This window comes from Lagenorhynchus albirostris, chromosome 10, assembly GCF_949774975.1.
Source record: "Lagenorhynchus albirostris chromosome 10, mLagAlb1.1, whole genome shotgun sequence".
NCBI classification, from domain to species: Eukaryota; Metazoa; Chordata; class Mammalia; order Artiodactyla; family Delphinidae; genus Lagenorhynchus; species Lagenorhynchus albirostris.
The window spans coordinates 70460855-70531893 of record NC_083104.1 but is presented as its reverse complement, the minus strand read 5'-3'; the positions used below and the strand labels follow the sequence as shown (position 1 = coordinate 70531893).

Sequence of the window (71039 nt, the reverse complement as noted above, 5' to 3'; positions counted from 1 at the left end):
GCACATCCCACCTCAAGCAAAGACATTGGTCCATTGTAGCTTTTGTTGTTATTTTTGAGCAGTTCAGTGCCATATGGATATCGGTTCTTCTGTGTCATTTCTCTGCTTGGTGTAACCCTCACTCCTACTGTTAAAAAAATAATTTTTACTTAATTTTTTGTTCTGAAATTTCACTTGTGCCCTAGAGTGGCTCCATTAATTTTGCCAGGCCCTCAGTGGGCTTTTTTATTTTTTTAATTACTTTATTATTTAAAAAAATTTTTTGGCTGCACTGCATAGCATGTGGGATCTTAGTTCCCCGACCGGGGGTCAAACCTGTGCCCCCTGCAGTGGAAGCATGGAGTCTTAACCACTGGACCGCCAGGGAAGTCCCCTCAGCAGGCCTTTTAAATGTGGCAACTTGTATCTTTCAATCTGGGAAATTTCGTTATCTCTTAGTCAGTGTTCTGGTTAGCTATAGCCTTGTAACAAATCACTCCCAAAACTTAGTGACCTAAAGCCACAGCAATCATTTTATAACCTCTGATAGATCTGGGAAAAGCTCAGCTAGGTAGTCCTCTCTCATGAGATTATAGTCCTATGGTAGCTGGAGCTGGAACAGTGGGGACTGAAGCATCTACAGCCTTACTGGGCGCCCCTCTCTCTTCTCAGGGTAGCCTATGTGATCTCTCCACATGGCCTTGCTTGGGCTTCCTGGCAGCATTGTGCCTTGGGGCAATAGGACGGCTTACCTGGTGGCTCAGGGCTCCAGGACAATTCTTCCAGCAGCAAAGCAGGAGGAGAATTAATTGCCTTTGATGACCTAGCTTTAGATTTCACATAGGCTACCCTCCACTACATTATACTGGTAAATACAGTCACAAAAACCTTTCAAGATTCAAGGGTAAGAGAGTTAGACACCACCTCTTGACGGGGGCAAAGTTCTAGAAAAGTGTGTAGGATAGGAAATATTGCAGCCGTCTTTAGAAAATACAACCTGCTACAATTTCCTCTTCCTTTTATTTCTTTCATTAGATTTCTCCTAATAGTAAGTTTTGATCCTCTGGACTAATCCTTTAATTTTCTTATCTATTCTCTGTTATTATCCTTTACTTTATCTTTTTGTTCTACTTTCGAGGAGATTTCATTGACTTTTTCATCAACCCTACCACCGACTTTTACATTTTGACTGCCGTTTTTAATTTGTTCTTTTTTTTTTTAATACTGCATCCTGTTTTCGTCTCATGGATGTATCAATAATATCTTCTGTTATCTTTCTGAGGCTATAAATTATAATTTCTTTGAATTGTTCTGCTTTCTACCATTCCCTCTTTTCTTTATGAATTCCTTTCTCCCTCCCTCTTTTTTTTCTTTAATGTTTTCTCAAATACTCGATTAATCTTGGATGTTTCTGTTGGAAGCACAGTGGGCTTGTGGACTGGCATGTCTTGATCAGGTGGACAGGTGGCTGCTTTTACTGGGAGTTCCAAATCTAGTATTTGTTGGTCTTTTCTGTGGGGTCATTTGGTTTCACTGGAGAAGACTTCTTCCATCTCCTGTGTGGGAGCCCAGCCACTGGCATCCGGAGCTCAGTGGGGAAGTGTCTAGGGAGCTCTTTACCAGGCGGACTCTGGTTTGATTTTCTTGGGCCTTCTGACGTTCTCATTTTTGGAGTCTCCCTGCTTTACTTATTTCATAACTCCCTGACTCCGGAACAAACGTCAGGTCTCCTGCAGGGTTTGGGAGTTCCCTGGAGTGGTCTCACTACTCCTTTACACAGGGTTTCAAATAATCCCCATGTCTAGCCCTCCGCCTCACTTTGGTTTTCTGCTGTATCTGGTGTCTCCCATTTCTGAATGTTTCCTAGGTTTTCTGTAACCCATAGGTTTTCCTCTTCGTGATGCCTCCCGCAGATACTCAGTTAGACGCTCCTCCTCTTTGCTCGGTCCTGGGCCATTCTGCCATTTGCTTTGTTTCTTATGTGCTTCGGGAATTTAGATGTCTCCTAAGTCTACTGATGATGGAGTTGTGTTTCTGTTTCTTGCTTTCTTTTATATTTTGGGTGACATTCAAGAGGAGAAGGGGGGAAACCTGGAATCCCTCCATGCCTCCAAGGTCACAGCAGGCTTCATGGATGAGTTCCCACAGGCCCCATGCTTAGAAGGGCCCTGTACTTGGTTTCATGCTCTTCTGTCACCATCTTGAAATTTGAACTTATTTTCATTTTGCACTGGGCCCTGCAAACTAGGTAGCCAGTCCAGCCCATTGTTGATCTCCTAATCCACCTTCCATGCTGCCCGAGTGACTATTTTGAAACAGATACCGAGTCACGTCATATTCCTGCTCAAAAGACTTCGGTGGCCCCCAAACCTTCAGGATGAAGTCCAAATCCCCCAGTGTGGCATCTAAGCCACCGTGAGCACGAGTAGACCACCGTAGGGCTTAATAACTGGTCTCAGTTTCTATTTTTACCTCCCTACACTGCAAAGAGGCCTCTGTAAGAGATAGGCTGGGGACTTCCCTGGCGGTCCAGTAGTTAAGACTTCATCTTCCAATGCAGGGGGAGTGGGTTCAATCCCTGGTCAGGGAGCTAAGATCCCACATGCCTCGGGGCCAAAAAACCAAAACATAAAACAGAAGCAATATTGTAACAAATTCAATAAAGACTTTAAAAGTGGTCCACGTCAAAAAAAAAAAAAAGGTAGGCTGGAGCAGGCCACTCCCTTGTTCAAATCTGTTCACACTTAAAATACAGTGTGAGTCCTCCTTTGGGCTCTCAAAGCCTTCTCACCCTCTGATCTTGTCACACCCATCACCCCCTCGACTCCCCCACTGGCCTCCTTGCTATTCGTTCTGTCTGGAAAATCGTTCTCCCAGGAAACTGTACCCTCTCCCCTCATGCAGGTCCCCACTCAAATGTCACCTTCTCTGAGGGCTTCACAGATGACTCCAGCTAAAATGTACTTCTCAGGAATTCTCTGGTGGTCCAGTGGTTAGGACTGTGCACTCTCACTGCTGAGAGTACGAGTTCAATCCCTGGCCAAAGATCCCACAAGCCGTGTGGCCAAAAAAAAAAAAAAAGTACCTTGCGTCATCCTCTCTCCCCTTACCTGGCTTTAATTTTGTTCATCATTGGCCATGCTAAAGTCACATTTGCTTATCTGTTAATTACCTGTCTTTCCCAATAGAACATAAGTCCCCAGAAGGTAGGACTTTTGCTTGTTCACTGTTTTATCCCGAGGACTTCACTCACTAAGTATTTGTTGAATAAAAAAAAAATTTTTTTTGGAATGGATACATTTCAAGAAACATGCAGTAATCCTCACCGCTGGGTAAAATGCACAGAGGTAGCAGGATCTCAGCAGAGGTGTGTTTGGGTTGAAAGAAGCTCTGGGTGACTATGGCGTGGCAGGAGGGAACGAGGGGGAACCTGACGGCACAGTACTCCGTGGGGTTGGAGCCATCTTCTCTGATATCCCAAGGGGCTAATTTAGGCATCCCCTTCCTTGGGGCTCAAGAAGATATGTCCCCTGTGCATAGGTCGTATGTTTACCTGTCCATTTCCTACTTGATTAGGAACACGCAGAGTAGAGACTATTTCTTATTTACTTTTATTTTTCTAGATCCTAGGAAGACATCTGACACATAAGAGGTACTCAATAAGTGTCAACCAATAGTGAATAGATAAAGCAATTCCAAGATCACAAATGGTATCAGGAGCAGAAGAAACCCCTGAGAGAAGTTATTCGACTGTTGAGAATTCTCCTAAGGCTGGGGCCGAATGACATGACTCTTTGCGTGTCCCTTAAATGTGACAGCAGAAGCAGTCACATCCTTGCGAGAGTAAATTCAGATTGTCAGTTGGTGGGAGACATTGCAATGAGGAGAGTGATGGAAGATGAGGTCAGAAGTTGATGACAGTTGATGGTGGCTTGGACTAGGATGGTCCATGGTGGAGGCCACGAGATGTGACTGGATTTTGGATGTAGTTTGAAATTAGAGCCAATGTAATTTGCTGGTGAACTGCATTTGATGGGTAGAGCAAGAGGGGAGTGAGGGATACCTCCAGAGTTTTTGGCCTGGACAACTGGTTGTTAAATGTCCACTTACAGAGAAAGGGGAGGACCAGGGTTGCAGAGCACAGTTCATTCAGAACATGGTACGTCCGAAGGGATGGCTGGGCATGTGAGCAGAGGTGTGATGAGGGCAGCAGATATGAGGCAGGAAAAGCCGGAACCAACTGTGGGCTGGAGATATGTATTTGGGAGTCAATAATGTATAGATGGTATTCAAAACCATGAGACCACGTGAGATCACTGTACTGAACTGAATAGCATCTCTCACCCCATTTATGTCCACCATGAACTGGGGGTGTGATCTTATTTGGAAATAGGGTTTCGAAGATTTAATCAATTTAAGATGAGGTAATTCTGGATTAGGATGTTGTCCTTTTAAGAAGGGGAAAATCTGGACACAGACACACATAGAGGGAAGACTCCATGTGAAGATGGAGGCAGAGATTGGAATTTTGCTGTGAAAGCCAAGGATTGCATGCAACCACCAGAAAGTAGGAGAGGCTAGGGAAGAGTCTTCCCTAGAGCCCTTGAAGGGAGCATGGTGCCTGGATTTCAGACTTTTAGCCTCCAGAATTGTGAGAAAATACATCTCTGTTGTTTAAAGCCGCCCGGTTTAAGGTCCTTTGTTACTGCAGCCCCAGGAAACTACTACAATCACCAAGGATATGTGTGTAGGTTGTGGGCAAGGGACTCCCAAGGATGGAGCCCTGCGAAACTGACTCAAACGAGGTCAGGAAGAGGAAGGTGAACCTGCAAGAGACTGAAGAGGCACAGCCAGGGAGGCAGGAGGTCGAGCAGGAGAGCATGACGTTCTAGAGCAAATGTAGAGAAAGTATTTCAAGAAGATAGAAAACCCAAGATGCTCCAGATACACTGATAACAATGAGGACTGAGAACTGGTCATTGAACTTGGCCATGAGGAGGTCACTGGTGACCTTGACTTGCCCAGTTTTGGTGGAATGATTGATGTGAACTGGAGGACGGGAGAGGAGGAATCGCAGGTAGCAAGTAGATAATAACTACCATTGCCCTTGATTTTATAGCCAGCAAAGAGAATTTTCTCATCTCATCCTTATAGCAAAGCTATGTGACGTGCATCATTATTTATGGAAAGGGAAACCAAGGCTCGGTATCAGAGAATTTGTCCAAGGTCCCTGCCAGACAGGAAGTGTAGAAACCCAGACCTTCAGAAACAAAAATCCAAGCTATTCCCATACTTCCAAGTGGTAGTTGATCTGATAAATAAACTTGGAGAGGGTTGGGGAAAAAAAACCCCTAGCTTTTGCCTGTACCCAAACGGCTCCGGGGTCTTCCTGGGTGACACTTCCATTTAAAGAGACCTTTTCCCCAGCCCCTCACCTGGACTGTACTCTCACCCGGCCTCTCCCCTCCTCCGGGTATCTTTGCCTGGCGGGGGAGGAGTTGCACAGGGATGGGAACCTTGCCCTAAATGGCTGGTCTGTTTCCTATTCTCCACTCTTGGTCCTCAAGTAGAGGCTGGGCACTCAAATGCCTCCTGGGGCTGGGCAGGTAATGGACAGCAGTAAGATGGGCCCTGGACAGAACAATGGGGGAGTGGTTGAGGCTGAGGGTGAATCTGAGCATGAAGGCCCTACCTGAAGGTGTTCAAATTCAAGTTTCAAAACCTTGGAGTCCGCCAACGAACGTAACCAGGCCTAAGTTTGATCCTGGGCCAGTGTGTGGACTCAGACGCCTTAAGTGCTCCCATCATACTCCTTTTCCAGGATCTGGGGTCCATCCTTCTACCCCAAGGCTCCCTGCCCTGATACACATGGGTACCCAGAGCTCACCCACGCGACTGAGGTCTAAAGAACACCAGACACGGGGTCTGGGGAGACACCCTCACTCCACAGTCTCTGTACAGATCCTCATCTTACAGGCCCTTCCAGGGCCTTCATCTGTATCCTCTCAGTCTTGCTGACTGTCAACCCCTTGCTGGCTAACTTGCGTCCGCCTCTCCAGAACCCCTTCTTGGCCACCTTGGGACGGTGATCTGTATGGGCTGCCTCAATGGCCCCCTTGCCTCTGGTTTCCTGTTGGGTGGGAAGCATGACTGAAGGTGTGAGGGAGGGAGCAGAGGGCAGAGCACGTGTTGCCCTGCTGCTTTCCACCAAAGGTCACAGCTCTCCTCCGAGTGGCCTTCTTTGTCTGACATTCCTTCCTCTCGCCTTTAAGAGGTGCTCACTGCTCTCTCCTTTTATAGCCCTGGATGCTGCACTATCCCTTGGGGTTTCCCTCCGCCTATCTATACCTTTGTAAATACTAGTCCCTTTGTGCTGAGTTGAATTGTGTCTCCCCCCTCCCAAATTCATGTCTACCTAGAATCTCAGAATGTGACCTTATCTGGAAAGAGGGTCTTTGTAGATGTAATTAGTTAAGATCATACCGATTTGGGGTGGGCCCTAACTCCAATGAGCGGTATCCTTCCTTACAAGAGGCCGTGTGAAGACAACTAGGGAAGAAGCCCATGTGATGACGGAGGCAGAGCTTGGAGTGATGCAAGCCACGGAACGCCAAGGATTGCCTGCAACCACCAGAAGCTGGGAGAGGCACGTGACAGTTTTCTCTGAGTCTCTAGAAAGAACTAACCTCGCCGACACCTTGGTTTCAGACGTCTGGCTTCCAAAACTGGGAGAGAAGGAAATTTCTGTTGTTTTAGCATCCAGTTTGTGGTAATTCATTACAGAAGCCCTAGTAAACAAGTACACACTTTCTCAAACTTTCTTTCAATTCTCCAAACTTGAGTCCTGTGAGGACCCTGCCTCTAGCTCACCTCATTTCCCTGGGGCTTTCCATTACCCTCAGCAAGCCCCAAGTCCTCACCTTGGCACCCAAGGTCCTCCCCAGTAGGGTTCCACGCTGTTTTTCCTCCCCTCTTATTGCCTGGTTCCCACGAATGTGAATCCCTGCCCCAGCTGAGCTGGTCTTTCGGCTCCTGACCCTGCTTTGCAGTTGTCCCGGTTACCTTTTCTGGGTTCCTCCACTCAAATCTCATCCATCCTTAAGCCCAGCTTCACACTTTCTCCTCCAGCAGGAAGATTTCTGGACTCCCCAACCCGCAGAAATGGACCTTATTAGCTCTTGGTGCCAACACTCTTGGTCCAGCGTACACACCAGTGGGACCCACAGAGTGTCCTTTGTGAGCTTCTCTCCAGCTAGACTGCAAGTCCCAGGAGATCAGGGAGACTGGCATGTTCTTAGGGTCAGGTCCCATGGTGCGGGCACACGGTAATGCATCTGAGTGTTTCTGGAAAGGATGCTCCTAGTGTACCAGAAGGGGAAGAGGCAGAACCTTCCAGGCTCCAGGGAGAACCTGGGGTCCACAGCTCTTACCAGCTGGAACCCTTCTGTGACATCACAGTAGGGACAGGGGCCCTACTATGACGCATACCAAGTAGACTTCTGTGGAGTCAGAAAGACACTTCAGTAGGTGGGAAAAGAGAATTCCCCCTCTGTCCCCAGTTACATCTTTCCTCTCTTCCCCTCTCACTTTTCAGTTCCAGACTATATAACAGTGAGTCTGACTGATTCCCCTACTGGAGGTGTGTGTTGGGACAGAGGGTTTGGGGGCGTTCTAATCCTCCACCCTGAAGGTACCACGCTTCTCCTTGCCCTTTGCCCCCCATCCCTCCTCTGAAAGCTCCTCTGGCTCACTGCTATTCTGAGCCCTCAGTTCGCTCCCCGCCAGCTCTCAATTCCACTCTCTTTTCAGAGAGAATGAAGAGAAACTCTGTTGTAGAATCTGTCAAGTCCTCAATCCAGGAGGAAGAGAGCTTTCTTCAGCAAGAGGCAGAGTGAGTACTGTATGGAGGTGGGGAAGCACTGTGCCTGCATTTAAAAAAAAATTCGTCTACGTCTCTTTTCAACTGATCTGCAATTTCCCCCTTCTAGGAAAGCCTGGCACCCCAAGGAGTCGAGATGGGAGGCAGAGGGCAGCCCGGGGGCTCTGCCCTGTCACTCATCAGGGAATAGGCTCTGCTTCTCTGTGCCCCACGCCTCTGACTCCTGCCTCTGTGGGTGCAGCCTGAGGACCAAGGCCGTGTTACACCCCCGGCCCCCTCCAGTCTCCCTAGCCTCTCAGGCGCTCCCCAACTTGCCATCAGGAAGGAAGCAGCTGCCTTCTCCTGGGATTGTCTCATTCAAATCTCAACTCTCCCGGAGTTCTCCAAAGCCCAAGGCCAAGGCTAAGTCCCAGCTGCTCTCTCGGGACAGGTCAAGAGCTTCCTGCAGTGCCACGCCACTACGCAGGCCGGTACCCATGGGCGTGTGGCCTCAGGGATTTCTTAGCCCGTTCTCCAAGTGCTGGCCAGAGGAGCCCCTGCACACCTATATCCCACTGGGAGGGAGCCACTTCCCAAGCCAGGAAGCCATAGCCCCAGTGATGTCACTTGTGGAGGGTGGCAAACCCCAGTTCTCTCTACCATTCTGGTTTAAATAAAAATACATGTAGTCACTTATGGTCTTTCTCTTGTGTCTGCTGAAAGCATGGTAAGGGTCTGTTTTAACTGAAAATATATTTTATCTTCTCATTCTACTCCCGATTGGGTTTTCCAGGGTCCTGATCTTATGATTGAGGGTCTTGATGGTCTTTCAGTTATGGCTGCCTGTGACCCTGTGTATGCGGGACACTGTGACCCTTGGATTTTATTCTATAGTGTCCAGATCCAGTGGGCCATGGAGTCAGGTCCACCTGAGTTCAATTTCCATAAACCTGATGATGGGATTTTGATTGGAACTGTATTGAATCTATAGATCTGTTGGTGAGAACTGATATCATTAAATTATGAATCTTCACATTCATGAACAGGGTATATCTCTCCATTTATTTAGGTCTTTAAATTCTCTCAATAATGTCTTATAGTTTCAGGGTAGAGGTCTTATACATTTTTCATTAGATTTATTCCTAGGCATTGGATGGTTTTTGTTGCTGTTGAAAATTTTATTCTTTATACTGAATTTTTCTAAATATTGGTGATGGGTAGTATAGGAAGGGGAGCCTCTGTAATACCTACTCTTAATTTTTTTTAAGAATAGCTTTATTGAGGTACAGTTCACATACTGCATTCACCCATTTAAAGCGTACAATTCAATGGTTTGTAGTATATTCATAAATATGTGTAACCATCACAATCAATTTTAAAACATTTTATCACTTCAAAAAGAAACCTCAGGACTTCCCTGGTGGTCCAGGGGTTAAGATTCTGCCTTCCCAATGCAGGCGGCCTGGGTTCAATCCCTGGTCGGGGAATTAGATCCCACGTGCCGCAATGAAGATCCCACAGGCTGCAACTAAGACCCGGCTCAGCCAAATAAATAAATAAAAATAAATATTAAAAAAAACCCTCATGGGCTTCCCTGGTGGCGCAGTGGTTGAGAGTCCGCCTGCCGATGCAGGGGACACAGCTTCGTGTCTCGGTCCGGGAAGATCCCACATGCCGCGGAGCGGCTGGGCCCGTGAGCCTGCGCGTCCGGAGCCTGTGCTCCGCAACGGGAGAGGCCACAACAGTGAGAGGCCCGCGTACCGCAAAACAAAACAAAACAAAACAAAAAAAACCCCCTCATACTCTTTAGCTATTTACCTGCCAATTGTATTCCTTTTATAATATTATTTTCTATTTTTTGTTGCTGGTATAGATTTATCTAAGTGTATCACTTGTATTCAGTGATGGCTAAGTACAAATATTAATTCTTGTAGTTTGTAGAGTGTTTTGGATTTTCTGTGTATGACATGTCATCTATGAATAATAATATTTCAACTTTCCCTTTTCAGTTCTAAGTCTTTTATTTCTTTTTCTTGTCTCGTCTTGGCTAGCACATCTAATACAATGTTGAATAGAACATTGTTGTGAATGGACATCTGTATCTTATACTGATCCAAAGGAGGAAACTTTCACTATTTTGTCTTTAAACACGATGATTGCTGTAAGGTTTTGTTTGTAGACAGTCTTTATCAGATTAAGGAAGTTCCCTATACATTTACTAAGTGTTTTTTTTTTTTTATCATGGATTGGTCACCTGGTTTCAAATCCTGAATCTTCCACTTATTAGTCATTCTACTCTGAAGAAATCACTGACTTTCTCTGAGACACAGTTTCTCCATCTTAAATTGGGGGAAGGAATTCCTATCTTGAAGCTTCTTGTGGGGCTTCTTGCAGTCCAGTGGTTAAGACTCCATGATTCCACTGCAGGGGGCATGGGTTTGATCCCTGGTTGGGGAACTAAGATCTCACATGCCAGTGGGTGTGGCAAAAAAAAAAAAAAAAAAAACAACTTCTTGTGAAATTGAGAATATTTATGAAGAACACCCAACCCATAGTAGGTGCTCAATTAAATACCTAACATTACATTATATATTGTTTTATTTATCATCCTCCTGCCCACCCCCGCCCCATCCCATACATATGCCCCATGAAGTGTTGCTTTGCCTCTCTTATTCAGTGCTGTATCCCTGGGGTTGAGAACAATGACTGGCATATAGAAATTGCTTCAGGAAAGAAAATTTTTGATTAACCAATGTCTATTTCCTCTTTTCTGGAAGCCTATGGCTATAAAGCATGGTTTTAGAGCCCAGAATTATATTTGTCCTTAGAGAATCACATAATTCTCTTGGGAATTTCCAAAGTTCAGTCCCAACTCTCCTTCTGGCTTTTAAAAAGTTCATATTTTCTGCTTCTAGATTATTTAATCAATTTCTGCAATCCCTTCTCCCTTAACTTGTTGTACATCAAGAAGAGCTTGGGCTTCCCTGGTGGCGCAGTGGTTGGGAGTCCGCCTGCCGATGCAGGGGACACGGGGACACGGGTTCGTGCCCCGGTCCGGGAAGATCCCACATGCCGCGGGGGGGCTGGGCCCGTAGGCCACGGCCGCTGAGCCTGCGCGTGCGGAGCCTGTGCTCCACAACGGGAGAGGCCACAACAGTGAGAGGCCCGCATACCGCAAAAACAAAACAAAAAAAGAATAGAGCTTGAGGATCAAGTCCCAGCATCCCCAGCTGCACTGCATGATGGTGGACAAGTCCCTCCCCCTCTGACCCCTGAGACCTTAGGGGTTTCCTCCAATAGTGGTTCCAACGAGACTTGTGGCCTCACAAATTTCCTGAGAATCTGCTCTGCTTTATCCAAGTCTCTCCTAAGAGCAGCAAAGAAACCGGATCCAGGATGAGCCTTCTAAACCCTCAGCAAGTTCTGAACTCAGGGAGGTGGACAAGCACTTGCAGCCTGAGGGATGAAGGTTGGAACAAGGGCACCTCTGGACATTCCCCAATGCTGCTTGGCCGCAGTTGTATCAGGACTTCCTTTTCCCTGCTGGAATGCTTTCCCATTGCCACCAAATCCTATCCTCCAGATCAAGGTTTCTCAACAATGGTGCCATTGACATTGTGGACCAGATCATTCTTTGTTGTGAGGGCTGCCCTGTGTATGGGAGGATGTTTAGCAGCATCTCCGACCTCTACCTTCTAGATGCTAGGAGCACTGCCCACGCCACCTCACTGTGAGTTGTGACAACTAAAAATGTCTCCAGACAATGCCAATGGCCCTTGCTGAGAACCACTGCCCCAGATGATCTTTGTAAAGCCCCCCTTTCATCAGCCTCTCCCAGTTCAAACTGTCTCTTACTCAGTAGGCCTTTCCTGCCTCCCCCAACTTAAACTCATCCCCCTCTTCTCAGAACTCTGAGCAGCCCAAGCCAGAGCTGCCACCACCCCAGGTGAGAACAGTGTCTAACATCTATGGAGCACTTAGCCCATGCTGTTGCCCAGACTATCTGAAGGAATCCTCACAACAGACCCATGAGTAAATACATGTATGGTTTGCTCCATATTTCAGATACTGGAGCCCAGAGAGGTGAAGTCACTTGTCCAAGGTCACACAGCTGGTGAGTGGTGGATCTGGGATTCAAATTCGGACTCACAACGATCATAAACCACTCACTTTATGCCACTGGATAGTCCTCATTTGTTTCTTATGTGTTCATCTGCCTCCAAATCCAACAGCAAACGCTTTGAGGGTAGGGACTAAACTACATTTGTGGATTTTCTGCTGTGCTCAGCACAGGGCAGGAGGGCCAAATACAACTTTAGTGATTGATCTCCTGCCAGTATGGAGTTTGACGCATTAGAAGGCACGAGTATGTGATAGAGACACAGATGTAGAGAACAAACGTATAGACACCAAGGGGGGAAAGGGGGGTGGGATGAACTGGGAGATTGGGATTGACATATATACACTACTATGTATAAAATAGATAACTAATGAGAACCTACTATATAACACAGGGAAATCTACTCAATGCTCTGTGACCTAAATGGGAAGGATATCCAAAAAAGAGGTGATATATGTATACGTATAGCTGATTCACTTTGTTGTACAGCAGAAACTAACACAACATTGAAAAGCAACGGTACTCCGATAAAAAAAAAAAGGCATGAGTATGTGGATGAGACTGAGGATTGGGAAGAAGAAACTTTCAATTTTAGGCTTAAATAAATATATTCACGAAATGCATTGAACAGAGATGCACATCTCAATGAATTTTCACAAACTAAACACATTGTGGAACCATATCAAGAATCAGAGCATCATCAGCTCAGACTCCTCCCTCATACTCCCTCCCATTCATCCGCTCCTGAAGTATCCACCATCTTGCCTTCTAATAACAAAGGTTCATTTTGCCTCTTTCTGTACTTTGAATGAGTGGGACCATGTATCCCTTTGTGTCTGGTTTGTTTTGCCCAGCATTGTTGAGAATCATCCATGGTGTTGTATGTAGCAATATTTCATTCTTTCTCTTTTCTCTAGAGTGTTCCATGTGTGACTATACCACAGTTTGTTTACTGTTAATGGACATTTGGAAGTTTCCAGTTTGGAGCTATTGTGAAGAACGCTATGTGACATTCGTGTACGTGTCCTTTGGTGAACACAGTATGCATTTCTGTTGGGGCAAAGCTTACCTATGGAAGCGCTGGGCCATAGGTATGCATCATGCTTCAGCTGTAGTAGATACTGAAAGGTTCTCAAAGTTTTTTATATTTGGAGGTTTTTAAAGCATAATTGATGTGCCCTTCCCCCACCCCGGGTGTTTTTCTGAAGAGATGGGAGGAGAGGAGTAGTACGACGACCTCCCTGGAATCTTCCAGATGACTACGCCTGTACTAAGAACTTTCTTTATAGGAAAATTATGTCAGAGATGAAAGGGACCATATAGATCTCAAGTCCAAGGCTTTCATTATGCACAGGGAAAAACTGAGGCTCAGAGACAAGGGTTGACTGGTCCAAGGTGGTGTGGCTCTAGCCTGGTCTAGAAGCCAAGTTTCTGGATTCTAGATCCTCATTTTGCTACCTGAGTACTTGAAGAGACTGCTCATCTGGAAGGTGATGGGGTGGAACTAGATGCTGGATTGGACCCACCAGGATTATATGTGATGCGTGAGAGGTGGGGGTGGGGAGGTGGGACTGGGGACTTGTCTTGTCCCCTACATTTTCCTTGAGTCTGGGCTGAAGCCAAGGAAAACACAAGCCTGGCGGCTCCTCCCACCAGGGGAAGTCAAAGTGAGGGGCTTTACAATTAGAGCCTGTGAGCCTTCCACCTCACAGCCTCCTCCCCTCTCCCCTCTCCCCTCCGCAGTCCAGGGAGAGGATGGGGTGGGGGAGGGCTCTGCTGGCAGTAGGGGCAGGGGTTCCAAGGTCTGGAAACAAGATGGGCTTCCCCCTCAAAGGGCTCACAGTCTTCGGAAAAGCCAGACAGACTCTGGGCATAGAGCAAAACCCCACTTATTACGTCCTGAAGTTCCATCCACTAGGAACCTGACCAGAGCCTTGAGCCAACTTCCAGCGGAAACGGCTAAGCCCACGAGACCAACAGCTGCAGCCTCAGTCCTTACCTGGCGCCCCAAACCCACCCCTATTCCTGCAGCCCTCAGACTTCCGCATCCAAGTCCCCGCCCCACGGTCCACATCCGCCCCGCCTGAAATTCACTTTCCATTTTCATTAAAGTAGTTTAAGCCAACCATCCGGAGGGAATAGAAGACGTCCCCCTACCTTGCCCCAACTTCTCTTATCTCATACCTCCTTCCCAGATCCAGAGGTCCCCACCAGGTAGATGAGACCTAAGGGAAGGATAAAAGAGAGGGGTTGTTTCTCTGTGCAAACTCTTTTGGCGTCCCCTCTTCCCTCCCCATCTGCCTTCCCTCCCTGGCTCCCGCGCCGGGCTGGGGCGCCAACTAAATCTGATCAAAATGCAATTGCCAAGTCGTTAAGGTATTTGAATTAAAAAAAAAAAACTCCCGAGAAAGAAAGTATTTGATGGCTAATAATCTCATTTCAATATAATGGGACCTTCTTCTGCAGAGAGCAAGACAGGTTAAGAGATATAATTATGACTTTGCAAACTCTCTCCCAAGCGCGGGAGACGCACTGACAGGTCTGCGCGCGGCTGCGCCCGACTCCGCTCGCTCCGAGGGGAGACGCTTTGTCTGCAGGGCCCGTTAAAGAGACACGGTCCCTTTTCCCCCCTCGGCCTACATTACAATTTAACCGTCAGCCGCGCCTTCACCCCAGGATCGGCTCTGAGTCCCACGCGAGGATCGGGGGTGGGATGGAAGAGGAAAACCGGACTAGGGGGAGGGGGAAGGAGAACGAGGGCTGACCTGTCAAACGCTGGCCCCTGGAACTGCGAGCTGGGCTGTCAAACCCGCTCCCTTAGTGGTCTCTTTAAGGTCACATTTACACTGTAGGGTTCCGGTGCAGCAATGATTGGGCGGGGCGCTGGTCGTGGTGGTAATTCAGGAAGCTCAGATTTATCTACCGCCCGTCTCCAAAGTAGCCCTTTCTGAAGGACCCCAAAGGAACAGATTCCTTCCTGGCAGAATTGCTCGGTTTCAGCTGGCGGAAAGGAACCGAATTAGGAAACTGGGGAGAGATGGCAGTGGTGCTGTTCATGCCTACCTTTCCCTTTTTCCTACACTCTAAACAAACTTTTTTCCTCCCCTTTACTATAACGGGAGAAAAATACGCATTTGAAGCCCAGATAGGAAATCCTTGAAGAAAGAGAGATTTTCTCGGTTTCACATCTCGACCCTTCAAGAAAGTGCGAGAAAGAAAATCTCTAATTCGGTGTATACGTGTGTGCCGGGTGTGTGGGGAGGAGGCAAACGACCGGCCCAGCACAGTTAGAGAGTATTGATTGCAGTTCGGGTCAAGAGACCGGGGGAGAGTCAATGCCAGAAGCGCGAGAGGTGTTTGAGCCGCGGCAGCCAACGAGCTCAGCGGCACAGCGGCGCCGAGCGACCCGGGGCCCCGACTTGGACGTGTGGGCGAGCGTCTGTGCGAGCAAGTGCGCACGTGGGTGAGCACTGCTTCCAGGAGAGCTCTCCGCTCCCAACCCAGCCAATAGTTGGAGCCGGAAATCGAACGCAGGGACGCAGTAAAGACAGACCGACAGACTAACACGCCTGTCCAGAGAAAAGGAGCCAGGGCTAAAGGGGACCGGAAGCCCGTGGGGTCCCTGTCTTCGCTTGTCCGCGACTCTCTCAAAGCAGAAGGGAGATTTACCCTGGGTGTTTCCCGCCGATCTCGGCGCCGCCCAGTTTTGCGCTGAAAGAATTCGGAGGAAGCGGGTGCGCCACCACCTCTCCCCAACACTCCAGGCCCCTCGAAGAGTGGCCGGGGGGACGCCGGCCATGTGGCCGCGAGGCGTGAGGCTCCGGCGAATCCCTAGGCCACTATGATGGCGGGACCGGTAGGCCCAGAGGCGCCGCGACCCCTTCTCGAGTTGATGAGGCCGTGGGGCCGGGGTCCCAGGATTCCCTCCGATCCTCGCGCCCGGCCCCGAGGACTGTTCGCGACGCCTTGTCGCACATCAGCCACAGCGACTCCCTAGAGTCATTCGCGCGGCAGTAAAAATGAGGTTGGCACTGTCGTGTCCTGCGTGGACAGCACACCTGGCTGCGTATCCTTAAAGTGCGGTTTGTACGCAAGCGGGGTCACCCTCACTCGCCAGACAGCTCCCCCTGGCGGCCCGGGACGCAGATTTCCGTGGCCGCGGAGGACTTGGGGAGAACCAGGCCCCCGAGAAAGAGAGAAGCGATGCTCACCTGGTTGGTTCGGGCTGAGCACCCGCCCCAGCTTATGCTGCCCCTTCGGCTTTGTCGGGCCCGGGGGGGCCTTACCCTGCTGTGGCGACCCTAGCTTTTCCCGCCGCGCACCGTAGGATGGAGAGGGGACGTATCTGGAAGCAGCCCCCCAACCCTGCTCAACTCACTAGTGAATACTTTGCTAGGCGGGTTTCTGACACCCCTGCCCCCCTTTTTTTTTTTTCTCTTGGTGTTCAGTGATCCTATACGACAGAGGCCTGGCGCGCGGCCGCCGCAGGGGAGCGTGGCTGACGGGAGCCATGTGGCTGCGAGGGCGGGGGACTCGGCTGGGATTCCCCGGGTGGCGGGTCGGCACTGGGGATCAAGCCGATGGCTCTGGGGGTGGGGGCTAGTTCGGGGCGCCGAGGACTGCGGGCCGGGGTCCTGGCCCGGTGGGGGGCGCCGGGGAAGGCGGGCGCGGGCGGGGCGCGCCGCCGGCGGGGTCAGGGGCGAAGGGGCAGGCGGAGGGCAGCGCGCGGGGAGCCGGCGCTGCGTCTCGGGTTACGCGGCCCGGCCCTCCCACCCGCAGCTCGGGCGCGGGGGCCCGGGCGGACTCGGGCCGTCCCCCGCTGTTTGCATTTCTCTGGCAGGCGGCGGAGCTTGGGTTGAAAGGAATCGCCTCCATTTGGAACGTTGTTTATTTTTCTTAACTAGCCAGCGCCGACAGACGACCCCGAAAGCACGGCGGCCGGACCCGGCCGAGCCCTCACTGGGAAGGGGGTCAGGACTGCAGGCGGCCGGACGAGGGGGGCTCTGCGAGCCCCCGCCCGGGGAGTGCGCCCGGGTGCCCTCGCGGCCGGATTGGGGGAAGGGTCGCGGTAGAGCAGAGAACGACTTTCTTCCATGTAGGAAAACCTACTTTATCCTGTCGCAGTTACCTTAGCTTTGACCTTGCTCGAGGCGGGGCGGCGAAGTGGTTAAGCTTTCCGGCTTGGGCGTCCCGCCGCCTTGGATTTCAATTCCGCTGCCTCCTTTTTTTTTTTAACCTCCGTGACCTTGAGCAAGCCGTCTTTGTGCCTCAGTTTCCTCAGTTTTTAAATGGGTATAACGTAGTGCTTAGCTCTTCGCGTTGTTGTAAGGACTAAATGAGCTCCTTCACATAAGCCCTTAGCGCTGGGCCTGGAACTTGCCAGGAGCTCAGGAGACGTTAGCTCCTCTCGTCGGGGCTGCGGATGGTTGTTGGTTCTCTGGCCACGCGAGGGTGAGTGGGGTGGGGGCCGCCAGCAAATGTGCGGCCCACCGGGAAGAGGCTCGAGCTGGAGGCCCACGGCTCTCAAGCCCCGGGAGAGGTGCGGGCTAGGGAGAGTTCTGAGCGTTTTGACATGAAATGAATAAAATGCAAATGATATTCCAAGACAGATGCTAATGAGGATCTATGCTTTGAGCGTCCACAGCCCCGGCAGTGCCCAGAACAGTGGCGGAGCTGGTGTGAACTCACAGGGTCCAGCAGCCCGGGGCGTGTGTGTGTGTGTGTGTGTGTGTGTGTGTCGGCGCGCGCCTGCTCCGGAATGTGCGTAGCCGGCTCCGGGTGTGCTCGCGCCGTCATGAAAATGAGGTCAGGGAAGGTCGTTCCACTCTGCAGCATAAATCAAGGAGGAAAGGAGAATGGATGTGAGAGACAGTCCCTGGAGACCGCCCCGAGAGAGGCTGAGCGAGGGAAGCGGGAGGGGGAAAAGTTCTGCGGAGAATGGGCAAGAAGCGGGCCCAGGCGCTCGCCCTCCCCGCGCTTCCCGCCCGGCGGGTCCCTTCGCCGAGCAGCGGCGCCCCAGACTCAGACGAGATCGTGCCTTTAACCCCCGCATCCTCCTCCGCAGGCTCCCAACACCTTTCTCTCCTTTCCTCCAACCCCCTAATTTAAATGGTCCTCATCAAAGCGCCCTTTGTGTGGACGGTGAAGCGCCTTACGCCCAGCCTCCTCAGGAGCAGATCAGTGCTCCCGCGCACACGCCAATTGCACTCGCAATCGCACACTTGTTACTCCCGCGCACAACCTCCGGGGCTCCCGGGGACGCCCTGCGGGGATCGGAATCCAACGTCCCGGAGCGGGCTGCTCTCCGCTGTCCTCGTGCCGCGCGACTCCAGCCCCGTGTCCTTTCTCCACGCAGCCCGCCTCCCCGGTCTCCCTGACACTCACTACCACCGTCCTCCAGCCCCTCTGGCTCTCCGCTTTCCACCAGCCCCTGGGGGAGCGCGATGCTCCAGGCCGGTGTTTCCCTGCGCGCTGTCCTGTGACCCCAACCGGGAATCTCCGGAGCCTCGGTCTGTCCTGGGCCGGAACCGGGGCACAAGTCCCGGGCAACCTGGCTCTCAGGGAAAGGGGGACCAGTGTGGGGCAGTTCGGTATGGGGGAGGGGGAGAGGGGGTTAGCTCTCCCCTCTTTCTTCAAGCTCCAGGCCTAGAGGGCTGAAAGTGGGGCAGGGCACAGGGCAGAAGGAGCGCAGCCCGAGCGCCCCTGGGGACCCCGGAGCGCTCTGCTCTCCGCTGGCACAATGGGTACCCGCCGCTCCAAGAACGCGAAGAGAGCAAGAAGGAGGGTGGACTGGACGGCACCCACAGTCGGAGCTTTGGGCCTGCATCAGATTTATTTCCCACTGCATTCTTTTTATGAAGATAACAACAATGATGTCTAAAGCCTGTACGGTAGGCACAAAATCGGCACACAATAATATATATTGAATTAAATTTACATAGAGCTGTTAGCCATCATGATTCTTCCTGAGCGTCCACATTTTGTAGATTAATTCATTAAGTCATGCATTCATTCAACAAATATTTAGTGAGCTCCTACTAAGTGACAGAGAAACAGAATGCCAAGAGCCTGGCCCTCCCGGCACTTACATTCTCCTGGGACAGAAAGACAGTAAAAAACTCGGACACATAATACGACTGGGTATTAGGCTGGGTAGCCCTGTGTGCTGTGAAGCAAAGATTAAGGTGGGTTAGAGAGGGCCTCTCTGGGGAGAAGACAGAGACCTGAATGAAGTCAGGAAATGAGCCATGCAAACTTCTGGAGGGAGAGGGTCCAGGCAGAGGTACCTGCCAGTGCCGAGATGGAGAGTTGGAAAGTGCCTGGGGTGCAGCCTGACAGGGAGGGGAGAGGAAGGAAGTGAGATGGAAGGTCAGGCCTGGCTTTGTAGGTCTTGGAGGGGAGTTTGGGATTATATATACTTGGTGTGATTGGGAAGCCACTTGAGAAGTTTTTTACAAAAGGACTGACACAACTTGTGTTTTATAAAATTATAAACAAAGACAGAATTTAACTACCTTGTCCATGGTTTCCAGGTTTGTGAGTTTCTTAACCCAGACCTCCAGCTTTGTCTCAGTCCGACATGTCAGAGATGCATGCCTAGGCGAGACTGCCCTAGAAGGAGCCCAGGAGACATCTTGAACGGTACTCCGTTCCTCCCACCCATACTTTTAGGAAGGTATCCAGAGTGGGGCAGTGGGTAGGGTCTCTAAATCTGCCAGCCCGGGAATCTGGGCTGTGGGCGAGGACTCCCGGGCCTCCGGCTTGAGGATTCCTGGCTCCCCACCCCACCTGTTGCCTCTGCTCTGCCTACCCTGGGCGTTTTCCGGGCTGTGGAGACTGCGAGGGCCACTCTGACGCGAGAAGGTAAGATCCGGTCTCTCCGCGACGCTCCAATTCCTCTGCTCCGGCTGCAGAAATCTTTCTCCCAGAGCGAGCGAGTCCGCCTTTGCGCACAGCCAGCACCGTGGTCCCACACCGCCTCCGGGTGGCGAACAGGGGTACTGCAGCCGGCGTCGGTATAGGGTGCAGAACAGTAACCAGAGACCGCAGGGGGCGCCGGAACAGGCTTACTGATGGCCTACCAGGTGCCAGGTGTTGTGCAAGGCGCTTCGCTTACTCTAACCATCAGAGTAACCCCGGGAGAGAGACCTAGCACTTCCCTCACTCTACAGTTAAGGAAATTGAGGCCAAGAGAGGCAGTGTGCTTTGTCTGAGAACATATAGCTAGTAAATGGCAGAGTGATTTACTCACTTTTGCACTGTCTCTTGGTGCACATAGGGTGTGTGAGAAGAGGCAAATATTGGCCTCCATCCTAGGAAGCTCTCCCTCCCTTTGGCCTTGTAGAATCAGCTAGAAGTCTTTAGCAGGTGCACTGAGCTTCCAGATCCGTCCCTGGGAATGTCCCAAGGTCTTTTCACCTTCTCCCTCCGAGCCCATTTCAGATGGGTCCATAGTCTGCAGGTTGAGATCAGTTCAGGCACAGCTGCACAACTCCGTCTTGCTTGCTGCATGACTGAGTGGTGGTCAGGGTCTCTGTCCCCTCTCTGAGATTCAGGCTGGTCGAGCACCCTTGTCCCTCGCGGGGAAGAGCAAGGTGCACTGAGTGGGGAGTTCTTGAACCTTAGATAGCACGATGGAAGGGAAGGCAGGGGTTGACCACACTGAGCCCACTCAGTGCTCCTTTTCTATCTTGAGTCCCAAGGTCGGGAGATCTCTGATTGGCATTGGGGGTCCCTCTTATCAGGCCCTGGGACTGCTCAGGCTGGTTTTGCACCTGCAACCTGTGGGGAGAGGACGCCTGGGCAGAGAGAGGCTGCCGCTCCAGCGCGGACGTGGGCGCCGTTCTCCATCCTCTGCTGCCTCCTGGTGGTCTAGGATATGGCTGCCGCCTCCAGCCTCCTGCCCACCCAGCGGAACAACCTCCTCGTCTTCTCACCTTCCTTGCCTGGACAAACAAAGGCTCCTTCCCAGAAGCCAAAGGTATGCTGGGAGAGAGATGTGAAATTTCTGGGAAGGTTAGTCTGCACAACATCCCCGAGCTGTGTCCACATAACACCAGGATTATTACCCCCAACAAATGTTTAAGAAGAGGCTACGGTGCACTACCCTCACAGGGCTCACAGTTTAACAGAGAAGACAGACCCCAAATGACTCCTACAATCTTTATTATTATTAATTTTTTTTAGCTTTTAACTTTATTTATTTATTAAAACAATTCTTTTTTGGGGGGGGCACGCTGTGTGGCATGCGGGATCTTAGATCCCTGACCAGGGATTGAACCTGTGCTCCCTGCAGTGGAAGCGGGGTGTCTTAACCACTGGACCGCTAGCTAAGTCCCAGCTTTTAACTTTTTTTTTAACATCTTTTTTGGGGTACAATTGCTTTACAATGTTGTGTTAGTTTCCGCTCTATAACAAAGTGAATCAGCTATATGCGCATATATATCCCCATATCCCCTCCCTCTTGCATCTCCCTCCCACCCTCCGTATCCTACCCCTCTAGGTGGTCACAAAGCACTGAGCTGATACCACACGGAAGATGAGCCTCCAGAGAGGACACTGAGACTTCCTGCCACCAGGAGACTAAGCCAGGACCAGACACACACAGCCTTCCACTGCTGTCCTGGGGCAGGGGGAGGGGTGGAGGGAGCAAGGCTGCTGGGAGCTCTGACGTCCTCACAATCCACTCACTTCAACAGTCATGAAAATATTGCCATCTTATTTTACCCAAGTGCATTTTATTGTAAAAATATTCCAACAATGCAGAACACGGAGTAAAATGTGAAAGTTCCCCTTCGCACACACCCCCACCCCTACCCAGACTTAGCTCCTGTTAGCATCATGAGGCAGTCCTTACACACTCTCCCGTTTTTACACACACACACACTGTATCTATGGATATAGATTTATCTTCATTTTAACTCGTATTAATGAGGTACTATGACTATATGTGTCACTCAGCAGCTTGACTGTTTTTTGCACCTAAATGTTTTGGTGAGCTGATCTATGTACATCAGTACACACAGATCTGCCTCATTCTTTCCAACCTGTTGCACAGTGCCCTGTACTAGTGAGGAAACATCACTTACTTAGCTCCTTTCCTTGTCATGGTCAGTTGATTTGTTTCTCAGTTTCATTATTATGTAAAATGTTGTGACACATAGCCTTTTATTTCCCTCGCTGTGCACATGTGACTGTGTTCTCTCATGTAGACCCCAGGAATGATTGAATTGTTTGCAGGAAGGGGATGCCTGTTTAATAGTTGATAAATCTGGACAAATTGATTTCCTAAAAGGATGCGCTAATTTATATGTCCGCCAACAGCTTTTGAGACTGCCCATTTTCTCACAACCTTATCACCACTGGAAATGACCAATCTTTCAAATTCTTATTAATTTAATGGGTGCAAAAATGATCCCCTCTCTCAATTGTTTTAATTTGCATTTTCCTATTTACTAATAAAATTGACCCTGTCTTCTGTATAACTTTTCCATGGGTGTTTTTTGGATTGCAATTTCTGTCCTTTTTTTTTTTAAATTTCTGTCCTTTTCTGTTTCTTCTGTAGAGTTGTTGCCCTACTTATAAAGTAATTCAGACCAGTAAATTTGCAGATCTAATTGGCTTTATTCAGGGGTTCATGAATTGTCAGCATTCCATCTAGAAGGGCACTCCAAGGAGTTGCACAGAATGGAAGGTTGTTATAGGAAGAAGGGTGGGGGGCAAGGGAGCTGTTAGCAAAAGAAAATAAAGCATTATCTTAAGTCCTGGACATCCTTTTTGGGGGGAGGGGAGAAAGGGTTTTATCATGCAGACGGCCTCTTCTTCCTCTGAGGGATTAGCTCATTAGTGCTGACCAGAACATTCCAGACTGGCTGACTGTTCCTGGGGGAGGTTGAGACTGCAATTAGGTACTACGTCTAGGTTAGTTGTCATGGCCTTTAGCACAAGTGGTGCCGATTTGGGCCTGTGGTTTTTCTCTTTAACACCCTTTACTTACTGATTTTATGAGCTCCTTATACATTCTGTATATTTTTTGTTTTTGTTTTTTTTTAAGATTTATTTATTTATTTATTTAGGCTGCGCCAGGTCTTCGATGTGGCATGCGGGATCTTTTAGTTGCGGCATGCAGACTCTTAATTGCAGCAGGCATGTGGGATCTAGTTCCCCGACCAGGGATCGAACCCGGGCCTCCTGCATTGCGAGTGCAGAGTCTCACCCACTAGACCACCAGGGAAGTCCCCAGATATTTATTTTTTGTATAACATATATTATTTTTCTATCCTGTCACTTTTTAAAGACAGTGTTTATAGCATCTTTTGTCATACGTAAGAATTGGTTTTCTAAGTAGAAAATCTGTAAGGCTTTTCCTCCCTGGCTTCTGTGTGGGGAGCTGTTTGCATGGAGGGGCCAGTCCTCTGTGGCAAGGGTGAGGGGCATTCCTCCTGGAAGCCTGATGCAAGCGGAGACCCATTTCCTCAGGGAAGGACTTCACTAGGGACACCGTGGGCGATTGTGAAATTTTAGCAGCTGCAGGAGCCCTGTGTTTCCCACCAGTGCGCCTGAGCTCGCCTCTCGGAGCCAGTTAGGGTGACAGTGAAGCCAGACCTGGGCTGAGTGTGGGGAGGACATAGTCTTGCTGTATACCTGGGCCCAGGGACTGGCAGGTCACAGTGATTTGCTGAGACTCCCTCCTTTACCCCGTGAACAAAGAACAAAGAACTTTGCTCACCATCCAGTTCTGCAAGGGTTAAGTCATAACCCACTGCAGTGGCCCATGACTGCACCCTGAGAGGAATTCGGGGTGCAAAGCAGCATAAGGCACAATGAGCTGTGGACAAACGGGCCCCTAGAGAGTTAGACGCGTATCCCAGGAAGAACTCCAACCACCCCAGATTCTTGCATCTTCCCGTTCACAGGAAAGCACTAAAATCGTTAACTCAAAATATCCGTTCTTTGTGATAAGCAGTGATGTTTTACCAAGATGTAAGCTTGACTGCACATACACCCTGGCCCAAAAACTCACATATAAACTGGCTCCTCCTCTTCCTTCTTCGGAGCAGTCTCCTCAGGGCTGCTGAGCAGCTGTCTCTCGGGCTATAGTCCTCAGTAAGTGTCCCTGAATAAAACTTAAACTCACGACTCTTATGTTGTGTGTTTTTCTTTAAGTTCAACAGCCCTTCTTCTGGGGGTAGGCATGGCCCTGCCCAGAGAAACCCTTCCCATTCCCTCGGGCTTGGGTGTCTCTCCCCAGGAGCCTGGGATAGCTACATGGCCTCAGGTCCAGAGGGCCCTCAGACTGGGGGAGGCGAGTGGCCTCCCATGTGCCACACTGAAACACACCTCCTGGCTGGCCCGCCGGCCGCAGGGCCTCGTCTCTCTGGCCCACCCCTTCCATCTCCTACCATCTCTCCCACCCTCCCCCTCAACCCCTCATCTGAAGTCAAGCGCACGTGCAGGCCAGGTGGAGGTGGTGGTAGCAGAAGGGGTCCTCCCAGCCAATCCGCCCCCTGCCTTGAGCCCTTGGGTGGGGTTGGAGGGTCTGAGGAATGATGTGGTCCCTGGGGAAGGGGCCTGATTCATCAGGGCTCACCCAGCACCTTTGAGAAGAAAGAATTGAGAAGGATAAAGGCCTCCTTAAGAAAGTGGGAGGCCTGGGGTGATGGGCTCTAAGGGCCCAGGAGAGAAAGGAAACAGAGCCAGGAGAAGCCCCTGTCCCCCAGGTGCACAGAACATCTCTGGGCCCTTAGAGACCTCAGCTCTGCCCGCCCTACCCCACCCCATGGCAGCCACAGGAAACTGTTGTGCTCTTGGCTCTCCTTGCCCAGCTACCCCTCCCCCCATTCAGGTGGGGCAGGGGTGGGGTGGGCAGGCAGGGGACGAGTTGAGAAGTCCCCGGAGGACACTGTGGTCATCTCAAGGCTGTCCACTCTCCCCCGCCCCCAGCACTTTCTACACGGTGTCTCTCATTTCCTGGGTTCTGGTTTTATCCCCCCCACCCCCCAAAAGTTGGGCTAAAGACAGTTGACAAGGTCAGAGCGTCATTTGGCTCCTGACCAGTGTTCTAAGCCACTTGGACCTCAGAGGCCTCACGCTCAGGTCTAACTGGTGGGTCAGTGATGTGTTTCCACCCTGGGAGGTTTTGTGGGTACTGGAGGGGAGAAAAGAAAAGAGCTGGGAGCAAAGGAGGGGGGGCGTGCTGAGCAGGGGTCCCCAGGGGGGCTGGGGCTGGCTCAGGAGGAAGGCTGGGAGGAGGGGAGAGGCAGCCTGGGTGCTGGGGGTACCACTGAACCTCAGCTACCCCGCCAGAGGACATGAGGTTGGTGAAATGCTGCTTGAAAAAATAAGTAGACGAAAGAATCTAACCTACTTTCCTTTAACGAATCTGAGGAGTTTTAGAATCAGGAAAACATTGGTGTTTATATGTAATTTACAAAGAAAAGAGCAAAAAACCAAAAAACCTAGGGAGGTAGGTGCAATTCGAGGTGTGGCCATTGCAGACAGCAGCCGACCAGTGCCGAGTTCAGGGCTTCACTGAAACGGGGCACGTTGCTAGGACTGTGGCTGTGATGGTGGCAGCATTTACTGTCATCATCTGTTGATACCAGGTGGGACTCCCCAGCTGTGCCAGTCATCGGGCCTGTCCAGGGGGCACAGATGAGGCTGGAATCCCACGAGGTGCTGCCTGAGTAACCCCCTAAGAAGGGGATGCAGTTTTCTAATCAGCAGGCCCAGAGAGGTGCCTTTTTGTAACCTCCCCACAGGAAGGGGGGACCATTTGTCTTATTTCCAGAGAGGAGCACGATGTGCCTGCCATTGGCACTGTCATCGGAGCTCAGGGCCCAGATATGCCACTCTGTTTCTTTATTTTTAACTCACTGTATTTTTTATGAGGAAGTATTTAAAAATAAATTGCAGATATCCTGACATTTCACCTTTAAATAATTCAGTAGGCATCTCTAAAAAAAGAGCTTCTTGCTACATAGGAAATTAATATTATCACAGCCAATGCAATTAAAAATCATTTCTTAATAGCCTGCGTTCACTAGTCCATATTCAGATTTCCCCAGTAAATTCAGCACTTTAACTTTGAGCAGGAACCCATCTGCCTGAGACCTCTGGCTTCTCCAGATTCCCCTGCCTGGGACCTGGAGCAGAACCTGGTCCCCAGAGGAGCCCAGAAAGAAGGCAGAGAACTGGAAGGAGGAAGTGAAAGACTGGGGTTTCTGAGGAAATGACCCCAAACCTGGGAGCCCAAGGACACCAGCATATTGCCAGACTCTTAGAGGTGAGTGTCAATGGAATGGGGGCTTTGGCACTTTCCTGGGTGCCAACAGGAAACTGTTAAAAGAAAAAGACATATTACAATGTTTAAGAGTTTATTTGAACAAAAACAAATTTGAATTGGGCAGCATCCAATCTAGCAGATAAAGAAGAGCTCTGAGCTTTTCATAAAATGAAAGACTTTTATAGAGGAGTGGAAACAAAGAAGTTATACTGGCAAAAAAGCAGGTTGGTTATTGCAAAGTTGCTTTCCTTTAGGGGATGGCAGGGGTCTATCAGGCAGATAGCTTAACTAGGGGTGATCAGGTGATTCCTGATGGACTGGCTTAAGATTTCGTTTCTGGGATAGCTGAAACCATAGATTAAGTTTTGGTTTGGTGACGTGGGGCTTAGCATAAGTGACTCCATTTTGGGTCTGTTGTCTTGTTTTAACAGAGCTCATGTGAAGTCATGGCTATTCTGACTCATCCTCATCCCCTCCATTTTCTAGAGAAAGAAACAGAGGTTCAGAGAGGGGCAGTGACCTACCCAAGCCCACACAGGGAGAAACTAACCCGGGTCTTGGTTCCAAGCCTTGTTTACCCTGGACCCCTCCACTCACTGGGCTTATGTGCAGAGCCCTTCCCCGCTTCCAACAGCACCCAAGGGGCTCCCAGGCTTCCGGTTGGCCCACAAGAGAACTGAGGATCTGAAAGGGTGATGATGGAAAAACAGAGGGCAAAGTGGAGAAGGTGGCCCCCTAGAGATCAAAGGTGGGAATACAGGGCAGAGTTTTAGAGCTTGAAGGAAATGTAGGAAAAAATATATATTCACATAATTTTATAATCTACAAGGCTTGTTCATTTGCACTGTTTATCTTAATCCTCACAACAGTGTGGAGGTAATATGCATCTCCCTACGGGTGAGGAAACAGGTCCAGAGAAGGTCAGTGACCTGCTGAAAGTGGCAGGTGGCTTTATTGGCGTCCGAGACTCCTGAGTTCCATCAGGATTTTCCATTGCGGCTCCCCCTGCAGTCAGAACAGGAAGCCAGGAGGGGGTCACGGGCTGCTGCAGAATGGCACACAGACGCAGAGGCAACCCCGTCCCCATCCAATTGTATATCAGGTTGGTGGCCCCAGCCTCCTGGTGAGGAGGAAGGCTGCCCCTGGCTGCTGCTGACCAGAAAGGGGTATCGGTGAGGATGCGTGTGCTCTGGGCCCAGCTTGGTGAGTTTCTCACCCTGATTCTTTCCTATGTCCCCTCTGCTATCCACAGAGAAGAGGAGCTGACTTCCTGTAGGTCTGCAAGTTCACCGTCTGCCCACACATTACCTGTCCCTCCAGCTGAGATCAGCTCTTTTGTCTCTGCTGTGTCACAGGCCAGTCCTCTCTCTGCTATACCTCACTCTCTCTAAAGCTCCGCATTTGTTCTGATGCTTCATGAATAGATGATCCTACTTAGTAATCCAAGTAGCTTGGCAATGTGGCTATTTTCAGTTCTGTTTCTAAGCAATGAGGAGATTGGAGGTAGAGACCGTAAGAACGTAGACCAGGTTCACTTAGCCAGTAGGTGAGGAGGAAAGGGGTCCCTGTCACGTGGTGGCAAAAAGTTTGGCAGCACCGCCACCTGCAGTAATGTGGAAAGTGGAAAATGTACCTGATGAACTGGGTGGTATAGCTGAGATCTCCAGGCAAAGTGATGAGGGCGCTGCCCTGTTTTTCTTGTGGCTTATTATGAAATGTGAGAGGAGAGAGAGAAACTACAGGCAGGGCTATTAAATGTGAAGGGAGCTGGGACTTGATGGCTTCGAAAATTCTCAGCCTCTCCAGACAGTAAATGTTGCTAAAATCAAATCCAGAGCACTCTCGGGAAAATATGGTCTAAAGATGAAACCAAGGGTATGATTGTAAAATCCTTTGTGAAGACCTCAGAAAGATCAAAGATAGTGCCTCAGACCGAAGGCCCTTAATGAGTTTAAGGGCATGTGCCTCACAGATTCTTTCAATCAAACATGAGGTCTTCTAAGAAGCTTAAAGACAGTATGGAGGTTTCTAAAAAACTAAAAATAAAACTGCCCTATGACCCAGCAATTCCACTCCTGGGTATATATCTGAAAAAAACAAAAACACTAATTCGAAAAGATACGTGCGCCCCAATGTTCATAGCAGCAGTATTTAGAATTGCCAAGATATGGAAGCAACCTAAGTGTCCATCAACAAATGGACAGATATATACATATATATACACATACATACAATGGGATACTACTCAGCCATAAAAAAGAATGAATTTTACCATTTGCAACATGGATGGACTTGGAGGGCATTAGGCTAAGTGAAATAAGTCAGACAGAGAAAGACAAATACTGTATAACATCACTTATATGTGGAATCTGAAAAACACAACAAACTAGTGAATATGACAAAAAAGCAAAGCCACAGATATAGAGAACAAACTAGTGGTTACCAGAGGGGAGAGGGAAGGGAGGAGGGGCAACATAGGGGTAGGGGAGTAAGAGGTACAAATTATTCTGTACAAAATAAGCTACAAGGATATTGCCCAACATAGGGAATATAGCCAATATTTTACAATAACTATAAATGGAGTATAACCTTTAAATATTGTGAATCACTATATTGTACACCTGTAACTTATATAATATTGTTCATCAACTATACTTCAATTAAAAAAAAGAAAGAAAAGCACTATTCCTCAGCAGCAGAAGCCCAAGGTACAGAAGAGGTCTTATCTTGAAGAGATTTGTGGGGGTGGCTTTTGTCTAATTGAGTGAATCCCAGTAAGATACACAGGCGACCCACACTTTTTTTTTTTTTTTTTTAGGAGAATAACCTTCACAGAACACTGCCAGCTTGGACTGAAAGGCACGAGGGAGCATAACATTTAAAAAGGCCTTTGTGAAGATATACAGATTGCCAACAAACACATGAAAGAATGCTCAACATCACTAATCATTAGAGAAATGCAAATCAAAATCACAATGAGGTATCACCTCACACCAGTCAGAATGGCCATCATCAAAAAATCTACAAACAATAAATGCTGGAGAGGGTGTGGAGAAAAGGGAACCCTCTTGCACTATTGTTGCGAATGTAAATTGATACAGCCACTATGGAGAACAGTAGGGAGGTTCCTTAAAAAACTACAAATAGAACTACCATATGATCCAGCAATCCCACTACTGGGCATATACCCTGAGAAAACCATAATTCAAAAAGAGTCATGTACCAAAATGTTCATTGCAGCTCTATTTACAATAACCAGGACATGGAAGCAACTAAGTGTCCATCAGCAGATGAGTAGATAAAGAAGATGTGGCACATATATACAATGGAATATTACTCAGCCATAAAAAGAAACGGAATTGAATTATTTGTAGTGAGGTGGAAGGACCTAGAGTCTGTCATACAGAGTGAAGTAAGTCAGAAAGAGAAAAACAAATACCATATGCTAACACATATATACGGAATCTAAAAAAAAATAATGGTTATGGGGCTTCCCTGGTGGCGCAGTGGTTGAGAGTCCACCTGCTGATGCAGGGGACACGGCTTCGTGCCCCAGTCCGGGAAGATCCCACATGCCGTGGAGCAGCTGGGCCCGTAAGCCATGGCCGCTGAGCCTGCGCGTCCGGAGCCTGTGCTCCGCAATGGGAGAGGCCCCAACAGTGAGAGGCCCGAGTACGGCAAAAAAAAAAAAAAAAAAAAAAGATTCTCACACCCAGTGTCGGCGAGGGTGTGGGGAAGAACCTATTATCTATGTTTATAGTGGCATATAAGTTGGTCAGCATTTTTGAAGGTGAATAGGAAGGATCTATGAAGTTTAATGTGCATATTCTTTGGCTTGCCGATTCTACTTCTGGGTCTTCATCCCTGAGAAATACACACACACACACACACACACACACACACACACACACACACACAGAAGGACCTGGACAAAGATGTTCATCACACATTGTTTTTAGTAATTGTGAGCCCCTGTCGAGGGTTTATCTAAACTCCCTGGTGGTCTTGCTGCCTGGACACCCATGTTGTTTGGCCAGGAGGCCTGTAGGGGCCTTAAACTGACGCCAGCCCCTCCTAGAAAGCAGTCCACAGAGTCACAAACAAACCTAAGTTCCCCATCTGACTTCCCTAATAGCCCTGTGGTCAAGAGCCTCCCCTGCAGCCCTGGGCCTTCCCTTTACCAAAACCCCACTCATTTTGGTTCGGGCTCAGCCTGGGTGCCCCGAAGCACTCCATCCACAGACCCTAATAAAGGCTTGGGCCCCAAGGTCTGTGCTCTGCCTTGACCTCCCTGTGTGGCCCCTCGAGGCACCTGTGAGTGATAACTTCTCTATTTCAATGTTCCTTGTGGCCTTTTGTTGAACACTAACTCACTATCCAGCATCCTTAACAATTGTTAATTTAACAAAGTCACAGCAGCCCCATGAGGCAGTAATGAGATAACCCGTGGTGCACCTCTTCCATTTGGTACCACGGAGCAGTTCAAAAAGAATGGGGTTCACCTTAGATGTGAACATAGCTCCATCTCTAAACCTCGTGTTGGATTTAATGGTTGTTGCAGAATGGCATGGAGAGTATAATCCCATATCTGTAAAGTAGAATCAACTCAGACTGTATATTTATTTGCTCATGCAAGCCTGTAGCTGTAGAAACTCAGAAATTGTCTGGAAAGCTACACATTCATCAAACAATGGGGGTACCTTTTGAGGGAAGGAGCTTGGTTAGTGTTGGGGGAAGGAGTGGAGAAGGGAACTTTATCTGTTTACTACTGTGGTGCTTGTTTTTAAGAAAGAATCTTTATGTACATGGGGACTTCCCTGGTGGTGCAGTGGTTGAGGATCCACCTGCCAATGCAGGGGACATAGGTTCGATCCCTGGTCCAGGAAGATCCCACATGCCACGGAGCAAGTAAGCCCAGGCACCACAACTACTGAGCCTGCGCTCTAGAGTGTGCTCTAGAGCCTGTGAGCCACAACTACAGAGCCAGCGTGCTGCAACGACTGAAGCCCGCGCACCTAGAGCCCATGCTCTGCAACAAGAGAAGGCACTGCAATGAGAAGCCCGTGCACTGCAACGAAGAGTAGCCGCCGCTGGCTGCAACTAGAGAAAGCCCGCGCGCGGCAAAGAAGACCCAACGCAGCCAAAGAAAAAAAAAAAGGGACCTTTATGAACATAATTTCATATGTCGCTGTGTAATGAAGATAATGTTTTACATGTTATATTGTGTTATATTTTAAATGGTAAAGGAGGTGGGATGGGGAAAATGGGCATTTGCAGAGGACCCAGGAGCCTGTGCTCCCGGAGGCCAGTGCAGGAGGGGTGGGTGGTGACAGCCCCGGGCAGGACACCCCGCCGAGGTGAGAGGCTTGTCTGAAAGTCCAAGAAGAAGGTTTAAATTGAACAAAAGCACAGGAGAACCAGTGAGAACACAGTGCTCAGGAGATAGCCAGCAGAGAGGGGCTTTAGACAAACTTGAGACCAGGAAGTGTCATGGAGACTGGAGCCCTTGATGACCAGAAGAGGGGCTGGTGAAGGGCATGGTCAGTAGTGATGGGGTTCAGGGCAGGCCACCCCAAAATATGCCACTTTGGTATGATCATTTTGAATGAAAGTTACTTGGGAAACAGCTGGTACAAGAAGAACACTCTGACTGGCCTTTGTCTCCCTGAAAGCAGGAAATTAATCTCCCATGTGAAGGTACCCTCCCTGTAGCAGGAGGATAGGAAGCATGCTTATTGCTAGAGACAGGGAGTTCAAGGCTGAGAAAGCTGTAGAAACAAACTTTGTTACTTCTTCATTATTTGCAACCTCAAGCCCAAACCCCTTTGTTTTGTCAAACCTTCACAACTAATTGTTTCTTTGTCTAAAAGGTATAAAAGCTGCCTGCTTTGGTCGCTTCTTTGAACCTCATGTCTTTGGAGTTCCCATACGTATGAAATCAAATTTGATTGTTTTCTCTTGTTGATCTGGCTTCTGTCAATTTAATTATTAGATCAGCCAAAAAGAACCTATAGGCCCTGCCCCAGGCCCTGGGGAATCTTTCCAAGTACCTTGAAGAGCCTCTGACTTGAGCCTGGCCTTGTCCCGAGTCCTCAGGTGCGTCCTGTGCTGTCCAGGTATCCTGAGTGAGAGGAGGTAACAGCGGGGGCATGGGGGGCACAAGGTCCACAATCTGGGACCAGAGGGGACAGTGCCCCTCAGCAGATGGCAGCCTGAGGGAGAGAGAGAGAGGGAAGAGTGAGGAGTGAAAGCCTGAGCTGGTGTTAAGCTAACCATGCCAGAGTGACAGTCCCTTATTCTGCCTGTGCCAGGCTTGTCTTGGTGGCTTCACAGACAAGGAACTCACGTGCTTGTTGGAGTCAAAGTCACGGGCAATTTTGGTTTTCTAAATGACTGCTCAGGGTTCCCCATGCAAATGGTTTAAACCCTTGCAATGGTCAAGATGGAAAAATTTTTAAAAAACCAAATAAAATTATCTGATTAAAGAAAAAAACCCTTCAAGTACTTGTATGTTCCTCTGTCGTAGAATATTGGAAAACTTTGATAAATATGCAATTTGAATCAATTGTGTTAGAGCTTCAGGTCTGTCCCAATTTGTGTCAAACTTCAAAACTGCTTTCAAATACTCAGTTTCCTTAAGGAAATCTTTTTCAGTTTCTAGAATCCTTTTTCCGGTCTTCCCAGTTTCTGGAATCCTTGCTGTGTTGCCCAGGTCTTATCTCCTTCCACCTGGTTGACAGCAAGAGTCACCCAACTGGACTCCCTCCCTGCAGTGTGGGCTGTACCTCCTGTACCTGGTCTCTGGAGGTCACAGAATTAATGGTGAGCTTTAGAAGGAGCATGGAGGAGTGGAAAGAGCCCTGACTCAGTCTGATCGTGTGTGTGTGTGTGTGTTTGTGGGTGGAGAGGTATTGAGAAGATCTGGTCCTGAGCCCACTCCTCTGTGGGGGACCAGAGCAGAGGGGCCCAGGCAGGAAGACTCCAGAAAAAAAACATCTAAGGGAAGGCCACTGGAAGTCTAGCCAGAGCTGTGGACCTCACGGACTTGATGGGAGAGAAAGTGTAATATTCCTATTTTACAGACAGGGAAATTGAGTCCCCTCTGTCCCTGCAGCCTTACTAAGAGGGAGGAGCGGCAGGTGGAGCTGCCTTTCCTCAGCCCTCCTGGGACTGCTGTGGTCTCAGCTTCTCCCAGATTCCTCTTGTGTCCTGAATCTTGGGGTTGGAGGAAGAAGTTACAGGTACTCCCTAGGTCAACAGAGTGGGTATGGGGGCCATCCTGGGCTGTTTCCTCTAACAGGGCCACAGACTATGCCACTCCTGGCAGTGACCCTGAGTGCCCCATTTCCCAGGCACCTCCCAGAACCCAGTTCCCACAGAGCCACCTGCCCCCAGCTCCTCCTGGGGGAGCTGCACCTGTGAAGAGGAGATGGACCTCAGGACTGGGGACAGAGACTGATTTGGGGCATTCTCTCTCTGCAGCCTCCATTCGCAGAGATCACACTGAGCTTCCAACAAAGGCCCAGATATTCAGCAGAGTCTGCACCCACGGGGGCTCTGAGACCTCGGCTCTGCATGAAGGATGCTCACCCCATTGACACCGGTGGGGAGACCACAGCTCAGAGAAATGGTGACTCCACCTTCCAAGTGCTCACTGTCTGTGGTGGAGGGAGGACCCCTTGTCACACAGCAAAGAGCAAGTCGGAAGGACAGAGGGCCACAGGGAGTAGGGTGTGGGGAGAAGGTGATCTTGGGACCCTGCTGGGAGGAGGGAAAGGAGGGATCGGTGGGAAGCTGCGGCGCTGTTCACACACACACACACACACACACACACACACACACACACACACACACACACACACACACACACACACACACACACACACACACACACACACACACACACACACACACACGATGGCTGTCGTAGCGCGCTTTGGCCAGCAGGGGGCGGGGCAGCCCGTCCATCACGCCAAGCGCACCCCAGGCTCCCTGGCGCTCCCCTGCTCTGCTGCAGACCAGCCCTGGCTGAGCTCCCTGTCCGGCCCGGAGCTCTGAGCTCGGAGGCCTGGGCCCTGGTGATGCCACTAATTCACTGGGAAACCTTAAGAGAATCAACGAGACTCCTCGTGCCTCAGTTTCCTCACCGTGAAAGGGGATAGTGACAACCGCTTCACAAGGATTTTGTGGAAATCAGATTAGATCAGTGGTAAAATAGATAGCTAGTGGGAAGCAGCCGAATAGCACAGGGAGATCAGCTCGGTGCTTTGTGACCACCTAGAGGGGTGGGATAGGGAGGGTGGGAGGGAGGGAGATGCAAGAGGGAAGAAATATGGGGACATATGTATATGTATAACTGATTCACTTTGTTATAAAGCAGAAACTACTAACACACCATTGTAAAGCAATTATACTCCAATAAAGATGTTTAAAAAAACAAAAAACAAAACAGAACAAAAAGAAAAACAAAAAACACTGATGCCTGGTTCCCACCCCACTGGGATCATTTCATTGGTCTCGGTCTGGTTTGGGCATTGGCATCTTCTCACACCGCCCAGGTGATTCTAAGGTGAAGATAAGTTTGGGAATTCCAGAGTTAGATACTCAGGTGACCAGGCTTTGGAAACTCTAAGTTGAAAGTTTGTTTTTAACTCTTTCTCCTAAGGTCCCTTTTTTTACTACCTTATTTTCATAAAATTCAAATTCCACCTTCTCTCTCTTTTTATCTTCATAGCTCCTGCATGACCTCTCGAAATGGAAAATGTAGATTTTCCTAACAATCTGAACTCAAATTACTCAACTATGCACTCCTACCACCTATGATGTTAATAAACCTGTGATGTAAAGACACATGAAATCATTAGTTAGCCTGAGCTGAGGGCTTGTTTCCTAGGCTCCTGGGTGGTGTGGGCAGTGCAGGGCCAGATAGTTGTGAAATACCAGTTCTCTTCCCAGGAAGGTGAGTATAAGAACAAAAACCGGGGTAAAGAAGTGGTTCCAGGTCATTGTTCCAGGTTAGTCACCAGCTCCAGTCCCCAGGAAATGGCTCAGAACACTCCATATTTTATCTCGGACAACCCTGCTGCTGAGGAAGATGACAGACTCCAGTGGGAAGGAGAGACTTCAAGGAATGAAAAGGGACCTGGGCCAGGAAGAGGGTCTGATGGAGGAGAAGGCATGGAACAGGGAGTGAATGAACTTCACATCCTGAATTCCCCCCTCCTTCCCCTGCTCAAAAATAAACAAATGAGGGGCTTCCCTGGTGGCACAGTGGTTGGGAGTCCGCCTGCCGAGGCAGGGGACACGGGTTCGTGCCCCGGTCTGGGAAGATCCCACATGCTGCGGAGTGGCTGGGCCCGTGAGCCATGGCCGCTGAGCCAGTGCGTCCAGAACCTGTGCTCCACAACGGGAGAGGCCACAACACTGAGAGGCCCGCGTACCGCAAAAAAACAAAAAATACAAAAAAAAAAACAACAAAAAAACCCCCAAAAAAACAAAAACAAATGAGACCTAATGAAACTTAAAAGCTTTTGCAAAGCAAAGATAACTACAAACAAGACAAAAAGACAACCCTCAGAATGTGAGAAAATATTTGCAAATGAAACAACAGACAAAGGATTATTTCCAAAATATACAAACAGCCCATGGAGCTCAATATCAAAAAAACAAACAGTCCAGTTAAAAAATGGGCAGAAGACCTAAATAGACATTTCACCAAGGAAGACATACAGATGGCCAAAAGGCACATGAAAAGATGCTCAACATCACTAATTATTAGAGAAATGCAAATCAAAACTACAATGAGGTATCACCTCATGCTGGTCAGAATGGCCATTATCAAAATATCTAGAAAAAATAAAGGCTGGAAAGGGTGTGGCGAAGAAGGAACCCTCCTGCACTGTTGGTGGGAATGTAAATTGATACAGCCACTATGGAGAACAGTATGGAGTTTCCTTAAAAAACTAAAAATAGAACTACCATATGACCCAGCAATCTCACTACTGGGCATATACCCTGAGAAAACCATAATTCAAAAAGAGACATGTACCATGTTCATTGCAGCACTATTTACCAGTCAGGACATGGAACCAACCTAAATGTCCATTGACAGATGAATGGATAAAGAAGATGTGGCACATATATACAATGGAATATTACTCAGCCATAAAAAGAAACGAAATTGGATCATTTGTAGAGACGTGGATGAATCTAGAGACTGTCATACAGAGTGAAGTAAGTCAGAAAGAGAAAAACAAATATCGTATATTAACGCATATACGTGGAACCTAGAAAGATGGTACAGATGAACCAGTTTGCAGGGCAGAAACTGAGACACAGATGTAGAGAACAGACGTATGCACACCAAGGGGGGAAAGCAGCGGGAGGTGGGGGTGTGATGAATTGGGAGATTGGGATTGACATGTAAACACTAATATGTATAAAATGGATAACTAATAAGAACCTGCTGTATAGAAAATAAATAAAATAAAATTCATGAGCAGTCAAAAAAAAAAAAAAGGCACTAATCCCATTCCTGAGGGCAGAGCCCTCATGACCTAATCATCTCCCAAAGACCCCCCCTACCTCCTAATACCATCACCTTGGAGGTTAGGATTTCAACATATGGATTTTGGGGGGACACAAATATTCAGGTTAATAATAGCAGCAATAGTTGTAGGTAGTGGTAGCCTGACCTTGGTAGTGGTAGGCAGTTTGACCCAGCATTACTGTCTAGCCCATTATTTGGTATTCCATGGAGGAAGGTATCCCAGGCCTGGGTGGATATACTGTAGTCTCTCAGTAAAGTTATAGAGCCCTGCTGTGTCCTGCTGAAAACACAGACCTGGATCTTCTTACTGCCATCCTACTTGGTCCTCCCATCAGCAAGGCTCCATTGGACCAGACCAGAAAGTCATTCCAATTCTAGGTTCAACATCCAAGAGTGTGATTAAAACTTTTGTCCTTGTAATCCAAGGGTTCTCAGCCTCGGCACTATTGACATTTTGGGTGGGATAAATTTTTGTCATGGCGGCCGTCCTGTGCATTGGAGGAGGTTTACCAGCATCCCTGGCCTCTATCCATTCGATGCCATTAGCACCCCCCTGCTCCCAGTTATAACAACAGAAAATGTCTCCAAGCATTGCCCAATGTCCGCAGGGGGAAAATTGTCCCCAGTAGAGGACCACTGCTGTGACTCCTTGACATCCCATAATATTTAGGACTCTTTTGGATGCAAGCAACATAAACCTAACTAAAGTAAAAATAGGAGGGGGGATTTCTTGGCTCAGGCAACTGGGAAGTATGAGGGGTGCTGGTTTGGAGCACAGCTGAGTTCCTGCCTCAGATAATGTTGCCAGGTCTCTCTCTGTCTTTCTCTCTCTCTTTTTCCCTTTCTTTCTTTGCCTCTGCTTGGCCTCATTCTCAGGCAGACTATTTCCTCACAGTGGAAATGTAGCAATTGAAGTTTCACATCCCACTGACCAATCAACACAGCCAGAAAGAGCTTTCTCCTCAATAGCTGCAGCAGTCTCAGGGAGGATTCTGATTGGCCCAGCCTCAGTCATGTGCTCATTTCTAGGCCAATCAGCATGGCCAGGATGATGAACTTCTTTGATTGGCTAAACCTGTGTCTGTGTGTCCATCCTGGAGAATAGGGTCAGCCCCATCAGTAAAGCTACATAAGATGAGAAGGATGAGCACCCTGAGAAAGAGGTGCTCTGCTACCCAAGGAAGGGAGAGGGGAGAACCACACAGCCAGACATCAATGTCCACCATGTCCTTGAGATGGCTTCCTCACCGTTTTTCCAATAGTCTCTTGAACTGATCTCTCTCCCCTGACTTAGATGAAGTTCCTCTAGCTGTTCAGTGGAATCACTCTCTGCTAGTAGCATGTCTTCACAACCACTCTGCACCCTGCACATCCTTCTCTATAATCTTTCCCTCCCATCATGGCCCTGTTACTCATGGTCTTAGCATGCAACCCAAGCTCTGTCTTTATTCAGGCAATTTCTTCCTCTCAAAAACAAACATTTATAAAAGTTGATTTGCACAAACCATATGCAGTCAGTCTAGCTCTTGTAGTAGAAAAAAAAACAACTCCATAAAACTACTCACAGTGATAAGATCTGGGGTCTAGTGCTAACTTGCAGGGAAAGTTGCATCTTCTCCGGACACCTTGAGGATCTTGTCTGAAAATTGGGTGATTGAACAAGTAAAAGAGGTGGCTCCTCTTTCTTTTTTCCAAAGAGAGAAAAGCTGTTCCGCACAGAGCCTAACTCTAATTCTCTACTTACAGAAATCCAAACTGCATCTGAACTGCCCGAGGAAAAGTGTACTCTAGCAGAGGAGCAGACCTTGAAAGTGGACGGTCCCATCACCCACGACACGGACTCCAACAGCCGGAAGGCTTGGCAGAGTCTGAAAGATAAAGGGGAGGTCCAGACGCTGGCAATCACAGAGTCTCGGGGGAGTTTAGTCAAGTCCTGGTGGGGAGGTACTTCCTAAAAGACGTCCCCAGTGAGAGCACGCTGCACGTCCGAATGACCAACCTTCGAGTGGAGGACACAGGACTGTACCGATGTGTGATCTACCAGCCTCCCAAGGACCCCATCATCCTGTTCTACCCTGTCCACCTGGTGGACCAAGAATGAGTAACCTGGGGGTGGGGGGTTGAGGGTGGGGAGAGCCAGGACGGGTGGGGGTGGAGCAGTGGTGGTAGCACGAACGGGGCTGTGCCTCAGGATTCCTAGAAGCCTGTGCTCCCCCAGAAGCTCCTTGTCTCTCATTTGAGGTCCTTGAGAGACATTTGGTCCAACAGTAAGAAGGGGCTTCTTTGTATGGGATTCTTCTTGGGGAGTAGAGCCTAACGTGCTATGCTGTTGTAGGAAGTGGGTGAAAGGTGAGCGGTGGACTTGGGACAATTTAGTCTCATTCTTCAGGTCTTCATGTAGTAGTCAATTCCTTGGGAAGCCTCTGTGAGTCCCCTCCCCCTCCTAAGGATGCATCTGAGGGCCCTCCTGTGTGCTTCCAAAGCAGTTCTCCCCAGACCTTACTGTGGGCATGAATCACCTGGGGATCTTATTTCAAATGCAGACCCCGATGCAATAGGTCTTGGGTGGGACCTAGATTCTGCATTTCTGATCTCTTTGATAGACAGCACTATTTCACTGGATTAAGTAGTGGCCAGTTTCCTTACCTGTCTCCCCTATTCATATCTGAGAACCTTGAGGGCAAGACCTGAGCCTTGTTCAGCTCTATATCCCTAGCAACTAATGAAGTGCCTGGCACACAGTAGGGCCTCCGTAGATGTTGATTGGATGAATTAAGGAAAGCAGATTAGAGGGAGGCAGGTTCAAATTCCTAGCACCTGTGGAATTCTAAGCCGAAGGAAGACAAGATACATATGCAATATATTAATAAAGATAACTTGTAAAGCAATATGCCACAGGTACAGGTGAGTGCAAGGCAGAGAGAATGGTATAAAGTAATCAGGGAATTATTCTTGAAGAAGGTAGGGGTATATGGATTGGTGAAGAATAGTAGGCAAGTGCATTTCTAAGGACATGAATAGCTTGGAAATTCCTTCCTTGTTCCCTATCCCCCTCCCTCCATCTTTCCCACTCTTCTTCCCTTCTTCCCTCTCTCCTTCTCTCCCTCTCTTCCTTCTTTCCTTTTCATTGTCTCTGACCCAGACAGATGCCACACTATTTCTTTAATTTTAGCAAAAGGAAACCTTGCTTCATGAATGGCCATGTTCATTTCCCTCCTGAGTTCCATTTACCCTACCACTCATCCATCCATTTGTCCAACCACCCAATGTGCCTTCTTACAGATCCTTCGGGTACCCCTGCCTCAGGTGAGAATCCTACCCAGAACTTTGCTCAGATTCCCACCCTTCCTCCTATCACCACCAACTACTGAAGCAAACTCCATCCCAGCCCCAGGACTGTGACCCAACCCCTCCCCACGTCAGCTACCAGCGTCTCCTCTCCTGGCCTCGAAGTCACCCCCCCACAAATGTGACAGATGTCACCAGGCATGGTTTCCAGGTCTCTGGGCCCCTGGTTTGGACACCAAGCCCTTTGATTCCCAGTCCATGTGCTGAGAGTGAGGGATGGGAAGGGTGCAGCAAGGCAGGGGTGGACTTGAGTCACCTCAGTTGGGTGGACCTTCCCAGGGGAGGAAGGAGGTCGGGCTGGAGTGAGGAGGCAATGGTGAGGCTGCCACTCTCCCTATGGTTCCCCTCTGTTTTGCTTCTTGCACACCAGAGGAGTAAGAGAGGAAAATGGCATCTTTGCTGAATTCCAGTGGCTCAGCCAACCCCTGATGGTGTAGTGGAAAAAGAGATCCTGGATTCTAATGTCAGTGAGACCGAGTGAAAGTGTAACTCTGGGCCAGTCAGGAGCCCTCTCTGGCTTCAGTTTCCTTGTCTCTGCAGTAGGGTGGGGTGGAGCTCGAAAAACCAGAGCTGGAAGTGACAGTCTAGCCAAACAGCTCTGAGCAGCTGCTCCATGTTAAGATTTCCTGGACTGTTAGCTTTGGCTTTTTTTTTTTTTCAATACTGATGCATGTGACCTACTGCAGACCAACAGAATTAGAATTTCTGGAGGTGGGGCTGGTCTTAGTATTTTTTCTGAGATCTTCAGGAGGCATTTTTAATGTGCAGGCAAAGCTAAGAATCACTACCTTTGCATGCACACCCCTCCATACAGCTTATTATTAAATGTTGATTTATGTTAGAACATATTTATCATTAAATATTGAATGAACAGAGAAAGAAATATTCTTCCATAGTCCCACTAATCTATCATGTCTTTTTTCTCCATCTTCTAGTTTTTATTCATGCTTATACATATTTTAACATAGCAATAATTCTAATTATACACATTTTCATTATTTTTCTGTGCTAAAACTGTTCTCCAATGTTGCTACCTAGTCTTTGTAATTAGAATTTCAGCATACTTTTTTATCAACAGAAAGCCATATATAATCATTTGCCTTAGACATTAGATTATTTTAGACATTGAGATTATTTTCATTTTTTGTAGCACTGATAACTCTGAGATGAACATATATTTGCAGATGTCTTTTTCTTTTTTCTTTTAAAAAATATTTATTTATTTATTTTGGCTGCACCGTGTCTTCGTTGCGACATGTGGGATCTTTAGTTGCAGCACGTGGGATCTTTAGTTGTGGTATGAGGACTTCTCAGCTGCAGTATGCAAACTCTTCGTTGTGGCAAGCATGCAGGATCCAGTTCCCTGACCAGGGATCGAATCCGGGTCCCCTGCATTGGGAGCTCAGAGTCTTACCCACTGGACCACCAGGGAAGTCCCCTCTTTTTCTTCTTTTAAATTGTTTATTCAAAAGAAATTCCCTTAAGAGAATTTGAACATTTATATTGTTCTGTATACATATTGCCAAATGGTTTTCCAAAGATTGGAAACAATTTGCAGTGGGATCCCTAATGCATAAGGGAAGCAGCATCACTGCAGGCTTGTCTACAGGGATTTGGTATTTAAAAAATATACCTGTCAAAATAGATGTGAGCTGGGACCTGCTTTAATCTCTCTATTACTGTGGACTCTGAGCTCCATAGCGTAGAGGCAGCACCCTTTCCTCCTTATGTTGTGCCTAAGTGCCTGCTACCTAGAAGGTGCTCATTAAATCTTGAAAATAAATGATCTAGTGAGAGTCAATGTTTTTCTTTTTTCACTAATTTTCCAGCATGTAAATTGAGAGCGCAAACCTTCGCCCACATTCCTACTAAAGGCTGCATCTCCTTCATCTATTTATCTGTTAATTAACAGGAACCATTCTATGAGTCATATTCCAGTCAGGGAAGCAGAAGCCACTGAGCTGTTTGAAAAAGAGAGAATTTAGTGGAGGGAGCCGTTTGTCCAGGTGATGGAAGAGCTGAGACACCAATCAGGGGATGGAGGGTGTGGTGCCCCTGAGGAAGCCACTGTCTCCCTGTCGTAGGAGGGTTCTGCTGAGGCAGGCCATGGGGAAATTCTTGTGCAAATGGTTTAGGAAGTGATCTCAGGTAAAGCCATTCGGGAAGTGGGACCGGGGAGGGAAGGAAACCTAGCAAACGGTGTCATAACCAAGGCGAGTCACACAGGAAGAACCTTTGTTCAGTCCTGCAGGGGGTTCTGGGGACCACGGGAGTTGTCTGTATGTGGGGGGCTGGGGAGCTGCAGTGTTTGTACTCCCAGAACTCAGTGAGGGGCCATCCCAGAGGCACAGGAATTCCCAGGCACTGTGGCTGGGGTAGAGGTGGGATGGGGTGGGATGGAGTGCGGGTGTCTGGCCACCTGCGTGCAACCTCAGAAAGGGATGCAGTTCTGGCCCTCGAGAGTGGACACGTTCTAGGAGCTCCGTGCAAGAAAATGTTCAAGGGCTGGGAGGGGATAAGGCAGGGCACCGGCAGGAGAGACTTGGAGAGGATGGAGTTAGCGGGGCTGGGACCTTCAGGCAGCAGGGCTGGAACCGGGCACAGGCTGGCAACGCAGAGGGCACAGCTGCAAGCTTGAGGGTCCAGAGAGGCGCTGCCTTCCAGGCCGTGCCCCAGTCCCCAGCCAGCGCTGCCAGCGGCTGAACTTGGCTGGGCTGCCTCAGACATCTAGTTCCCGGAGATGCAAGGCAATGCCGCAGGCTGGGGGTGGATTTTAGCGCAAAAGGACCTTTGCTGCTTTTTATCGCCATTCTGTCATTTCTCCCTTTGCTGGTTTGCACATTCAGTTTTAAGTTTTGCATAGGCAAATGTGTTGATTTTTGAATTATTTTGTGTTGATATTTTGAATTGGTTTTATTCCTTAATTGTGCTTGATTCTATTTCCTGGTTACTTCTCTATTTTTTCCACTTATTTTAATCTTAATCCATGGAGGGGGGGGGTGTTACTTTACTTTATGGTATAAATTATAGAACAAATGCCTTTTTCTTCATCTTGTTATCCAGATACCACAAGACTATTTACTAGACAATTCTTGCTTACTTACTGGGCTACCAATTTCCTTAGATGCTAAATTCTTAGATACCCTTAGATCTATATCTGGACTTCTATTTGTTGCCCTGCTGCCGATTTCTCTTTTGGACCCTGTGTCTCTATAGATTAATTGTGCTCGAACCTATTTCCACATCTGCTGAGTCTAGATAGGCCAAGTTTCCTCACTCATTTGCATCTCTTTCTTATGGTACCTACTGACGTTTACCCAGGACTTTTAGAATCATGTTGCTAAAGTCTATAAAAATTCATGATGGGATTTTTCTCAGTTTATAGATGAGGAAACTGAGGCCAAAGAGGTGATGTGACTCTCCCAGGAAGTAGGTCCTGATGCTGAGAATGGAAACCAGGTTTCCTTGCTGTGGGAGCCCTCGCTCTCTCTGCTGCATCACAGCAGGAAGGAGCCTCGTCAGCCTGCCCTTTCTCCCTGATGCCTCTCTGGACATGGACCCTATGCTCTCTACTAAGTATATTTCTCATCAGTAGTTTTAAGCAATGGAACAAGCTAAATGCACAGGACAATCCCAGTTAGTATGGGGAAAGGAAGGATGAGAGCAGATGAACTAAGGGGCGTGAAGGACTTTTGCACACGCTCAAGTCTGCAACAGCATGCGTGCCAACAGCAGCACTGAATCTCCTCTCTTCCCCAGGGCCCCTGGGACCAGCACTGTCATTCCCGTGGCACGTGGACTCCTGAGTAAGAGCCTGGTCTTCATTGCTCTGTTTGCTGTCACGCAGAGGTCATTTGCATCCTAGGCGCTGGAACCCACGAGAATGAACTCTGACCTCCATCCACGTCCATCTGGCAGTTGTGTCCAAAGAGGAGTGTGAGGGGCAGCGGATGGGGTAGGGGGTCAATGACATGAATTGAAGCTGTAGCACAGGTACTTTCTAAGGCTCAGGATCCCACCTTCTTGGCCCCACTAACTCCCCTCACTTCATTGATAACCTTGGGTGTGTGCTTTGCCCCCTCACAAAAGAAGCTACTGCCCCAAACGTGCCATTCCACCAGCAGCTCAGGGTGTGCATTGAATACACTGTCCAGTGCTTTTCACTGTCAATGTCTTATGGGGGTCGTGAGGCACAGGGGGCACAGCTGCTCACTCTGCCCTGGTCCTTGCCCTGGACCACAACATTTTGGCCTGAATTGGACAGACTTCCCACTAGAGAGCATCCTGTTCGCCCGACTGCCAAGGCCGTCCTCTCCTCTACAATCAGATGTTTACGTTTCTCCCCTTAATTTATGGCCCTTTCCAACACTCCCAGAAAAGACTGTTGAAAACCACGGAACGAAGAGAAGATGAGATCCACGGTGAGGATTCCACATTTGGGAGGATGAGCTGGGATCCAGGGCACAGGACGGAAAAGAGGATATCATCATTTGACTACTGCGTGCGTTTATTGTGTGCATCATCAGGGATGCACTTTGCCACTGGATCCTCAGAACAGCCCCATGAAGGCAGAGAAGTGCGTGGCTGGAAGGAGACCACGTGAGAAGTAAATCTCCTCTTACTGGCAGGAACAAAAACTAGAGCTCCTTTACTGAAGACCACGCACCTAAAAGCCATATAGAATGGAATAACCGGGAGCCTGCTCTATCTAAATGCTTCTTCCTTGTACCACACGAGGGGCAGGGATGGTGGGTGACCGGCTCTCACCAGTTAGGCTCCTGAAGGCTGTCCCCCATGTGCACTTTCCCCCTCCTCTCTCTCTGTTCCTTTAACTCCCCTTTCACTCCCAAGCTCTTCCATAAAATAGGCATCCAGGGCCACCAACAGATTTAAATCACTAGTTTCTGATTTTCTACCTCTTCTGACTCTAAAGGGGAAGGGGTCTCATTAGTGGGGAACAGATGATAGGTCCTTCCATTCCCATTCAGGAACGGCCAAGGTCAATATCATCCTAAATTCCCCAAGAGAAAACACACTCTATCACCCACAATCCACCTCGTGTTAGGAAAACACATTCTTACCATCAGGTTGCCCTTCCCCTACTCCTGTGAGCTAAGGTACAGTCTTCCCCTCCCTGGCCCCACTGCCATCATATGAGGACTTCCTCACCAACCTGGGGCCTGAACCCTCCAAGAGGATGGCACTGACCCCATACAGATTATCTCTGATCATCCAGCTGAGTCCATTAGAAGGTGATGAAGGGAATTCATGTCATCCTGGTGCCGTGGTGAGAGTCTTCTGAGAGGCACTGGATCCAGAAGCTGTTCTGCTCAGCACATCTATTGATATTTTCCTGGCCAAGAGAACCCAGCCACACGGAGGCTGTAAGTGCATGGCATGCAGTGTTTGCTTTCTCAGGTGGCTTGTTTGGGACCTGCATTTCAGCAGTTTCAATGTTTCCTCTGTTTGTGAAGTTGACAAAAAAGGCTAGGGCAAGGGAGGAGCCACTGTTAAATGCTCTCTAGGAGAGGCAGAGCACTTTAGGGCAGTCTCTTTCAAACTGTAGTCCTTAGGCCACCCGCATCAGATACTCCTGGAGCATTTGTTTAAAATGCAGATGCCTGGGGTACCCCCCCAGCCAGACACCCACTGAATCATAGCACGGGCTGTCTCTTGGTGGTTCGCAAGCTTGTTTGGGAGATAGGGTTCTAAGGAGTCATCGTGCTCCTTTCCAAACACCACGACACATTTATATATTCATCCTGAGTTAACCAACTGCATGATTTGGTGTGCTTGTGTGATTAATTTAATTATAGATGAAATAATACTTCAGTTCAATATATTAAACTCGCCTGAGGAATTACACACACTAAATTGGAAGGCAAATGGTTGTACTGGACGCTCTCCCACTTGCACCATCAGGCCCACTCTCCATCCTTTTCCTCCCTGGTCTGTTCCTGGGAACTGACCAGGGTCCCTTTCCCACCAGCTTCTGGCTGGGTTTGGCCAGTAGGCAGCAAGAAAGAAGGGCAGGGGATGGAAAGAGAATGAGGTCAGAGTTTTTATCCTCTGGGTTCCTTCTCCGTGGAGAGGCACGAGGGGCCCTCAAGGCCCCTTCAAGCCTTGCATCAAACAGCTGTTATCTTCAAGTTTGGGCAACTGCTCCGGTCCCTTGATTTTAGGCCACGGCAAGTAGTCACTCACCACTGCTCCAGCCCCAGGGTACTGCAGCCTCCCTTAGTGGTTTCCCCGAATTCTACCCACACTTTCATTAAACACTTCTCAGTCACCTGTTTCAGTGAGCCACCTCTTTCTTGCTGGGACCTTGACCTACACAACAGTGTTATGTGGTTAATTACACAGGCCTTGGAATTAAACAGGACCCAGGTTTGATCTCAGCTCTGTCACGTCCTTGATGTATGTCTGATCTTGAGTAACTCAGTTAATCTTGCTAGGCCTCAGCCTGAAGATATTCCTCACTGCCTCAAAGGGCATAATAACCAGGGCTTCCCTGGTGGCGTGGTGGTTGAGAGTCCGCCTGCCGATGCAGGGGACACGGGTTCGTGCCCCAGTCCGGGAAGATCCCACATGCCGCGGAGCGGCTGGGCCCGTGAGCCATGGCCGCTGGGCCTGCGCGTCCGGAGCCTCTGCTCCGCAACGGGAGAGGCCACAGCGGTGAGAGGCCCGCGTACCGCCAAAAAAAAAAAAAAGGGCATAATAACCAATACGAGTCATGATTCTTGATGCTACCAACTGAATCCAATCCTGGCTAGCAAAGGAGTTTAGAAAGATATTGGTAGCTCACAGAGTCGATGAGAAGGCTGAAGGACCCGTTTTAGAAAATGGCAGAAACCAAGTTATAGCTTGAGACAGTCCAGTGGTGTTGCCGTTGTCACTGCCCCTGTACACTTGAAGCCATCAAGTACTTGCCACCATACTATTCCTGGACTCTCAGTGCTTCAATTGCCTCTAAGTCACTTACAACTGGCCCTGCATCTTGTATCACACGCCTAGGATCCAGAATCCTGGGCAGAATCATGCATTTGCTCATACTTAGGTCAAGTCACATGTCTGTACCATAGGTGCCAGGGAGAAGGGGCAGAAGAAGTATCTGCCTCCATGCTCAAGGGAAGGGGGCCTCGTGAGACCCACACACTGGGGCATATCCCCCAAACGGGAAAGCTATTGGGTGCTGGAGAGCCAAAAGATGACAAGTATTCATTACACAATCCCAAAGCTGACAGAATTAAACGAGATAACCTGCGTAAAGCACCTGGCACACAGTAGAACTTCAATCCATGGAGGTCACTCCTAGTGCTGTTATAATTGTGGTCTCCAAGCTCATGCCTAGACTAGGAGCTCAGGGAAGCACACACCTCAGACATAGGGAGAGCACCTGAGGAATGCTTTGGGGCCCACCTGACTCATACACAGCCTTTACAGGTATCCTCTGTTTGAACCACTTGCTTCAGAATCACCTGGGCTGCTTGTTGAAGTGCAGGCTCCTGGGCCCTCTCCAGACTTACCAGATCAGTATGTCTGGGGTGGAGCCCAGGCACGTGTATGTTTGCTAAGCTCCCCGAGTGATTCAGCCACATGCCCATCCCTGAGAACTGTGGTGTGGCATAACGTGAAAGATGGCGGGTCATCAGGAAGGCTTGACTCGGGCCTCAAAAGGCAAGTCACATCTGGATGCACAGTGTCAGGCAGGCAGGGATAATGGTGGGAGGGGTTGTGGAATGTAGCGGTCAGTGGTCAATGATGAGAATGTCTTGGTGGCCTGAGGAAGTGAGTGGAGCAGGGGTGGGACATCAGATGGGTGGGTCTAGACTTGCTCCGGTGGAGAATGGGGAGCTACTGAGTGTTGCCCAATTGGGCTGCGACAAAATGAAAGCAGGAAGGAAGATGTCACAAGGGCAGTGATCTCTCTTTTCTCCTTCTTCTTCTGCATTTTCCTGAGCTGCCCCCTCTCATCACATTTTCCTCACGGTTTCTCAACTGCAAACTGACAGCCAAGCCTCTCAGGGAAGATGGAAAACACCCAAGTGGGGCAACATCCTCCAGTGAATGGAAAAGGCACTGAAGCGACTGGCACACAGTGGGTCCAGGGAGCAGGATGGAGTGAGGGGAAGGGCTCTGGGGGTGGCCGTGGCTACCGCTGCTGCTCTAGGTCTCAGGTAAGGAGAGGCAGGGAGAGGGATGTAGATGGCCAAGGGGAGGTACCTACTAAGAGGGGTTTTCTCTCATTTCTTAAGGAGGGACTGGAATGAGATCAGGGTATGTACATGTTAGAGACAGGAAAGCAAGAAAGGAAGGTCATGAATGCGGACTGTGCTGGTTGACCCCGTCCCATCAGGGACTGGATGATGAAATAGAAGGTGGAGGTTCTTCTAGAGCATCTTGAGGTTGAGAAAATTATGTGAAGTCAAACAATCTCTCATCGCTGTGCTGATATCCTGGGAGCTGTCAAGAAGTGTAAGGCAGTCTCCCCCTAAAGGAATCAGGCGCTAAGGCACAGGAGCATTAATAGAGGAAAAGGCAAATGACGACAAAAGGGTCAACCAGCAACGTGAAGGCACAACTACGGTGGAGGTCACTCTAGCAAGCCACAGAGAGGGGATGTGGAAAGAAGGTAAGGGCAGACAGAGCTGGGTTCAAATCCTATCTCTGCCATTTTCTACCTATGTGACCTTAGGAAGTCCTCTCTCCTCTTTGAACTTCATTTTCGTCATTTGTAAAGAGTACCTACTCAGAAATATTCATTTGTAAATGGTACCTACTTCAGAGGGTGTCCTGAGAGTTTAAAAGCAGACTGATGGAAACTACTGGCTCAGGACTTATAGCACAGTCGGTGCCCAGTAAAAGTTATAGTGGATGGCGATGATGTGCCCAGGTGTAGGGTGATCAGTGGTATTGAGGGTTGAGAGGAGAAAGAGATTAGTGCCAGCGGACCTGTTCAGGTAGACTCCCCGTGCTTTTCTTCTGCCTGTATCTGAATATGGTATTTAAGCCAGAGTTCTAAACTTCCTTGGGGAGCCCCTCATTTTACCCTGGGTATTTCCCACATACACATGAGGTATACACGTTGAAAAGCTTGTTTGCTTTTCTCTTATTAATCTTCTTTTATTACAGGGATCTCAGCTGAGAACTCAGAGGGTAGAGGGAAAATGATTTCTCCTCCCCTACATCTGTCAACCTCTAGCTTCCTTCCTCCACTGAAGTCTCTCCAGCTTCAGGCAGCCTTTTTGGACCAGATCTATGAAACCTATGCTGGTGGTTTCACATACGTGCAGCCCACATCTGGTCCATGGGACGTACCCATTTCATTCACCCCAGCAAACTCATGGAGCCCTGGTGGATCCCCATACAGCCATCTTTTCTTCACTCTACCGTGGGGACAGCTAGTCATTGGCAGTCTCTGCCCATTGTAGTTCTCAGGTTTGAGTCAGACTCCAGTCTGCTGTGTCTCCCAAACTCCAGGGGACGCTTAACAAGCTCTCCAAGTTGTGACCCTGAAGCCCCTCTCCCTAAGCTTGTGGTAAGGGGCAGGTGTCCACTCCCTTTTGCGCCCAGGGTCACAGGACACCAAAACTGTCTCCAAAAATCCTCTCCTAATCTTCAAAATCCCCACAACTTTATATCCTTGATACGGGTAAGGTTTAGATACCTTTTTGCGTGTGTTACACTGGTCTCCCAGCTCACTCTGCAATGGGGCATCTATTTCCTTGGGACTTGCATTAGTCAAGGTTCAGTTGCAGACAACAAAATCCAATGTACCTATGTTAAGTAGAAAGGGATCCTCTTAAAATAGAATACTAAATGGTTTACGGAATCAGATCCTACTCTGAGCTTCTGGGAATGACTGTCAAAGCCACACTACAGGGTGGGGAGATTAAGGGGCCACTGTTCTTCCCACAGTCAGGACTCTGAAGAATCAACAAACTTTGCAAATCAGGAAGCTACTGGCATAGTTTCTCCAGACCCACCCCATGTCGGCCACACTCTATACCACCAAAGTGGATGCCTTTTTTCCTACTTAACTCAGTTCCAAATTTGTTTCATACAAATGCCTTTGACTGGTAAAGCCTAAATTATCTCTGGAGCCCTAGCTGCCAAAAACCTGAGAAATGATTGTGCAGACCTTTCACAATAAAGAGGCCCACGAGAAGGAGGTGGGAGTGGAATTTCATTCCACAGCATCTGCCCAAACAATCTCAGCGAAAACTGAGATGAAAATAGTTCAAATTTTAAAGGTTTTCTTTCTTGCTGTCAGTGAAAGACAAATTGAGTGGAAAACAAACACCCACTCTTGTTGTGTTATGGCAAATATATTCTTTGATCTATTATAGAGTTATGTTATAACAGCAAGTTCCTATTCACCAAAAATAATATTTTGGATATTATTATATGCTATATATCACCCTCAAGCCATAAAAAGATACAGACCTAGAGAACAAATTCCAAAATTTATGGTACTTTTCTTGGAAACTTCAGTGTGTTCTAAAAAATGAATCCTATTTCCCATCCATCTACTTTATTCTATTCCTGGGATGCTGACATGATCACTCATTGTGCAGTGACATTTGGAAAATTCACCTTCCACGGCAGTCACGAAAGTAAAAATAGTTCCACTTTAGCATCCTGTAAATTGAGAGTTTTCAGAACTTCATAAAATCAGAAACGAGTACTTTAGGAACCAAGTGCAGGTCTTTTGGGGTAGGGGTTGCTGTTTCTACCAATTGGGGCTATTATATTGGGATCCTTCCTCAATCTTAATCCAGCCCCGTCTTCGAAAGACTTGCCTTGAACCAAACTTCCCAGTACATTCGGACCTTGCCTTATCTAAGCCGCTCTCAGAGCTCTGTTGAGGCTGAGTTCTCCTTGGCCTCCAATAAGCTCAGCTTTCTCTTATTAACACGTTGTGCTGGGGATATTTGAGAAGCCAGCACTGGACAATGCAATTAAATCCATCCATTTCCCCCTTATGACTTATGCTTTGGGATCTTATTTAAGATGTCCTTCCCAATCTGAAGCACAATCATATTCTGAATATTGTCTTTTAGACAATGTATGAAGATATTCTCACACATTATCTTCTATTAGCTTTACAGTTTTGACACAAACAGGACACAACAAAGAAATCTGCCCCTTAGGATGGTGGCAGGGTCTTGTTAAAGTCCACCTCCGTCATTTAGAGCTGTGCTAGTACTCTAGCCATTAACCTCATGTGCCTGTTTGCATTTAATTAAAATTCAACGAAAAATAAGAATTCAGCTCCTCAGTTGCACTTGCCTCATGTCAGAGCTGAACAACCACACGTGGCGAGCGGCTACTGTGCTGGATGGGCAGGTACAGAACATCTCCATTATTGCAGGAAATTGTGTCAGACAGCACTGCTTTCTGTATTTCTGTTTCAACAGAACTGGCCGGCTAACAAAGCTTTCAGTTCCTTGTTATAAATTTAGTGTCTTACTAATACAGATGAAAACTTTTTATAGCACACTGTACTTTCACACCTGGGTAGTTTGCTTTCGCATTTCCATTTAACTAAAGCAGATTTTCCTCTTAGAGAATCACACTTCTGATTTTGTACTTTCCTTTCTCAGAGAAAGGGTTTATATTATTTTGGTGCTTCAATCCTTTTGCCCTATTCCCCCCAAGTCTCCTCCAAAGCCTTCTTGCCCTCGCACAAAGCAAGTGCAAGTGCGGCCCATTTGGATGGATGAGGGGGATACACTGCCGGAAGCCGGGGTGCATGGGGGCTGCTCGGTAGTGGGCAAAGTGCTGGGGGGCCGGGTGTTGGAGGACAGGGTCCAAGTGACCAGCTCGGCTTTGATATCTGTCTGTGAAGTCTGTGAAACGTGGGCAAGTCACTGGCCTGCTCTTCAGCTCAGCCTCCAAAAGAAAAAAGGCTGGAGACCCGCTCTGGGGTCCCCTCTGCACGCGATCAAGGCACATGCGTGAACAGCGATGCAGAGTTGAGCAAAGCAGGGCTCACGCGGTTAAGTTAAGCCCCCTTGGCCCTCGGGGGACTCGCAGGCTGTCTAGAGAGGATGGAAGAATGTCCACAACAGGGTGGTGACAGAACACAGCACAGAATCAGGGCCAGAGTGCAGCCAGACGCTACGTGCTCAGGGCAGGGTCGGATGGTGGCTGCAGGCTGGAGTCCTCTGCACCAGCTTCTTGCAAGAGGGCCCCCTTGTGGCCCAACACAAGTGAGGCTAGTTGGGGAGCAGCCCTCAGAGGCATTCCAGGGGCTGCAGAAGGGGACAAGCTCCAGCAGCCTGAGGCACGACCAGCATGGAGTGGTACCATAAGGGGACTGGACACCCCGGGGGCTAGAGACAGGGTGGGCACAGATAATGGGGTCTTAACGCAGACCCAGGCCTCTAACTGAGCAGTGAAGTCCAGTTAATGTAGGGGAGCTGAGCACTCTCGTGAGCTCAGTAAGCAAGACACACAGTCAGGGACAAGTAGCTGTAGCCCCCTCCCCAATTTGTCCCCTCTTCTCTGGGCTGCCTAGTGACCACTTGGCCTCCAGGTCTCTTTGTTACTTTCCTCAGAAACTCCAGCTTCCCAACTCCTCTCTCCTGTTGTCACCCTTCTCCCTGGGGCTCCTGGAGGCCCAGCTCCGCAGCAGGACCAGGGCAGGGAGACTTCTGCTCATTTTAGGGAGCTGAGATAATTACGTTACCTGAACAGGACACTGTGAATACCAAACACACCCAGGGAGAGCTGCGTTATAACCAACTGGGAAAAACAGTGAATTCAACACCCACTGGAATGTATGCCTGACCGGTGTGCAGTGCAGCAAACCCACCTCAGGTAAACTAGTCATTTAAAATGACCTTACTCGGTGTTCTTTAAGCCTAATCAAACTAAGTGTTTTAAAAACGTTTTCTTTGTTAGTTATCAAGTACCTATAAATATTTTGTGCAAATAGTCTCTCTCCCTTTTTAAGTGAAATTTTTTGTTTTAGAGTAGTTTTAGGGTTCAGAAAAATGAGGATATTACACAGAGTTCCCATATATCCCACACCCAGTTTCCCTTATTGCTAATATCTTACATTAATATGGTACATTTGTCATAATTACTGAACCAATAATGATATATTATTATTGACTAAAGTTCCTACTTCATTCATTATTTCCTTAGCTTTTACCTAATGTCCTTTTTCTGCTCCAGGGTCCCACCCAGGACACCTCATCACATTGAGTCTGCATGTCTCCTTAGATTCTTCTTGGCTGTGACCATTTCTTAAAATTTCCTTATTTTTGATGGTTTTGACAGTTTTGAGGAGTACTGGCCAGGTATTTCATAAAGTCTTTCATTTGAGAGTTGTTTGATGTTTTTTCTCATGGGGTTAGGGGTTTGGGGGAGGAAGACTGCAGGGGTAAAATGCTGTTCTCATCACATCTGATCAAGGGTTCATGCTATCAATGTGATTATCACTCTTGATCTTAACCTTGATCACCAGGCTGAGGTGGTGACCGTCAGTCTCGTCTACCATAAAGTTACTCTTCCCCCCTTCTCCATGCTGTCCTCTTTGGACACTATGGATGGCCCACACTTAGGGGGTGGGGAGTTATGCTTTCCCTCCTTGAGGGCAGAGTATCTACATAAATTATTTGGAATTCTTCTGCATGGGAGATTTGTCTGTTCTCCCCCATTTATTTATTTATTCAATCATTTCCTAGGAACCATCTTTACAGTTCCTTGAATTAAAACCTTGCCCCCCCCCAAACCTCCCAGGGTGGAAACACATCATTGACCTCCCCCATGCCTGGAACTCAGAACCCAGCTCAGGCCACCAAGGGCCCCTGACCACTCACACGCAGAACACAAAGTGAAAGAAAAGAGGAACAGCCTCTTACTTCACCACGGTTTCATTTTGGGCATCCTCAGGCTCCCCCAGCAACAGTGAAGGAGTGTGACGGGGTGGAAGGTGTGAGCTGTGGAGATGGGGAGGAGTTGGGCCACAGGGAGCAAGTGAGGCTTTTTTCTTTTTTTAAATTTTTTGGTCACGTCACGTGGCATGTGAGATCTTGGCTCCCCGACCAGGGATTGAACCTGCACTCTCTGCAGTGGAAGCGTGGAGTCTTAACCTCTGGACCCCCAGGGAGGGCCCAGCTTTTTGCTTCAAAAGCATATTTTTTTTTGAAGTATAGTTGATTTACAATGTTGTGTTAGTTTCAGGTATACAGCAAAGTTATTTATATACGCTGGATTCAAGTTCTTTCTCCCAGTCCATAGCTTGCCTTTTTGTTTCCTTAAATAGGTGTTTGATGGGCAAAATTTTAATTTCTCATTAAGTCTAGTTAATCAAAATTTGAAATTTTGTGCTTAGTGTTTTTTGTGTCCTACTAGAAAACATTTGACTAGCCCAAAGTCATGAAGATACTCTCTAATGTGAGGCTTTTTTCTTTTTTTAAATTTTTTAAAAGAGGAACAGCCTCTTATTTTCCTCTACAATGACATTCTAGAAGCTTTATCATTTTAGTCTTTACATTTAGGTTTATGGTCCATTTTAAACTAATTTTCATATATTATATGAGGCAAGACTTGAGGTTCACTTTTGTCCTTGATCCAGTTGTTTAAGCATCAATTTTTTAAAAAGACTTTTTTTCTTATTTAATTACCTTTAGCAAACATTGATTTACTGTATATGTGGGCCTATTTCTGGATCCTCTATTTTATTCTATTGATCTATTTGTCCTTACACGAATACCACGCTGTCTTGATTACTGTAGCAAATATTTACATCAGATAATGTAAGTATTTCAACCTGTTTTTCTTTTTCAAGATTGTTTTGGCTATTCCATAACCTTTGCATCTCTGTATAAATTTTAGGATCATACTGTTAATTTCAACAAATAAAATGTCTATTGACTGATGAGTGGATAAACAAAATGTATATCCATACAATGGAATATTATTCAGCTATTTAAAGGAGTGAAGTACTGATATAACGTTGCAGAAAGTACTGCTACAACATGGCCAAATCTCAAAAACACTACCCTAAAGGAGCCGATCACAAAGCACCAATACTGTATGATTTCGTTTTCTTGAATTGTCCAGAAGAGGCAAATCTATAAAGATAGAAAGCAGTGGTCACCTGGGGCTGCAGTGTGGGGAGAGGCAGGAAAAGGGAGAGTGATAAGCTGGAAAGTGGCCTCCCCAAGGATATCCACATCCTAATCCCCAGAACCTGTGAATGTTACCTCATATGGCAAACCAAGGGGCTTTGCAGATGTGGTAAGTTAAGGATTTTGAGATGGGGAGATTATCCTGGATTATGTGGCTGGCACTAAACGCATTCACATGTATCCTTATAACAGGAGACAGAGGGAGGTCTGAACACACACAGAAGAGAAGGTGATGTGGAGATGGAACAGAGAGATTTGAAGATGCTGGCTTTGAAGACTGGAGTGATACAGTCACAAGCCAAAGAATGTTGGCACCCACTGGAAGCTGGAGGAAGCAAGGGCTAGATTCTTCCCTAGAGTCTCTGAAGGGATCACAGCCTTGCCAATACCTTGATCCTGGGTCAGTGATACTGACTTCAGACTTCTGGCCTCCAGAACTGTGAGAGAATACATTTCTATTGTCTTAAGCCACCACATTTGCAGTAATAGGAAACTAATGCAGGATGTGACTGCTAATGGGCATGGGGCTTCATTTTGGGGTGACGAAATGTTCTAAAACTGGACTGTGGTGACGAAATGTTCTAAAACTGGACTGTGATACACTGAAGTGTATACTTTAAATGGGTCAATTTTATATTATGTGAATTATATCTCAATAAGGCTGATATACGATGTTTGTGGGGACTCCCCTGGTGGTGCAGGGGTTAAGAATTCGCCTGCCAATTCAGGGGACACGGGTTCGGTCTCTGGTCCGATAAGATCCCACATGCCGCAGAGCAACTAAGCCTGTGTGCCACAACTACTGAGCCTGCGCTCTAGAGCCCGTGAGCCACAACTACTGAGGCTGCGTGCCATAACTGCTGAAGCCCGTGCGCCTAGAGCCTGTGCTCTACAAGAGAAGCCACCGCATTGAGAAGCCCACGCGCCGCAACTAGAGAAAGCCTGCGCGCAGCAACAGAGACCCAATGCAGCCAAAAATAAATAAATAAATAAAATAAATAAATTTATTTAAAAAAGACATATTAGACTAAAGAGCCCTCAAACTCATTAAGAAGAAAACAAACAAATAAAAATGAAAAAAATCTGAAGAGACCCATCTCAAAGAAGATATGTTGATGGCAAATAGATACAATAAAATATACTCAGTATCGTTAGTTATTGGAGAAATGCAAAATAAAATCACAATGAATACTACTGCACACTATTAGAATGGGAGAAAAAATACCTGGCAACAGTAAAATGCTAGGAAGGATGGGAGCAACAGGAACATCAATGCAAATGCAAAACGGTGCAGCCACTTTGAAAAACAATTAGTCAGTTTCTTTAAAATTAAACATAATCTTACCATACAACGCAGCAATTTCACTGTAGGTATTTACCCAAGTGAAATGTAAACCTATGTTCACACAAAAACCTGTGTATAAATATTTGTAGTAGTTAAAAAAAATTATTTATTTATTTATTTATTACACAGCAGGTTCTTATTAGTTATCTATTTTATACATGTTAGTGTCAATCCCAGTCTCCAAATCCATCCCCCCCCCACCCCCCTGCTTTCCCCCTTTGGTGTCTATACGTTTGTTCTCTACATCTGTGTCTCTACTTCTGCCTTGCAAACCAGTTCATCTGTACCATTTTTCTAGATTCCACATATATGCGTTAATATATGATATTTATTTTTCTCTTTCTAACTTATTTGGAATAACCCCAAACTGGAAACCAAATCTGATTGTCCCTGACCTGGGAGGGATATGTATAAACAATTGTGATACATCCATACAATGGGGTCCTGCTTTGAAGTAAAAAGAAACAAAGTACTGATATACTCAACACACAACATCTCAAATGCCTCATACTAAGTGAAAGAAGCCAACTTAATATGCTTGGCTGGAGAAAAGGGAACGCTCCTACACTGTTGGTGGGAATGTAAGTTGGTGCAGCCATTATGGAAAACAGTATGGAGGGTCCTCAGAAAACTAGAGTTGCTACATGATCCAGCAATCCCACTCCTGGGCATATATCCGGACAAAACTATAATTCAAAAAGATACATGCACCCCTATGTTCATAGTAGCACTATTTACAATAGCCAGGACATGGAAACAACCTAAATGTCCATTGACAGATGAATGGATAAAGAAGGTGTGGTACATATATACAATAGAATATTACTCAGCCATAAAAAAGAATGAAATAATGCCATTTGCAGCAACATGGATGGAACTAGAGATTATCATACTAAGTGAAGTAAGTCAGAAAGACAAATACCATATATCACTTATATGTGGAATCTAAAATATGACACAAATGAACTTATCAACCAAACAGAAACAGACTCACAGACAGAGAACAGACTTGTGGTTGCCAAGGGAGAGGGGGTTGGGGGAGGGATGGATTGGGAGTTCAGGATTAGCAGATGTAAGCTATTATATATAGAATGGATAAACAACAAGGTCTTACTGTATAGCACAGGGAGCTATATTTAATATCCTGTGATAAACCATAATGGAAAAGAATATAAAAAATGTATATATGTATAACTGAATCACTTTGCTATACAGCAGAAATTAACACAACATTGTAAATCAACTATACTTCAATAAAAAATATACGCTACACACTGTACCAGTCCATTTTTATAACATTCTGGAAAGGGCAAAACTATAGAGGGAAAAAAAACCCAGATCAGTTTCCTAGGAACTGAGGGTGGAGCAAGGGGAGAACTAAGAAAGGACACGAGGAAACTTTGGCGGGTAATGAAACACTTCTATATCTTGATTATGGTGGTGGTTACAAGTTCCCATGGGTTTCTCAAACTCCTAGAACTTTCTACTGAAAAGGGTGAATTTTACTCTATGTAAATTAGAACTTAATTTTTTAAAATCCAAAATAGAAAGACACAAAAATATCCTGCTATGTTAAATTATTTTGTACATAAAAGCCTAATTAACGTATACACATTTTTAGAGATTTTGATAAATCCTTCCAAATTTCCCTCAGAAACATTGGATCCAGTTTATACCTGTCTGTCAATGGAATGAGAGCATTTGGGTTTTTATATCGTTGTCAGCACAACTATCAGTGATTGCACTTTTCACAAGGCCTCACTCCGGGCTAGGGACACAGCAGGGATTTAATAGAAGCATTTATTCCAAGCACATGAAGTCCCCACAAGAGATAAATGAGATTTTCCCTGAGTCCTGAAGCCATTTACTGTTCTGATGGAGGAAAGAAAGGAAGGAAGATACCATGTGTGTTGGGAGGAGAGACAGCCTCTGAACTCAGGGGTCTGAGGAGCAGTGTTAAACTGGGGGAGAATATGAAAAAGGAAGGGTGAATAAGGAAAGCATACTATGTCTTATGGGGGCTGAGAGGTCTGAAGTGACAACTGTATCTCATTTCTATATGCTGGTGCCCAGCACCAGGCATAGCACATAAGGCTGTAAGAACAAACAAACTGATGAGCGAATGAATGAATGTTGAGACTAAAATTTGCGATCAGCAAAGATAAAACTTCCTTGCTTTGGGAATTAGGGGTTCAAGCTCAGTTTAAGATGTGGCCATGCAAACTTGAGGACGTTTACTCTGAGTCCTATCTAAGGAGAAGAAAGTCAGCATAGGTGAGTAGGGGGAGGGCATAGAGTCATGAGGGTCCACCTGGGTCCCCACGCGCATAGGAGCCTACGACACAACTCCTGGATGTCAGAAGTCTATCCTTCTGATTCTCAGCCCTGGGGACTGAGTGAAGGGTGGGGTCTTGGGCCAAATGCTGGGTCATTTTAGCTGGAGCTGGGCAGCTGTATAGGAGAGATAGGGTTGGTTGAGAGGAAGTTGAGTGCGCATGCCTGTGTGCTGGCTGGGGGCTGGAGCAGGGGAAGAAGGGGCAGGGGGCGTGGTTTCTGGAGAAGAGGTGGGGGAGGGGAACATTGGGGCTGCTTTAGGAAGGCTGCAGCAGGGAGCCGGAGTCTGGACAGAGCTGATGGGTGATTAGAGGTGTTGGTAGGAGAGGCAGAGAGAGGGATAAAGGTAAGGAGATGTGAGCATTGAAAAGGAGAGGCAGCTGCCGCTTGTGTTAAGTATGAGACAGTGCATGAGTGTGTGTGTGTGTGTGTGTGTGTGTGTGTGTATGAGAGAGTGAGTGTATGTGTGTGAGTATGAGAGAGTGTGTGTATGTGTGTGTGTGTGCGCGTGCGCAGGCATACGTGAGCGCACAGGGGCTCCTCCCTGAACCCAAACTTTATGCTCCGAGTCTTACAATTTGCATCTTCTTTTCTCCTGTCACTCTAACCATGACAAAAATAAGGTTGCATTTGAGCATGTAAGGGGTTATTTGCAAATGTGAGCATGAGTGACTGTTCTGACCAGCCAGGAGCCTGGGAGGGAGAGAGGCAGAGTGCCAGAAAGAACACACATATGCGCGAACGAGTGCACGAATAAGCAAACGGGCGTTTACAAGAAGCTCCCCGTGAACGTGGGTTCGTGAAAAACGTTGGGTCTGAGATGCCCCACCCAAGCCCCATAGCCTATATCTCTGGGTCTCTGAGCACAGAGAATTCCAGGGACGTCTGTGCCTGAGGTTCTAGAAACCTCACACTAGCCCCCTAGATGAGTAACTGGCTTCAAAGGACGGCATTCCTAATGGACCAGATTCCAGGAGGGAATCCAAAGAGGGTGAGCAGTCTTCTGACCCCGAGAGCCCTCCCTGGGCTGGGAGGCCCCGGCCGGGTGGGGCAGCCACACCTGCCTGAAGTTTTGAGTAAGAGGGGGTGGAAACTGCACCAGCACCGCCCTCTCGCAGGCCCTGCGGGCCCCTGCGGTCTGCCGGTCACAGTGGGTCCCACAACTTCCTCACTTCCCTAAATGGGCAACTTCATATTTAGAACCCCAGGTCTTCCCTGGCAGCCCCAAGTGGTACGTCCAGCATAGGCCTGGGGCCCTAACCTCGGATCCCTGCCCCCTGCTGGACTTGTGCCCGTCCCCACTGCTCGGAGCCATGGCTCCCGCCTTGCTGCTGCTGCTGTGGCTCCAGGGCCCTGTCGCAGGTGAGAGGGTGGGCGGGTGGCTTACGGGGGAGGGAATGGTCTGCTCCTGGACCCCCTTCCTGCTTTTCCTTTGCTCAGTGATCTTGTGGGGTTGGAGGAGGAGGAGACGGTCTGGCTGACCTCGTAGCTCCCCAGCAGAGACCGGTGAGAAGGTGCCCTCCTAGTATCTGGCCCCGGGCAAAGCTAACCCAGGCCTCACAAACTAAGATAAAGCTCTGGACCCTCTCTGCATGGGCCCCTTTATCTGCCTGTCTTCCTCAGGACCTCTGACCAGGGCCACCCCACTTCCTCACACACAACAAGCCCTCATCCCTTCGCCTCTGTCGGGAGAGCCCTGTTTGGTGCCTATGGGAATCATTACCTTATGCGTGTGCGCTCTGAATTTGCTTTTTCTTGGAATGTTGATGCCACGACCTCTGTCCTTACCCCCTGTTCTGGGGTGGGGGTAGGGAAGCAATCCCTGAAGCAATCTCTCCCACCCCACATCTACTAAATGCTCCTTGAGGGGGCCTCACCCAATCCTGCCTTGCTTGCTGCCATGACAACCAAGTTACCATTTCCTGTTCAGTTCTGGGCACCTCCTGTGTGAGGGGTGGAAGGTGGGCACATGTAAATACAGTGCCCTGGAGACCCGTTCCAAGGTCACCCTATCTGTACGCCTCTCCCAGAGAGACCCACTTTTCCAGGGCAGAAGAGTGTCCCCTGGGGTCCCCCAAACCTGCCACCTGCCAAATAATTGAGTTGGATCATTCTGTTTAACTTGCATGGGACAAAGTGATACGAGAGAGGGCGTTACCTTACTCCAAGCCTCAACTCTAGCGGCAGCTGGGTTGGAAACTAAGGTGGATGTCTGGGGTGCTGGGCCCTTGGCTATCACAGCTCTGGGTTCCATTGGGAAAGTCTGGAGCAACCTGCATTTGGGAGAAGGAGACGTGCACTGAGCATGTACTACATTCAAGGCACTGTCCTGGGGCACAGTTCTCAGAGCCAGCCAGAGACAGATAAGAAACAGAGACATTAAGTGATCTGCTCACATGGTTAGTCAGTGGTAGAACCCGAGTTTTAACCTATGTTTATTTAGACTCCAAAATGCTGTCCACTCTGTCCTACTGGGGAGAACTGTGTGCGTGTTTGCAGAAGGCTCGGAGGGTGTTAGAGGAGGAAGTGCCAAGCTGAGGGTGGGTGGAGGGCTGGAGGCCCCTCACTGCAGCTTTCTCTCTCTCCCTGTCCCCTGATTCACCACCCCAGCCTTAGTTTCACCCCCTCCCCCTCAGACCACGGGTTATGAAGCTCACTGATCACATCTTCTTCCTAGGCATAGAAGGCAACATATGAACAGTGAATAACTGTAGAATTCTTTGGTTTACACTCCATTGGGAGTGTATATAAATGTCTGGGCATATCGGATCTATGGGTTTTAGGTAACTAGAATATTTTATTTTCTTTTTTCTTTTTTTTGTGGTACGCGGGCCTCTCACTGTTGTGGCCCCTCCCGTTGCAGAGCACAGGCTCCAGACGCGCAGGCTCAGCGGCCATGGCTCACGGGCCCAGCCGCTCCGCGGCATGTGGGAATCTTCCCGGACCAGGGCATGAACCCGTGTCCCCTGCATCGGCAGGCGGACTCTCAACCACTGCGCCACTAGGGAAGCCCAAAGAATATTTTAAAATTAAACATCACCTAGAATGAACTCAGACAACTTGCTATTTAAAAGGTGACTAGAGTAAACCTGTTTTTGAAACAAATAACTACTCTTAATATTTTCAAAGATTGAATTTTCTTATCTACCTAAGTTCATTGTGCTCTGGAATTTCAGAATGGTGACTTGCGTTTCTGTCTGTGTCTCTGTCTTATTGAGGGCAGAACCTGACTCTTTCCCACAAGACCCTGAAGACAGGGCTTATTACTCTCCCATCAGACTAGAAAATGCCGCAAAGAAAACGGCTGCGTCTGCTGAAGTTCCCTGAGTGTAAGGGCTGAGTTTCCTTCATTAGACTAGGGGCTCCCTGTGGGCTAGGCCTGTGTCTCCACCATCAGACTGGGCGTCCCCGTAGCGCTAGCCCTGTATCTTCCTCATCATTTTAGGATTCCCCAAGGGCACAGGACTACTGTTTCCCCCAACAGTCTGGGAACTACAGGGCAGGGCTAGTGTCTCCTCCAACAGACCAAGAGCTCCCTGGGGGAGGAGCCTGTGTCCCCCTCCATTGGAGTTGGGCTGTATTTCTTCTTCACACTCTTGAGTTCCATGACAGCAGAGCAATATCCACCTCCTCTCCCTTCACCATGAGCTTTGAGTTTCAAGATGCTTCCTTCCTCCTTTCTCAACAAGTCGTGTCTCCCCAGGTGCCCCTGTCGAGAGCGTGTACTCCAAAGTGCGGCACTTTGAAGGGGAGACTCTGTCTGTGCAGTGCTCCTACAAGAGCCGCAAAAACCACACAGAGGGTAAGGTTTGGTGCAAAATCAGGAGGAAGAAGTGCGAGACTGTGTTCACCCGTGTTGGGGTGCAGGGGCCGCGCTATTTGCTGCAGGACGATACCCAGGCCAAGGTGGTCAGTATCACCATGGCGGCCCTGAGGCGCCAGGACTCGGGCCGGTACTGGTGCATGCGCAACAGCTCTGGCGTCCTCTACCCTCTGATGGGCTTCCTGCTGGAAGTGTCTCCAGGTGAGCAGGCCTGCGGGGGCACTGGGATGCTGGGGGGGGTGTCCTCCCCGCCCTGTACTCCACTGGCATCAAATATAACAATAATAATAATCCAGCAATAGGCATGATGTACAGTGGGGTTTTCACCGTTCCTTTACAGACAGCTTCATGGGCATGCTTGTCGCCCTTTTACAGATGAAGGAAATGAGATCTAAAAAGTCCCTGCGGCTCTAACTTTGTCCAGGGTCACAGAACTAGCAAGTGGACGAGATGAGATTAGAACTCAGGACTCTCTGTGCTTGTTTTATTCAATCATCTGTTCCATATATATTCACTGAGCCCTGATTCTGTGCCAGGCACTATTCTAGGCTCTGAGGATACAGTGGTGAGCAAAACCGGACCCATTCCTACCCTATGGGAGGTGACAGGCAATAGCACATTGTCAGATAAACAGTTGCAGATAACAATAAATGTTCTTAAGAAAATAAAACAATGTGATGAACTAGAAAGTTCAGTGGTGGGGGGAGCTACTGAATTAGTGGGGAATCAGAGAAGACCTCCCTGAGCAGATGACATCAAGCAGAGCCTGCGTGTGATGAGAGCTTTCTAGCCCTGTTGAAAGTGGGTGATTCAAAGGGCTTTCCAGGCGGGCAGAACTGCATGTGCAAAGTCCCTGAGGTGAGAAGAAGCTGGTCCATATTGAGGGTGGGGCAGAGTGATAGAAGATGAGGTTGGACAGGCAAACAGCAGCCCTACAGTCCCTGATTTGGGGTTTGAGTTTTATCCTAGGTAGAACAGGAAGCTATGGGAGAGTTTAGAGGAGGTGATATGGTGCCTTGTCTTTAAGGTTATCAAAACTCTCCCTTGAGTGTAGAAAAAGAGAGGAGGGCCAAGAATGTAGCCCTGTGCTCCTTCCACATTTATAAGATGGGAAAGGGTGAGGAGCCAGACAAAGAGCAGCCAGTGACTGTGAAACTTATTATCCACCCTTCCCTGTTCCCCTAACCCAACTGCATCCCCTTCTTCTGTTGGGTCTGAGCTAGGGTAACTGCTGTCTCTAAGATATGGAGCAAATCTCATTCCTTCCCTCTCCGGGTTCTGATTTAGCCCTAGGGAAGTAGTCGAAACCAATTTATTGAAGTCTTAATTTGCAGGGATACAAACATGAAATGGTTTTATTTTTCCCTTAGTGTATCCCTCTGTTGTACTATGTCAGATCTCACTTTCCACCGCTTAACCACAGTTTGGGGAGATTCCAACTTTGCAGACCTTTTCAATTATTAGGAAATAAAAAATGCACAGGCAATTAAAAAGGCGAATCTTCTAGCAATATACGCTCTTCCAGTCCCCCTTGAAAACCAGGTTTATGGCCCCAGGCACTTGAAGTGGAGAAGGGGGACTGCTGCTGTCCAGCTCCCCCTCCTTGATCTCAGGAGGTAGGGAAGGGGTACGCCTCTCCATCACCTCCTCCTGGCCCTGCCCCTCCCAACCCCTTGGTATATTGAAGCAGGGATGAAGGAGAGGGAAACGGTTGTGTGACTTCACTGACCCTTGTAGGAGGTCTCTCTCTGTTGGATGTCACTCCTTTTCTGCCCACTCTTGGATCCTCTGTGGCCAAATGCTGGTTCTCCCAAGGCACCTGTGTATGAGTTCTTTGAAAGGTCCTTTGGGGGTCTCTTCACACTGCTGAGTAGGATGATGTGGGAGATCTGGCTCCAGATCAGCCCCTTCCCCCATCCCCACCCTCACCAATGCCACTTGTTCTGGTTCCCTCGCCCAGAAAAATGGACGCCTTCCACGGTGACCATCTGGCTCTCAGGAGCGCATCCTTGCATGCACAGTAGTGGGATGCAGCAGCAGCCAGCAGCAGCCCTCTCCCCTTCACCATCCCTCTCCCCCTCACCACCCCTCTCTCTTTATTTTCCTGTTCCCTGATGAGAAAGAGTCAACACTGCCTTCTAGACTGAGCCCTCACAGCTCCTACCACTCCCTCCTCTTCCACCATCCAAAGTCCAACCTTCTTCTAGAAAATGGGATGATAAAGGCCTGAACTGATGCAGGAAGGTGGCAGGACCAGTTCCTGTGTCTCTTAACAAGCCCCCAAGGAAGGCACCTGGCCCCGCTGCTCATGGCGTTCTTTGGGGTCTGGGCCTTTGATGCTTCCTTGTCTTCATCTCTGGATCCCAGTCACCAATCATGGAGCAACTGGGAAAGTTCATGTTCAACATCAGAGCAGAGAAATCTCTGACTTACAGGAATGAGGAAGGTCCAGGAAGTGACAAGAGAGATGGGGGTGGGGAGGGAAGTATCCTCTTGGCCCAGGTGGCCTGACAGGGGACACTAAAAATTTTGTGAAAGGCTCTTCCTTCTTTCCTGTGCCTAATTCCTCCTCCCTGACCTCACCCTCTGAACAAGCACGCACCTGGTCCCTCAGCAGAGCAGAATCCTAGGTCCAAGGTCAAGGAGCAAAAGACAAGGACAGGTCCGACCCAGACAAGTGTGTGGGCTGCCGGGAGCTGCTTCCAGCACCAAGGCCCCCGACTCAGTCTCACCTTCCTCCCTCTCTGGTCCCTCAGCCTCCACAACCAAGAGAAACACTCCTCTTACGAAGCTGCCCACCATCCTCCAGAGTGGAACTGTCGTCACAGCAGGCCCAGCCCTCACCTCAGGCCCTGATGCCCCTTTCACCACCAGCACGACGGTGTTCACACCTGGACTTCTCACCTTGGCTAGACTCTTGCCCTTCCCTGCCTCAGGGAGCATCAGACTGACCTCTGTGACGGGCTACGGCTTCACTGGCACCAGCCCCTCCACTACGGGGCCCAGTAGGACCATGGGGTCCCAGACAGTGACTGCCTCTCCCAGCAATGCCGGAGCCTCCGCTGCTGGCCCAGCCTCCACCCCTACTAAGGCTGGGCACCTGTGCACCATGGGATCGCCCACCACGGGAATGTGCCCCACTGGCAGGTCTCTCCTCAACCTATTATCCCCCAGCAGGTACCTGGGGGGCCTGGGTTGAATGCCATTTTCCCAGACATGGCAAGAGTTCTTGGTGCCTGGACAGACCCCAAGGCGAAATGTTGCAGCAGACCAGCCCCTTTCACCCACTGGGAAATCAGTTTGGCCTGTTGCTGAATGGGAGGTGGGAGAGGGAAGCTGGGATGGACATGGGACAGAAATGATGGCAGTGGGAAAGGAGGGCAGGGGCTGGGTCAGCAAAGGAGTCTGTGGATGAAGAGGAGAGGGTAGGGCCAAGGGGAGCAGCCTGGGCAGTAGGAAGTGGGAAATGGGGACACTTTAATTTGGGTTCCCTGAGGAGTGGACTCTGAGACCAGGATTCACATTGTATTTGGAACACTGGAAAGAGCATGGGGAAGTGAGACAGGGAAGGGAAGGCAGCAGATAGAGAGCTTACTGAGGCTGGTTATCACTGTGGGCAGCAAGAGCTCAATCCCATTGGGGAGACTCTAGGGTCCAATGTCTAGCAGCCAGCTGGAGGGCAAGGGAGCTGGGGTATTTATACACCCACTCTGTTGGTTATTGGAATATAGGCAGAGTGCCCACAGCATCTGTTCCAGAGGACAAAGGTGGCAAGTACCATCCTCAGTCACCACGAGGACAGTACGAACGTTGGTCCCTCCTGTCACAAATGCGGGTCTCTTAGAGCCTTGTCCTCAGCAGATTTGGGGGAATAATGGAGGAGAGGCTCTAAAGTGGAGAGACGTTTCCCTTCGCTGGGGGCAGGGGGCTTCATCCCCTGACCTCTGAGCACCTCACTTCCTTCTCCCACAGCTGGGTCCCCAAGGAAGAGAGGCCATCACTCCCCACGGGGACTGGCAGGTTTCCCCTGGTCCCACTCCTCTCCCGTGGTGTGCAGAAAGACGTGGGCCAGGGTGGGGCACCCTGGTTCTCACCTCCTCTGCACTCTGTCCTGTCTCCGCAGGCACCAGGACTTCTATCCTGCTGTGCTCGTGGCGGTGCTGGCCTTGCTCCCAGTGCCTGTGATGCTGATCGTGGTCTATGGGTTCTGGAAGAAGAGACACATGGGAAGTGAGTAGAGCCCACCCTCCTGGCCCCCCGAGGACAGAGCGCTGGGGGGTTTGACACCCTTTCCAAAGTTCCCGACTCCCCTCGGTCCCCAGATGGTGTGTCCTCACCTGTGTCCAGTCAGGAGGACCATACAGCACCCAGGTGAGGGAGGTGGGTGGGCAGGCGGCGACAGCTCAGCATAGCCTTCTGGGGCAGAGCCAACAGCAAGCGGAGGGCAGAGGCAGAGGGGCTGGGCTGGTCCAGGAGCTGTGCGTGGTGGGCAGGAGGACCGCCCTCTTCATCTCTGTCCCCATCCTCGCAGGCTACAGCATGTGCCGTGATCCTGCCAGATCCTGGAGGGACCCGTCCACAAGACCAGAGCCTCCGTGGAAGCCTGCTTGGTCTGAAGCCACTTAACTGTATGGTGGGGGGGAGCTTCTCCCAGAGGGGTCCCGGGAGACCAGAGGAGGAGTGAAGATGGGGACCTGTCTGGATTGGAGCCAGGCAGGGGATGAGGACTGTGCAATGCTGGACTCAGGCCTTCCCAGAACCGGAGGCTGCACTGCATCCTCTCAGTTCCCCTGGGCTGCCCGGAACCTGGCGGGGAACAGGGGGCAGAGCAGGGGCACCAGGTGGGAAGTCCCTGGGGGTGGGGGGGAGCCACTGAGGTGATTCTGCTGAGAGCCACAGGCTCCTGGGCCCTGGCTGGATGGCAGAGAAGCCCCAGGTGTGCTGTTTGCAGACAGAGACCTCAGCTCCCATCGGCCTTGGAACCTCTTACTATCAAGCTGATGGGGGGAGGGGTGGACAGCTAGGGCTGTCTCTCCCCACCCGGGGCTCTGTCCTCAGTTTCCCTCTGCTCTTTTCAAGCGTCCCCATGCCCTTGGGGGAAGAAAGAGTCCAGAAACAGCCCGTGTCCCAAGGGTCCCACCCTGGAAGAGAAGTAACAGTGACTAAGAGTTGGGGGTCACCAAAGGTGTTGGGGATCCCAGAGCTGTCCAAGCCCCCCACCCCCTGGGCCAAGTGTCCTCTATGGGGCCTCTAGATGGGCCCTGATCTGACTGTGGCTGCTTGTCGGTCGAGTCCTGGGAGCCAGCAGAGCCCACACTCCCGCTGCTGCTGCCTGCTGGCCGGCCCTTCCAGGGAAAGCTGTGACTGCGCAGCTGAGAACCCCTCACCCGCAGGACCAGCCTGTCCCTCGACTTGCATGCAGAGGCTGATCAGGGCTCTCTCCCCCAGTTCCCACACCCAGGCTCCGGGTCTGGGCTCCTGAAGAGAACAGGGGGCCCTTGAGAGTCCACTGGAGGGGAGGCCATGGCTCAGAGAAGGGGGGTGTCACCTTCCCTCTGGGGACTCATTGTCTCCTGAGAAGAGAGGACCCACTGGTGACACAGCAAAGACAACTCAGAGCTGACCAGAGCCTGGAGGACTGCCTGGGCTGGGAGGGGCAGGGAGTATGGAGCTAAGGAGCCTGGGCCAGGGGCCCAATGGCCGGGGGCGTCTGCCCCTGCCTCACTGGCTCGTGCCTCAGAGTTGGCTTCTTCTGCGGCGAAGGCTGAAGAATATGGACTGCATTCCTCCCCTAGGGAGGGGTATCCACCAGCCTGGAGCCACTGGAATGAGAGACTGCGGGGAGATGTGGCCTGCCCACCCTTGGCCTTGGGACACAGCCCTCCCAGGTGGGAGATCAAATGTCATAGTCAGGGGAGTGACACAGCTGGGGCCTTGGTGGGCAGCCAGCCTGCAGGTGCCACTCCAGGATGGAAGTGGGGAGGGAGGAAGGGGCAGGGGGCAATCCTGGGGGACAGCAGGGAGGCAGCCCCTCTTTCCTATGTCCAGGAGAAGGCACTAGAGGGGAGACTCAGACTGAGGAACTGACAGACCTGGTGCCAGGACACACACACACACACACACACACGCACACACACACGCGCGCGCACACACACACACAGTGATAACCGTCCTCCTGACCCCGGTGTGTAACTAGGACGGTGTTTATTCTCCACCCTAAAACCACACGCTGGCAGCCCTGCGCCAGCTGAGAGCGGGATGTTGGTGGGTGCAGAGGCTCAGGACCGGGACCCAGGGATGCCACCTGTCACTGTGGGACCCTGTGCAAGTCACTAACCGTATTGGGCCTCATTTTTCCTCTCTTGTGAAAGGGGACACTAATTCCTACCTCTCAAGACTGTTTTCAGGATAAAGTGAATTAACACGAACCTCATACACTGAGTAAAAGCCTCGTGCTGCTTGGTCCTCCAGTTCTTTTCCAGGTCTGATGCTTGTCACATTCTACTTTTAAAACCATCGGATCCTATTTCTCTGTTTTGTACTTGACGGGAAGGGGCTAGGGAGAGTGTAGGGGGACATGGTCTGGGCCCAGGCAGAGGCCTTTGTTACCTGACGTCATGCCGGGTAGCTGTTAGGTGGACCGACCATCCTTATTTGCCCAGGATGAGGGGCTCCTGGAACCAGGCACACCTCCCACCCGTGGAGCCTGCTCCCATGTGAATCCATGGTAAGGAAGGACACAGGGTGCTGAGAAGGAGGTGCAGACTCCGTACCCAGCTTCCTAGCTCTTATGGGCCAGGGTGGCCTCTTTGGACCTCCAGGCTCCAGGACATTTTACTCAAACCCTGGCCCCTCACATGCTCCTGTTTGCCCTTCTCCCCGGAGCTCCAGGGGTATCCAGACCCCCGGCAGATCCAGGGCAGGCAGGTGCAGGGCAGGGGTGGGCGTCAGGCCAGAGCTGCTATTGCCTTTGGTGGACAAGACGAGGAGTCTTCCTGAGCAATGGACTGAGACTACGGGACATACCTGCGAAGGGCTTCCTGTTGTGGCCAAGGGAAGGAACAAATACAGGAAGCCCAGCACCCATGGGATGTTCACTCTGTGAGCCCTGATCTGATCCCACAGGACACACGTGTTCTTGCTGTGAGGCCAGCAGGCAAGCCTGAGGTTCACAGTCCCAATGGCTGCAAATGTGCTTTTCACTCTGCATCACCCTGCGTGGGTGGACGCCGCTCTGTGCAGCCCGGCTCCTCCTTCGGGCTGATGGGCTTCTTGCCCCTGTGCTGGGAGTAGTGAAGGCGGAAGGCAGCCTCACGCCTGGGGCAGACCCTTCCCAGGGCAGCCCCCCGACCCCCACTGATTGACGCAGGTGGTCTGAAGCCCCGGCACCCCCTGCCACCTTGGCAAGTTCTGAAAAGTATCCCATCTCCAGAATGGCTCCCAAAGTGACCTGAGCTTCCTGTGGCCCAAGGGCAGCCTGACTTCTCCTGTCTGTCCTGCTTCCCCTGCCCTTCTCTTCCCCAGCCTGGTCCCCGAGCACTTTAAACTTCCTGGTACTAATCGCTGCCTCAGAGTCTGCTACCCACAAGCCCAATCTGCCCCTCTGCTTGTTTACAGGGTTGATTCTTTTCTTTGTTGTTTCTCTATTAACCATAAACGGCCTGTGACAATTGTTTTTCTGTAGCTCATATAAAGACAATTTTAAAAAATGTGTTTGATTAGTGTGGCCTTTCAGGAAACACTATGGAGTGACTACGGCAGGCTGGGAGCTGGGGCACAGGGATGACCTGAGAGGCAGAGATCCTTTCTCCTCCTCTCCCTCCCCCTCCTTCTGCACCCATCTCCCCCTTCCCCTCCCCTCTGATGTTGCTGCCCCCAGCTTTGTTCTCTCCTACCCTTGCCAGGGACCCTCCCTGCACCTCCATTCCTGGAAATGACTCTCCATCTCCCTTCCCCTCTTCCCTCAGTCCCCACGGAACTTCCCAATTCCCAGGCAGGCCTGGGCGGGAAGTCTCTGACCCCTGGAGACCTTGCAAGTGTCCCCTAACTCTGTCATTCACCTTCAGCCCCTGCTTTTCTTCGGTGGGGAGGAGAAAGTTGAGGCTTGGGAGGAAGTGGTAGGAGAGAAGGGAGAAGGAAGGAGGAAAGATAGGTTCTTAATTTGTTACCAAGTCCAAGCTCGTACTTCTTGCCACACGACAGGCCAATCCATGGAGAGACAAGCTGTTGGGACAAGGAATAGCGATTTCATTT

At 49.1% G+C, this 71039-nt stretch overlaps 2 protein-coding genes and 1 long non-coding RNA gene across 3 annotated transcripts; 2 read left to right on the top strand and 1 right to left on the bottom strand.

Annotated features, from left to right (window-relative positions):
* Window positions 1-26362: 26362 nt before the first annotated feature.
* LOC132528147 (uncharacterized) lies at window positions 26363-70571 on the bottom strand. The gene is made up of 3 exons (XR_009543128.1): window positions 67124-70571; window positions 66881-66993; window positions 26363-27246 (listed from the first exon to the last, which is right to left on the bottom strand). It is a non-coding gene; the product is annotated as an uncharacterized LOC132528147 (long non-coding RNA).
* TREM1 (triggering receptor expressed on myeloid cells 1) lies at window positions 27420-38891 on the top strand. The gene is given in 3 exon segments (XM_060163050.1): window positions 27420-27444; window positions 38537-38698; window positions 38701-38891. Coding segments are annotated over 3 exon segments (378 nt in total).
* Window positions 60262-67422, top strand: LOC132528146 (trem-like transcript 2 protein). Its single transcript, XM_060164185.1, has 5 exons — window positions 60262-60325; window positions 62667-62987; window positions 65543-65963; window positions 66910-67016; window positions 67318-67422. Exons 1-5 carry the CDS (start codon window positions 60277-60279, stop codon window positions 67410-67412), a joined length of 993 nt encoding a protein of 330 aa, XP_060020168.1. The 5' UTR covers window positions 60262-60276; the 3' UTR covers window positions 67413-67422.
* Window positions 70572-71039: the final 468 nt, after the last annotated feature.

Excerpts from the sequence above, each read along its gene's own strand:
- LOC132528146 (XM_060164185.1), top strand. The coding sequence starts at position 60,277 with ATGGCTCCCGCCTTGCTGCTGCTGCTGTGGCTCCAGGGCCCTGTCGCA. Across the intron at positions 65,964-66,909 it reads AACCTATTATCCCCCAGCAG|GCACCAGGACTTCTATCCTG; the intron begins GTACCTGGGGGG and ends CTGTCTCCGCAG. Across the intron at positions 67,017-67,317 it reads GAAGAAGAGACACATGGGAA|GCTACAGCATGTGCCGTGAT; the intron begins GTGAGTAGAGCC and ends CCATCCTCGCAG.